Genomic DNA, 55,817 nt, shown 5'->3' on the forward strand with positions numbered 1-55,817 from the left:
CAGTAATTACCGGTTGTTGCTCTTACACATGACAGACAATTTACAGAGCTTGTTGCACATTTTTTTTAGTGATTGAAGGCAGCGTGGTAAATAAAAAGAAGTCATATTTTCAGTCAGAAGTGTTAAACTGTAAAAAAAAAAAAAGCCATTGGTTGATTGCTCAGGTCTATATTCCCAGTAAAGCTTACATTTTTGCCGTGATTTCCGCTAATACTCAAAGCATTCCTGATTATTGTATCTTGTGTATTATAAATTGATATGTTGTAGATATGGATGCTGTCCACTTCAAGTTACATTACATTCATGTACAAATCCTGTCACTTAAATATAAATTATCTTTTTTTTTTTTTCCCCCAGAGCACATGGGGTAATTTTGAGTTTCTTCAACCAAAAAATCCATGTAAGAAAACAGCCACACACAGGAGGATGATGGCGTTGGCGTTGACGATGTTCCTCCACAGCGGCACCTCTGTGGTGTCGGTGAGCTTCTTCTGCAGCGCCTCCTGCTCCTCCGCAGACAGCTTGGGGGCCTTTTTGTGCTCCAGGCCACAGAAGCACATCACCGCCTTCTTGCAAAAGCCGGGCTCCTCCTCTGCTTCTGTGAGACAACAGACAAAGATAAAAGAATAATAAGGCAAATCTGCACGTACCACACATCTATCAGTGGGGATCTTAAAAGTCTGCTGATTACCTGAGTCTGAAGAGTCGCCTTTGTCGTCTTTGTTGTCGGCCCAGTCTTCCTCTTCTAGGTCCTCCCTCTTCTCCGTGTTGTTCCTCAAGCTCCAGCAAAGACGATACAACTAGACAAACAGCACACGCATGGGTAAGAAGCACATATTTATTATGTTTGTCGGTGGGGGGAATCAATGATTTATCTGGCCTTATCTCATAGCAGTCGCATACATGCTTGTCTTCTATGGGTTTAGTCATGAGAGAGATGGTCAAGATGAGGATGCAGGACACGGTAAACAGGATGATGCTGAAGTAGAGGTAGTGGACTCCACATATGATGGTGGGACAGTTGCTCGGTTGGACACAGCTGCCTGTCCCATAGATAAACTCAGTTATCATCCTGGACAGACCGATCAACAGGCCAATGGTGAGGCCATAAAAGGCTCCCTGAGGAAAGATAGGAAGAAACAAGTGTGATAAAAGTGACATTTGTGCACCTTGATTCATTTTCACATGAGACAATTGAGTTCATTAAGTGTTAAAATGAATAAATAGGAGACCAAAAGGGCTTTGCATTTATGCATAACTGAATTAAAACCTGTTGGTATAATAATTTAATGTCACTTAAATACCTTGAAGTGAGATCGTTTTGTTTTGAAGTGCACGATCACATGACTGGGGTCAGTTTGACATTGAACTGAGGGATTGTGGGTCAGAATAGGGACCACAAGAGGCGCACACAGTAATTGTACTTGTATTAATTGTCATTTGTATTCATTTTTATGTTTGTTAAAATAAGCATCACTGGACTCATATGGACTTTTCTGTTTTGTATTTATAGTTTTGACAGCTGTACGAATCGAGGCCTTTTTGTTGAATGGGTGTAGCTACAGCCACATAGACTATTGCACATTCTCCATGGCAGCAGTGTTTAAATATGCATTACAAATAATTGTCTTTACAGTGCAGGACTTTATACCGTTTCCCATCATCTGCTATTTAAAAAGCGCAGATTTTGTTGCTTTTGATTGAGCAGGTTTGCAGTTTTCATCCTAAACTAAGCAAACTTAACTGGCCCTAACTTCAAGTAATATTGTCCCTACAGACATTAGAGTGGTACAGATTTTTCAGCAAAATCAGAATGCAAAAACGGTCTAATGACTCTTTTTTCCCCTATATAAAATCCAGATTCTGTGAAACCACCCTCTTTGGATTGGTATTGAGCAACAAACACAGTTGACGTAAGTAATACACACGATCTAGAATGCATAACAAATGTAAATGGGGCCGAAGGAGAAGCTGAAATTTGACCAAAAACGAAAGCTTCCACATTGACTGGTTTGGAACTAATCAGCTGATAACTGACGGATCAGCTGATAACTGACGGATGAGCTGACAACTGACGGATCAGCTGACGCTCAGCATTTGATGCTTTATTATATTAGAACATAATAAAGAATGTCCACGACGTTCAGTACAGCAGATTTCACACTTTCACACAACAAACGCACTCCTATTATGTTGCACACTGGAGTTTCAAATAGAGCTTTGCAGATCCAACGTCTTGGTCGTACACTTTTGCAAAAATATCAACAAAAAAAAACGATTGAAAGGTAAACTCACGGTCTCATTGACACGTTTGCAAAAGATGGCGAGCATGAAGACGGCTGCGATGGGTGGAGTGAGGTAGCTGGTGATGGACTGGATGTAGTCAAAGAGCTGACCGCTCTGGGCGTTCTGCACCACAGGGATCCACGCGATGCTCACACCAATCAGGGCCAGGATAAACACCCTATACACACACAAACACACGGGGGAAAGAGTAGCAGTTAGGAATTTTATTACTCGATTAATCGATTATTAATGAGCTCTAAACACAGCCTTAACCCTTAGTGGTGCATTGCTATGGGAATAATACACAAAGATTTACATGGACATCCTGGAGGTGTGTGTGTATAGGTCACATATTCAGGTTTTTAAAACATTGCATTGAGTTGATGTTGAGTCAAAGTTATGATTAATTTTCTATTGCATTTTTGGTAGTGATATAAAGTGGCAATAATTGTGCAGAAGTCACACAATAGATGTTGTTTTTATTTTATTTTTGTTCATAAAAACGAGCCAAGTAAACTTTGAAATGTGATTTGAAACATTGTCAGTACTTTTTGCTCAGGTGTGTCGGTGAAAATTTAGTTGTGTTTTTTAAATCAGATTGTTGTGCTGAAAAAAACAATTATATAAGGCAATTTTGATCTTATATTGAAAAAAAAGCAGTCTTAATGCATCTAAGTGTTCTCAGGGTTAAACGTGTTTTACCTGCCGGCGATCATGAGTTCCTTTTCGCTGGCAGTCTTGCGAATCTTGGTGTAGATGTCCATCGTAAAGAGAGTGCTGGCACTGTTGAAGATAGAGGTCAGCGAGCTCATCAGAGAGGCCAACATCACCGACAGCATGAGGCCTCGGAGACCTGGAGCACATGCAGGAGCAAAGTAAAAAAGTGGATGAAGCATAAAAAACCCACATTTTTAATTCTATGCTAATCAGACAAACATTTTCTGTCTTTTTACCGTTGGGCATGAGATCCACCACCAACTTTGGATAAGCAATGTTGGTGCATCCCACAGCAGTCCCGCAGTATTTCACACATTCCTCTGGCACCACACAGGCGATCTCATCTGCAAAAAATGCATGAGATCAGAGGGCTAGTCCGAATGTTTTTTTGTTTTTTTTAAATTGAACATTATCTCCCATTGTTCTTCTAACACACACTCACTCACCTGGGTAGAGGATCCTGCTGATCATCCCGGGGAAAACCATGAGGAACATAGGCAGCAGCTTTAGGTAGCCACATAAGATACAGCCTCCCTTCATGTGGGACAGATCCTTGGCTGAGAGGCAACGCTGGACAATTACCTACAGAAGAAGAGACAGTTGGGGGAAAAGACAAGTCATTATATAATACATGTTCAGGGTTGTAGTACACTCTTAGAAATAAGGGTTCCAAAAGTGTTCTTCTACAACCGCTGAGGTTCTACCTGGAACCATTTGTTTTTCAAGGGTTCTTGGTAACACTCATGAAGAGAAGAAGAAGAACCATTTTGATCCAGAGAACCCTTTAAAACCCTTTAAAATCCCTTTCCTGATTAAAGGGTTTTACAAGGGTTCTAGGTGGAAGCTTTATAGAAGGTTCTACCTGGAACCAAAAAGGGTTCCCCTATGAGGACAAGCTGAAGCACTTTTATTTATTAAGAGTGTAGTATAGAACATTTGAGTCAGCTTGGAAAGCTGACCACAACACAGAAGCCATGGAAAAACCAGGAACAAATCTCCCAAGGGGGCATTTTGGGTTATTTACAGATTTCGAAAGTGTGGTTGCAAAGCTTTTCAACAACGTCTAACACATGGAAATCTGGATATCTGAAGAAGATGTGGCCTTTTAAATGTAGGAACTCCTCAAACTGGTTTAATGATAATTTTAGCCTCAAAAATGTGGACCTTTCTGGGCAGCCAAGGGACAGTACCATCACAACAAGAAAGTTAATATACTCCATAGTCCATAGTGGAGCCTTTGCTTGACTGACCTGATCAGTGCACCAGTACCAGGTGGCCTGAATGGTGAGTCCAAACACCAGGCCAGGCCACGGCAGGTCTCCTGTTATTGCGTTTCTAAAAATATGGAAGGAGTCCGCTCGAGGCTCGTAGCACTCTGCGCTGATGTTACCCGTAAAGGAAGGGATGGCCTCCATGTACTGCTCCTGGAAGCTTTCATATCCTCCCACCCTATGGAAAGCTGTGTACATGTATATACAAGTTAGACCAACATAAAACATGAAATAATGAATAATAATAATAATAATTAAAAAAAAAATCAAAGAAAATACCACATTACCAAAGCCCATGAGGATGAATGATCCAACTATCATGACTATGGTCTGCAAGGTGTCGGTGTAGATCACCGCGGCCAATCCACCTGACATACAACATTTATTTACAGTCAAACACATATATTTGAATTGACTAGAACAATAATCAAGCAAATGTTGGTACAAAAAAAAGGAGGCAATGACCTTATCTTAGTTCTGTGTCTCACATTTAGCCTGTGAAGCTAAAGTTCAGCAACAGAAGGCCACTCTCTGCTCTTATCACAGTCCGTGGGTAATTAACCGCAATAACAAACCCCAGATAAACTGGCGTATGCAGTGCTCCACGTTTATCTGCACGTCTACTTTACCTTTACCCCCCACAAATGATGCCTTTTTCGCGAAAGCAGATAAGACTTATACGGCTTTATAGTTTACGGGTGAGACGTCGATCTGTGGTTTCAGCGGAAAAGGATGCGGCCGTCTACAGTTTCTGAAGGGAGCGAACCTGTGACCGTGTACAACGCCGTGATCGCTAGCAGCGCTATAACAGCGATGTAGATGTTCAGGCCCAGAGCCAGGTTGATAAAAATGGCACCAGAGAACATGTCTGCCTGAGTGGAAACGAAAAAAAAAACCCAATCAGCAGTGACTCATACAAGGATGGAACAGAGGGTGTTGCAGGGTGTTGTCACAGTGACTTACTGAGATCTTAGTGAACACATACAGGAAGAGGGACAGCACAGAGAGATAGATGCGAATGCGATGTCCTCCAAACCTCTTCTTGAGGTACTCGGGCATCGTGACCACCTAAACACACCACCCACAATGAGACCAGTTACTTTGTTTGTTTGAACCGTCTTTATGGCCTCGCGCTCGAGTGTGCACTCTGAAAGCGAGGAACATGTGTTCTGTTTACCCCAGCTTTAATGTAGATGGGCACAAAGAGCCATCCCAGAATGACGACCACAATAAGAGCCTGCAACACAATAAAAACCCATCAATACCATCATCGTTTGCTCAAAAGTTGTATTCCAAATTGGTCGTCTGCTCACACGGCAACGCACAGATTTATCCGTTCACCGATCTGACCGAGAGATAACCGTGTCTGCGTCACACGATAGACTGTATACTGTACATCTGTGTGAGCCGTGATGATGGTGACACTGTTACTCACATTCCACTCAAATCCACCGATGGCTATTCCTCCAGCGGCGGCAGTCCCAGCGATGCCCACAAAGTGGCCACTGCCGATGTTGCTGGCAAATAGTGAGGCCCCGATCTGTAGAGAGTTATTGTTCAAATCTGTCAGTCATCTCAAAGAAGTGTTATGACTATCATACATGTAAAAAAACAGACTACACTCTTAGAAATAAAGGTGCAAAGTAGAACCATATAAGGTTCTTCGGCTTGTCCTCATAGGAGAACCCTTTTTGGCTCCAGGTAGAACCTTCTTATAATGGTTCCACCTGGAACCCTTTTGGAGGGTTCGACCAAGAACCCTTTTAAAACCCTTTATTCAGGAAAGGGATTTTCAGAAGCAAATGGTAGAACCTCAGCCCTTTGTAGAAGAACCTTTTTGGAACCCTTATTTCTAAGAGTGTACATCCTCCTCTTCTCATCCTCCTCCTATCTTGTTGATGAAAGTTTACCGTGTGTAAATGTATCGTTTTATGCATTTGTCAAGCAGTTTCTGAGGATGGGCGTGTGTGCATATGACGATGCCTATTATTTATGAGCATGTACAGTATATGTATGTGCGCTTATGACCACGGTGACAGTGAACATGGCTAAATGTGACCTCAATAATGTAATATATATTGTATGTAATGATGTTTAAGAGGGGTAAATTGATATAAATGCATTCAATATGTCCATTTGTATCAGTTTACCCCTCTTAAACATCATATTTAGCACATTTAACAACCTAAAACCTGTCTCTTTAGACGGTTACAATATTTTTTCCAGGTGTGTACTTAGAGTATTTGTTGTAATTGTATACAAAAAAAAAAGAAATAAAATATTCCAAAATGCTGTATACGTTGTAAAACTTTAGCTGTGATGAAGAATTTTTGATATCATTGTTGATGAGTTGGTGTCACAGGGTCAAAGGTCAACCAATCAGTGCTCATCTCACTGGTTCTGCTGCTGTTTGTTTGACTGTAGCTTGCGATGTGAGAGCAGAAAAAGGTAATAATTATTATTATTATAATAATAGTCATAATAATGATAACATTGTTTACATAGCACCTTTTAAAAGCAGGGTATGCAAAAGTGCTTTCACAGACCAGATTAAAGAAAACCCAACCCAAAAAAGTAACATGAAGAATTAAAGGATGATTATAGTGGTAATAAAACTATGAATATGCAATTAGAAAGGTGTGGGATATAAAGGTCAGGATAAGAGTCAGGTAGCAATAAAGGCAAAGTCACAAGAATATCGGTGAAAATGGGTTTTAAAAGGTGATTTAAAAGACGTCACTGATTCTGCCATTCTCATCTCAACAGACCAGCCATTCCAAAGTCGAGGGGCCCTGACGGCAAAGGCTCATCCTCCTCTTGGAGATGAACTCAGAGCATGCCTGAGGATCTGAGACTGAAAATACTAAACTTCTGAAAGTAGAAGTTGATCACTCTTGCTCGGTCTTGTGTCCTTAGACGGGTAAGTAGAAATGATTTTTATTTTGGTGACGTTAATGAGTTCAATGTCCCACAATGACCCGACTATACTGTCTCACCTGCATTAACACTGATGGCCTTGTTTTATGTACAGTATTTCTGTTTCATGATCACTGCTTAATGTGCTAATGCTAAGGTTTCTTTTTGTTCTATATACACAAACACACACTAGGAATGGCACAATATAACTGTGCTACAAAGCACAAAGTTAACGAGGACAGTGTTCTTTAATAAACATTAGTGTAAATGTTCTTTTTCAATAACAATTCAATTGAAGCTGTATTACTGACAGAAGGCTCCACTTGAAGTTAAATAATATGTAAAAAAAATATGTAGACACCTGCCATAAAAACAAGAAAACATATATATTTTTACAAATCTTTTTAAAACTATTATTTATTTACCAGACAACAAACTGAATTCACCTTTTTATACCCAAATTTGAACTGACTACAATTCTTATTTTGGACTTTGGGTGTTGATGGTCTGATACATGTTGTTAAGCACTGTATATCACCAGTGAATCACAATTATGAAGGTCAGGACAAACGTCACAGGAAATGTTCCGATCCTGCCATAACTATTACACACACACACACACACACACACACACACACACACACACACACACACACACACACACACACACACACACACACACACACACACACACACACACACACACACACACACACACACACGTGTCACGTAACACCTGTAATTAATAAGTAGCCTATTACATGATTTACGCTTGTGATTACAGAAACCCTCACAAACACTATGCAGCCATTGTTGCTTACCGGCCACCACACCATACTCCTCCCTGCCAGGAAGAACCCACCGACAGTGGACCGGTTGGTGCGAACCATAGCCTGTATAAGAGGGGGTGTAGATAGAGGAAAAATGAATACATGCATTGGTGGTAAAAATAAAAACAGGCTATTTCATGTCCTCCATAACTGATTACATTTTATTTGACACTGTAACTGATTTAACTCTTAGTAAATTGCTATGGGAACAATACATAACGGCTCATATGTCACATATTCAGGCTTTAAAAAAATGCGTCTTCTTATGTGTTCTTGAGTCAACGTTTTGATTCATTTTAAATCACATTTTTGGTTGTGATATAACGTAGCAATAATTGCGCAGAAGTCGCAAAATTAGATTTTTTTTTCTTTTCTTTTTGTTCATAAAAACAAGCCAGGTGAACTTTGAACTGTTATGTATTTTCAAATGTCACAAATCAAATCAGATTTTAAACTTTTTGAGTACTTTTTGCACAGGTGTGTTTATATAGTTGATGAAAATGTAGTTCTTTTTTTATCAGATGTGCTGAAAAATAGGATACTCTATATTGGACATTCTTAAAGCTTCTGTATATACTGTTCATTTTAACAAAAAGCAGCCTAAATGCTCTGTGTTCTAAGGGTTATACAAGAGTAAAAATGACAGTGTGTCACTATTACTAAATGAATCACATTCAACTGTGATATAAGTGTAAAAATCCTTGGACATAAAGCAACCGTGAACAAGGTTGACAAAGATAATCCCGCAGTACCGGTGCCCTCTGTTGTGTCAAGCTGCTGCTGCTGTAAAGGAGCACTTTCTATTGCTCATAATGAGATACATCTTATATCTGCAAATAAACATTTCATCGATGCAGACATATAATGTCCTTTAATTTCATAGGCTGAAGTAAAACCAGTCGTAGTAAAAAAAAAAAAGTGGCAAGTAGTTAACGATTCACAGAGGAAGACGGATTTAAAGGAAGTTGTTGGGAAAAGAGTGGACGTACTCACCCATACTCCCACGGCCAGGACGACCAAAAAGTAAATCACAATAACAGAGATATCCGCAGCGTTGGCCAGAGCCACCGTGGCATTGTTGTTTCTTGCGTTGCTCTTTACCAAGGAGAATCCAAAGTAATCTTGGGACATTTTGGCCAAGAGGTTGACCAGAGAGCAGGTGTGTGTGTGTGTGTGTGTGTGTCTGGAGTCGCTCCTCTGTGACTGAAGCACCTGCACATGCAGACACTCTTATACTTGGGTGCTACCTGCTTATGAGTGGGTGTGGACAGGGTTTTGGGATTGTGTATTCTTTGCTTTTGGCCAAACATGTAAGTGGGTATGCAAATATATAAATAACCTCGCTGATTCATGATAAAAAATAAATAAATAAATGTGCTAAAATGTGTAACCTTTCAGCAAATAACGCTGTTAATCATTAATCCACAAGGAAATACCTCGAGTAAAGGAACAAGGAACCCACAGATGCACTCCATCAGCAAAACACATATCATGTTATAATAATACTATTCATAAAAATGTATTATTATAATAAATAAACCAGGGGGGGAAATGCTGACTCAGAATTCCTTAGAAACACAAATAGCAATTAAGATGTTGGAGAACTCAATTGCCTGCTGTTAATTGAGCTGTAAAACATACAATCATTAATCATAAAGTGAGGCCTTCACCTTTGACCCTTCATCAACCGCCGCCAACCAGGAAATGTCTACGATAAATTTTATTGTAGCTCGATGACAAATAAAAAGCACTTAACCCTGGCATCACACACACACGCACACACACACACACACACACACACACACACACACACACACACACACACACACACACACACGCACTGTAAACACCTTAATACACTGGAAGTGTTTGTGTGTTAATGGAAAGGCCAACGTGTGTGAGGACGGATATGTTGATAATTACACTTGAAAATGTACTTTATTAATAAGTTTTCAATATTTGTTGGGTTTCATGCAAAAGCACACTTACCCATGTTTACACTTGTACAATTCCACTTTAAAAGTATCAGCGTCTTCTGTAGTTTTGGTTTAGACGCCCCCCCCCCCCAAAAAAAAGCTGAATGGAATGGACTGCTGTAAATATCATCATCTCCTTCACATAAATGCATTCATGTTTGTAAATAAAGTACAATCAGCCGCCTCTAGGTGTCTCTGCAGGACAGAAAAGCAATGTAAGGAGACACTGAGCTCATACATACGGATGAGATGCACATTTTTTATTATGCTTGTTTTGTTCCTCTCTTTTCTTTTACACACATTTTGCGTCACGATTGGAAAAACAAAGATTATAACTGTAGTCAATCTTGCCACACAGGTATGTTATTTAATGATGTGTACAGTGTGTAATTCTCTTCTCGTCTTATTTATGTTTTCAGCTTCAGCCTGACTAAAGGACTCATCAGGCCAGAGACTGCACTGTGGGTGCAGTGCAGGACGTGTGTGTGCTGTAGGTGAGCCTGACGTCCACAATCCATATAGCCATTTCTTGATTATACTCTCACTGGTTTAACGCTAACAAAAGCAGATAATACAATGAGAGACAACACAAACGCTGTGTGTTTTTCTCACGGCTAAATGTATGATTACAGCCTGGGGCACACAGAGACTGTGATTAAACACAAGCAAAAACGAATAGCAATTAAAATCCACAGTAATTAAGAGCGCAATTAAGTAATTAAGTCTTGTTAATAAACAGTGTTGGATGAGGTGTATTCTTGCAATTACATTTTTCAAACCTGATTTAATTCACCTTTGCCCTGGCAGAGCACGCAGTTACCCCCACTATTCCGTCCACAACATACTGTACATACTTACACCACGTCTTATACGCCGTGCTCCTGTTAACATTCATGTCATTTCTCACCACCTATGGCCCCAGTATTTCTGCAGCGGTTTGACCCGGTAAATTGCTGCTTGCAGCTTTATCCATCATTATAATGCTGACATCCGAGTCCAAGGTTATACAGTAGTGCTCTGTTACAGCTGGAGAAAGAGCAGGGGGGGGGGAGGAAGTGGACAAGGGAGCAGAAAGGAGAGGTCTCTTTAATATGGTTCATATGGAAGAAACAGAAATTATAATTCACAATAGATCCTAACACTGTGTTGTACAAATGTAGGCCAGGAAGAATACATGAATAAAAATGTTGCTTTAACAAATTACTAATAGCACGAAAACACCAATCAGATTTTTCACAGTTCCAGTTGTTTTCGCTGCTGTTCCATTTTGAATAAGGTTATTACAGACGCACAAACAAAACCATTACATGACTCTCTGTGTTCGACGACAGCCCAGGATGTTGTCGAGAAGAATGCATGTAAGGCGGTGAGACGAGGCCGTTTTCAGAGCGGTACTGTTACAAATGGCTGCTTGAAAATCTCTAAATGGGGACAATCAATATTCACTTGAATGAGAATCAATCACTGGAATGAGGCCAATGCTCTGTGGGGATTAAAGCGTGGTCACACCCACTGATTTCAGTCCTGATTTCAAACCTAAAAGGATACTTTGTTCTTGCCCAACAGCTGCAGACTGGTCAACATCAAGTGTTTGACTTCACGTCAGGAACCAGAACATAAATCTGGCGAGTGCCCGTCTTTGTTTTAAAAACATCAGCGGGACTGCAAACAAATGATGCCGAGTGCAGCACAAGAAATTGATCTCTTGCTGGAGTTCATTCCTCATATATACAAGTCTCGTTGGGATGTCTGAGTTTGTGTAGTGAGTTGTCTTGTGGTTAAGACAGACACTATTGTGTCTTGTGAACTTCGTCCTAGTGTCTACACATGATTGGAGACACTCAGGCAGGGAGAGGCCTGAGGCCTGGTCTCAGACGCCAGATTCAAATACAGTATTTATCTTGTGACTTCAGCCAATTACTGCGATGCATTGTGCTTTGTCTATGTTTCACTTTCAGAAAAAAAAACATCTCAAGCTAAAGAGCAACCATTTAGAAAAAAAAAAAAAAATAGAGATTTAAAAGATTAGTTTCCAGAGGTGGAAAATGTACTAAAACATTGTACTCAAGTAAAAGTACCAATACTTTGATGAAATATTACTCAAGTAGAAGTAAATGTAGTCATCTGAAAATGTACTCAAGTAAAAGTAAAATGTAGTTCATTTGAAATGTACTTTAAGTAAAAGTTACTTGGTTACTTTGCGTGGGGTGTGAGGGTAGTAGAAATATGACAAAGGGTCAGAAATCCAAAACTATTTTGGAGCTCACGCGCATGGCGCGACACAGGATATTACATCACTTTTGGTGCTGGTGCTAATCACATCATCATTCGAAGCCACTACATGCCTCAAATCACAGTATCGTGGGTCTTTAAACCATAAACTTTGTATTTGAATTAATTGCATTATATTTGGTTACATTTATTCTGAGGGTAACCACTATGCTGACGTGGTCCTCAGTGAAAATGAGTTTGACACCCCTGCTTTATTTGAAGTCTTGAGAGACAAAGCTCTGCACTGGTTTCCTGTAGATTTTAAGCCTTTAATGGATTTTATTAATTAATTATAGGCTTTGGGCGTTTCCTGTTAATCGTTGAGTCATTTTATGCACATGTTAGATGCATGTGGTGTCTTTAAGGTGCTATTCCTCAAATTATTGACATTATTGAGTGCGTTTGCATGCACAGATTATTGACAGAAACATAAGTGTGTTAAACAGGTTTTTCAATAACCGATAATGGAAATAAACCGATAATGACATCAGTTTATTCCATTTACATGAGCACTTGAATAACTAAATAACTACAAAACCCCGATAGTAATCAGTTTTTTAGTGTGCATGTAAACGCACTCAGTGTTTTATCGTTAAGCTTGTTTGATATGCGATTTCTGATCTCACAGATGTTTCACATAAAAGAGCACTGTGATAAAGATCAAATATTCATGGTGTAGCTGTAACTTATGAGAGTATTATATCATACATAAGAGACTTGTGAAATATGAACATAAATAATGTAGTGTGTAGTCTTTTATTTTAAAGTTTACAGAAAAACACTATTTTCAATCAATGGAAAAACATTGCAGGAAGGAGAAGGATCTCTTTTTTTTTTAAACCAGTAAAACAATACAACAGAGAGGAGGTAAAAGATGTATTGTAGTTTATATACTGGATTAAAGTTCACAGATACAGATACTTGTTGATATAATGACTAAAATAATTATACTTTACTTATCAGTAAAATCGTGCGGAAGAGGGACGTGACCGAGTTCACTTGAAGGCCAGCATACATAGCTCATTTGCAGCAGTTGAAGAGTTGTAATTACGACACCATCTCTGGGCACGGATCCATATTCAGTGGCAGAGAGGCTTTGTAACCACATGCTATGACAAAGACTGAGGGGCTTTCACACAGGGAGCTGTGGGTTTCGTGCAGGGGGGTGAGGCACGGGTGACGGGAGCCCTTTCTGGCGATCAGCTGGAACTTGAACACAGGCCCCTGCAGGCAAATCTCCCCCAGTAAGTTAAAAACCAAAGTCAATTGAATCATCTTTCTTTCTGATGATGAGTTGAGCCTCAACAAGTGTCTTGACAATGTTATACGCCTAAATGCCTTGAGTTGTCCCCATGTTTATTTAACCAGGCAGGACAGACTCTTATTTACAACTGTGTGGCCTGGCAAATGGCAGGTTGGTTGACAAGTTAGTCGAGTAGTTGTTTAACCAGCAGTTAACGGTGTACCTAATAAAGTATAGCCTGGTGAGTGTGCACCGACACAACAGCAATCCCACACTCACATTCGAGCCCCTTTGCACAGCAGCCATTTTGACAGGTCACAGTAGGAAAAATCGCAAGTGTAAATAATCCAATTAATAAGGGCTGAGTTCCATTTAGCTGCCTCGTTTCCAGAGTGCACGCTGGTTCACTGCTGTCACACTTTATTCTGACTTACATGAGCTGAACAGAGCCATTGTTAATGTGATCAGTAACACCTGTGCGTTTCCCCTGAGAAAAACATGTGAAAATGGCAGCTGTGCAAATAAAGGCCTGCTTGGGATGTGCTGTTTCCTAAGCCCTATACCTTTCTCTCTATATATACTGTATATTCACACACACAATATATATATATATATATTTTTTTTTACCATAAAAGTAACTTGTGAGGTTGTGTTAGCCACAAGGTGGCACAGTCATACAGCTCAGCAGAAATGATGCATCAGTCTGACATGTAAACTAAAAGATTTGCACTAAAAACATTGGGAAATACTGAAATATTCAGCAGCAGCTCAAGAAAAAACAACAACATGACCAAGCACCGACTGAAGCTGAGCTAATTCTTCTCCAGTGAATTCTGTCTCTCGCAATGTCATTTGTGTTTTAATGCAAGCCTGCAACACATGCCACTCAATGCATAGCTTCAATTTTAATTTTATGAAAATGAAATACAGTATTATTTCTGTTCAACCTTTCAAATAAACAGAGTGCTATTTAGCCTTTTGGAGAACACAACAGATGGAGCGAGTGAGACAAGTGTAGGAGTTTGGATGTGGCAGCTGCAGTTAATCTGCTAATTAGTCCCAAACGTGTCCACCGAGAAGTTAGTCCAGTTTTAAGGGAGTCTTTTTTTCTGCTTCTTCTTCTTCTTCATGGCTCCTGTTTTATTGCCAATAATTTTAATTTTTTACCAAGTGGGAATGAGTGGAGGACATCTTCAGGGGTCAAGAAAAGGGATGCTAACGCTACTGCTAACGCTAACGCTAACGCTAAACAAAATGTCAATGTCATGTTTCTCTGTTGCCAGCAAAGCTAACCTGAAACACAGAGTGGAAACCAGGTGAGCTGCACACGCTTCTCAACACGTATGGACAAAACTACAGAGGTAAGTTGTTCTGTTATGGATATGAAAGTATTCTCAAACAACAACAACAACAACAACAACACCGTTTAGCTAAATGTAGCTTTCAGTGGTGGAGGGGCCATTACTGTTGTGCTGAATTCAAAGAGCACAAAGACTCCCAAATACTGTAGCTGTTCTGAGGAGAAAGTCCTGATTAAAGCAGCTTTTAGTCACAGAGCCAGCAGTGGAAACATAAAATGTACCAGAAGGCCATAAACTGCCTTTTGCCAGAACATTAGAGATACAGTTGGATATTGGCTGGTCAACTTAAAACTAAAACTAATTTTGGCCCGATATTCTGAACTACAGGACTTTGTTACTTATTAGTTTGAACACCATCTCATTTAACAAGTTCTTACTTTTTTGTGGGGAAAAATCTTATATATTGATAAAACTGGCAAAATAATAAGGGAATAACTTTGTTGGCCAGAAACACAGGTTATGTGATCTCCTTGTCTTATTGATTTTAAAATAGCAGGTTATTTCCTCGGTCACACAGTTGGTGTATACCGGTTTGCACTCTTGTGTTTGCAGCAAGAAAACACAGGTTTGCGTGTTCTCCCTGTGTGTGGGGTTTTTCTCTGGTTCTCCAGTTTCCTCCCACTATCCAAAAACATGCAGATTTGAGGATAAGGCTAATTGGACTCTCTAAATTAACTGTAGATGTGTGTGTGTGTGTGTGTGTGAGTGAATGGTTGTTTGTCTCTATGTGGCCCTGTCCAGGGTGGAGGTTATGTCATACAATTTACCTTATTTTAAGCTAGTTTTTCGTCTTAAGGTGTTGAAGATCTTGTTTTTAAACCTGGAAACAGCAATTTATATGCTAAACTAAGAATGTAATTTAGTCAAGGAAGGATGTTTATGACTAACCTGGAGCATGTTTGCAGAATAATCTAGTCACCATGTGTCCTACATCATTATGCAGCTTTCTCATGGAGGCTTTTGATGAACAAGCAGACTGAACACATCCATCCATCGATGCATCCATCTATCCATACATCTTCTACTGCTTTATCTTCCACTCGAGGGTCAGGGGGATGCTGTGCCCATCTCAGCTGACAAAAGGTTAGGTTGGGTTATGATAGAGATAAAGTATTAGAGGCATTTTTAGCCTTGTGTAATAAAGTGCGGCAGGAGGGCAGACTGCCCAGAATTTAGAAGCTATATAAGCTTATTAATTATAGGTGGATTGCTTCACTGAAATTGTATCTTTGTGATCTTTGTGAAGTAATGGAACAAATGACAATGAAAGAATTTGCAGGGGCCGGAAATGTATCATGTCTTTAAGACGGACCATGGTATTTTTGGGTCACTATGGAAATGGGGATAAATAGGGAAATGGTTGCAGCTGGGTTCTTGATGGTTTACTAGATAGGAGTATAGCCATCAATCAGGAGAATGAGCCAATTTGTCAGATGTAGTAATTACCTGGACACAGGATTGTATTATGCTCCTCCTGTTCTGTTGGTATGAGGACTATTCTCATGTCTTTTTTTGGTTCCTAATGTAAGATCCGTATTAGTTGCTCAGAAAGGAGTTCAAACAGTTCAAACAGCATTTCAGTTGTGTAACCAGGGCTTGTGTAATGTGCCCCTTCTTAAATCAGGCAATGGATTTTTGGAAATTTACAGGGTAAACGTCATTCGACTTCTTGTGACCTCAAGGAGTTAGTGCAGTATGCTGTCTTATGACTGCAAATGAAGGCTCTGTTGTGATATTCTGACCTTTTACTAATTTTCAGAAAATCCCATAACAAATATTGTTTCTCAATCTGAAACCAAACAAAAATAAAGCATGTATTAATAGTCCCTAAACAAATACTCTATTTATACCTGTTACAGTAAAATAACTACAGTGTATTGCTGGAAATGATAGAACCTCCAAAACTATATTTGTGAAACATTTTTGGCCGGTCTGCAACAGTAAACCTGGCAGTGGATGCAAGTATCTTTTCAACAAGAATTGGCCTGAACAGTTTTTTTATTGTCTTCGTCACGACAGGGTATTTGCAGGGTATTTAGTTGTTGATGAGCGATGCATCCCTTCCGGTTATGAGTTGTGAAGCAAACAAAACAATAGAACTAGATCAGAAATAACTGATGTTATAGGCTGTTGGAGTAAGGGGGCTAAATCAAATGTCCATCAAACAGGTCGGGTCGACATCCAGAGCCTCCCTCGGGCTTCCCTGAGCTGCAGTAGTACAATAAGGACAGGCCATTAATTTGATTTTATGCATACGCACATGGATATCAGTAATTTTCATGACTGACTAGAGAACCATAGCCAAACAGGGCGATGCCTATGGAAAAGTGGCACACCAGTTCAACTCCAGGGCAGCAGATGCACAGCAGAGTCTCACAGTCAGTTGATCAGGAATGTAATGGTCAACAGGTGACGTATTGTGTTGTTTGGGTACAGTAAAGGCTGAGCAGCCAATGATAGATGGAGTAACTGAGGTCAGTGCATGTTTACGCAAACTAACAATTACTGCACACCATCCTGTTAACACCCAAGCACCTCGTGTGATCTGAGATACAGTAATCAATACACAGCCACAAATAATAGCAGTCATGGGAATCATTATAATTTCTTCGCATTTAGGATATGTGAACAGACAGCACATTGTTCCTCTACATTTTTTTTAGAGCTGGATAAGTAATGCAGTTCAATTCAGCACAGGCCATTTCTGGAATATTTGTGGTATTTTTTTTTTTACAGCATTTGAAAGGTCAGACAAAAGCAGAAGTGAGACTGTGGACACACTATCTACACAGGACACGTTAATCTGTAGTTAAAGTGGCTTTTGATTGGTTTCTTTTTCTAATGCTACATTTTCAGAATCTCCTGGGGGAAATTAAACATACGTTAAATCATTCATTGAGCAAAAGTTAAAGTTGATCACCAATGTGAATCCTAATCCTATAATTGGTCAGCCATGTGCCATCACAGCTGAGTTAAAATTCTTTTTAGATTTGCTGTAACAGAGGAATGTTGGCACCCACGTTATCTGGTAATGATGCTAAAAAAGCAGTGTAGGATGGACTCGATCTGGGCTTTTGGCGTCATCACCAAAGATCAGGCAAGGTAGGCTGCTGTGTCGAGGCTTTAGCAGAGATTGATCCAAAGCAGACCTTTTGATCCAAATAGCACCACAGCAACTTTATTTTATTTGTTAGGCCAGACATAATTGTTTTTAATAATAATATCAAGAATGTCTGGTATTGGGTTGACTCTTCCAGGGAGCATCAGCTTCAGAAATGCTCATGGAAAAGGCAACTGTAGCTGCAGAGGTGTAGATTTCTGACTGTTCAAAAATGTCTGCAGGGTCTTCTGGAACAAGACGAGGGCTGACGTAAAGGACCTGGAGAGAAGGTCTCAAATTGGCTGTGGATAAAAAGTCACGGTAATAGCACAACATTTATTTCTGGGTTTGAAACATTCATTTACTGTATTTATAAACCAACTGTCCATAGTAAATCTGCATGGCTGTTAAAAGTATAGTTCAGGTAATTCTATTATGACAATTCACTGGCTTCTTTTTGTTAAATTGCATTTTAGCACTGGCTATTGTAGTTTTCAGAATGGTCCACTAATGGTCCCTGACACTGCAATATCTACAGTATCTCTTGATTATTTATAGGTCTAAAGAAAGCAGCAAACACTGGGAGTGTGTAAGAAAGTAGTAGTAGTAGTAGTTGTCAGGAGAAGGATTTGCGAGGAGAACAAACAGTGGCACTAACAGAATCAAAGGCAGATGGTTCACAGCCAGATGTCAGGGAGGGGTTGATGATATCAGTCAGGAAGTAGAGCAGATCAGCAGCGATGGACCGGGAGGGGGGGGGGTGATAGAGGAGTGAGATGTAGAAGTTAAGTCTGCTCATGGGAATATTTTAGGACTTCATTCAAGATGGAATGAGGGGACACATTAAGCTTGTTTTGAAGGGGGTCAGCGGAGGAGACAGTGACCAGAGAGTAGCCTGCAGGATGATCCTTGGCTGTCATCACTCTTTTAGTGGAGTGAACAGTAGTAATAAAAGGGAGTAGTGCTGAGAGCAGAGGAGAGGAGAGCAGAGGGGTGAGACATGCCTCTGTGGGTAGAAGCAGAGGTCTGGGTTTTAAAGTGATAAATGACTTATTTGCCAGAAGACATAGGTGAAGAAAAGAGATGAGATATGAAAAGAAAAAAAACAGCAAGAAGGTAGTGGCAAGGACCTTCTTCTTTCTTTTTAAATATCATACAAATAGGCAGACCTTTTGTCTGTGGTAGGTGATAATACACCCATTACCCTTTCTCTGTGAAGATGAAAGGCCAGTAGAACACAAATTGATTTTTGACCTACTAGGTGTGGATAATCATATTGTTGTATCAAACCTTTCAGTTTCATATACATACATACTATAAACAATTTATTGTAAGTGAATACTTACAACTCATCATCAATCAAGTGTAATGGAGCCATGGAATATGATTGTGATGATGAAGATGGATGTTTATTGTTTCTGAACTGCTATCATCGAGGCTGTTCGGGCCCACAGTTGTTTGTGAACTTGCATTTTTAGAAATGCCCTCAATTCCTTGATAAGATTATGGATGTCTCCATACTAAGGGCAAATCTTGGTTTGATTTTCTCTGCAAACCCCAGTGATTACCTTCAGTTTCTTGATACATTTCTTTTCTCTACAAAAATGTGAAAAATGTGTAATAATCTGTCGATTAATAAATAATAATTGGCCAATGCCAATTGAAAATATCAGCAAATATCAGCTACCTCTATTATCCACAAGAATATACTAATAGGATAATGTCATTTTTTTTTCATTCAGCCTTAACATCAGCTGCTTACACCTCGTGACAAACAGTCTTTTTAAAAAGTCCCTCACATCAATTTAAAAAAAAATGTTATTTACTCTCTCCTGACTCATTTGGATGAATAAATAGAAAACATTTATATGCCTCCTTTAATTTTAAGCAGCCACTTTCCATTTGTGAAACTCTGCATTTTTTCTTGTCTTTCATTGTTGGCTCCGACTGCTGCCACATGATAGTCACAAGGCATGATTTCAGCGGAACTCGTCCTTCATCTGTGTATTATTTATGTTCAACCCTCAAACAAAATCCCACTGTTCCCTAAATCGGCCTACAAAAGATCACCCCCGTGACCTGAAGATGGTAATGGAGCTTAAATTAATTTCAACATAATGAAACACCATCAGCAACACAGTACTGTAATTATTGTTTGTATAGTCCCCAGTCTGATGCACTAGAAGTGTTATGAATTCTGAAATAATGTTAAAATATGAATTACATCAAAGCATTTAAATAAAAGGAAGAGATAGCAGGGCAACTTGTTGGATAAACACACCATCCTCTTATATATTAATCACAGCCATAGTATTTCATGCTACTAAAAGACTTTATTTTGATCATGTGAGGAGCCAGCCTGTTCTCATTTCACTCTCTGTCACGTCGCTCAGTGTCGCCTTACAGACGCACAGGGTGTCCCTTCTGTGTCCATCCACACTTTTACGTCGCTGTGAGCATCAAATCCATACTAAGCATGTATTTCTGATTTATTATTGGTCATGGAAATGCTGACGTAATTAATAAAATTGCAGTATGTGAGTGCGAGCTCAGCCTAACCTTGATATTTATCCTAACCTTGGCCCGAACCCTAACCTCATAATCTGACTTTTATTTCACTGCTGCTCTGTGTGTCTGACAGTGTCTGTCAGGCGACGCCGAGGGGACACGACAGAGCAGCGGTGTACAATGCTCTTGGGATAATAACGAGTTGACATAAAGTGCCTCATATTACCATCTCGGCTTTAATGCAGTGGTTGAGGTTTGCCAAAATCTTCACCAGATCATTATGGCAGTGCAGTAAATATGCCTTTTTTCTATGGACAAAAAAGGGTTCAACCTAAATGGGGGACTTAAACCTGTTAGCAGACATGTTGGGTCAGCTGGGGTTTATAAACTAATTAGACTGGAATCTGTCTCGCACTGTATACTGTCACCCCATCACACAGTAATTTAATTGCATACTTTATGTCCAAATTATTCTCGCTCCAGTGGCCACATTGTATGGCGAGGACAATCCCTTTTTATGTCACCATTTTGTACGAGGGTGGAAAAAAAAAAGGGTTGTAGACAGTTCTTTCTACTCCAGGTTGGGAATGGAAGCAGCAAATTTATGAAAGGACTTCAAGAGCTCATATATCCATCAACTGTTTTTTAACTGTTTAGTTAGCTCTCTATATTTCTGATTTTCTTTTTAACATTATTGCTTGTTAAATAGAAAAAAAACAATGTTTTTTAAAAAAGACTTGCCTCGCAATGTTTATGAAAGTGAAAAGCATCCACCAGATTGTCAACCACCACAAGTTGTTGGTATCTTCTTGGGCCTGTATCGTATGACTCCCTTTCACTAGGCTTTAAGAAAATCAGTTTAGAGGTTTTTGTGTAATCCTGCTAGAGGTCAGGCAGACAGACGGACAGTGGCACTGAAAACACAACCTCAGTGTTGGCAAGGAAGGAATATTAGTGGCGTGAATGGCCAGGAGCTGCAGCATCGTGTACTGTATGATGTGTGACAGGGATCAGCAAGTAAATGAGGTTGAAGGCCAATTATTTTGTCAGGCCAAAACATTGTATCTTCATGCTACCTTAAGCTAGCAATAATGTGGATGTTGTCTTTAATGACCAGCTTCTTTATGAAGACAAATGCGTGTGAGATATGTACTCGTACTATTAATATTTGTTGTGCATCATTTCAGTTTTAAGAATTACTGCTTCTTCTTTGAGCCTAACATTTACAAGTAGTTATTGTACGGACATGTACTTGTTTCCATGTGTTTTTATTTTTCAAACCAAACCTTTAGTTTAGGTTAACTGTCAATTCTAGCAATACAATCTATTTGAATAAGTTCATATTTTTTCAGAATAAAAGCTCTAGCAAATAATATAATGTAATTTTAAATCTTATTTAAATCATCAAGCAAGTTAGTGATTCTGGCGGACCAGTTTTGGCCCACGGACCACCAGTTGCTGACCACTATATGTGTACACATAAATACATTTTTACCCAAAAAACACATTTACTACACCATGAAAATTTGCATAAGTTGTTTTATTCATAGTTGTTCTTTTTATATTTCTCTTTTACTGTTTTGTCTTTTGTTGAAGTGGACATCCCATAAAGTCAAGCCTGAAGCCCTTAGCTGAGTTGTTTGCACATCACCCTCTCTGCACTGAAAAGAAAGAGTAAGAGGAGGAGTGGAGTGGGTTTGTCCTCCTCTCTCTCTCCGTCTGTCGCTCTCTCCATCTCATTTACAGCGTTCCAACTCAGCCTTTATTTTCATTAGTTTGAACAAAGAGTGTACCGTACAGTATATTTACACATCATACTGACTGTTTGACAATTTTCACTTAGGTAATGCAAGGAAGATTGAACTTTCAAAGATTTGCATCTTCGTCTTAATATGTTTTTTTTTCTCTACAGTCTTGATCTCCGTTGATACAATTCCTCCTCCTACCATGCTATCTTTGTTGTGAGATATTCCTTATCAGCACTCTCATCATCTTCACCCCATCATCATAGCATCATAATAATCAAGTTATTTTTATATTGATATAATTCTTTCGATAGATTCCTCTCTTGACAACTGTACACTCATACACAGTGTTTGACTTTTATATATATTTTTTGGGAATATATTATTTAAACCTAGGAAAAAGAGGAACATAATCCCAAAGAAAATATATTAGTATCCCAAAGTAACAAAATCATGCATGTTTTAATGTATTTCTTCATAGAAACAAAACAAAAACAAAAAGAAAAATTAATATAATGTAATGATGGGATCTGGTTTATTTACAAACTGATCTTGGCACTGTATTTTTTGTCGTCTCTTTCTTGAAACTGGAATGATCATAAAGAATACTTTTGACTCTGACTGAGTATAACACTCCTGGTAATATAAGTCAGTGACCTGCTGTAAAAGGCAGGTCTGAGAGACATGTTCTTTTTTTTTTTTATGCACAAAAAAGATAAAAGAACGTGGGAAAACAGAACAACATTAACGAGTCAACCAGAGGGGAAACAGAAACGGTGTGTAAAAAAAAAAAATGTTATTTCACTTCAGCTTTAGACTGTGGCAGTTTCCTCTTTTAGGCAGAAACCCTGTGACATCATGTCTACTGACATTTTTTTTTTCTACCACCCCTCCCAGAAATTCAGCGTCTCTCTATATATATATATCTCATCAGGTGCGCCCACTGGTCACAATTGTTTGAGCGAAAATCCAAAAGAGAGCATTGATTCTGTCAAAATTCATACCATAAAGCAGCATTAAATGACTCAGGCAAATAAATTGAAGGAGACAAAAGAAACCAAAAACCACCAGCACAGACCTAACTCTCAGTCTCAGGTTTGGCAGGCAGGTAGGGGTGGATGTCTAGAACTTCCAGTGTTGCCTTGTCAAACAAGTGCTTGACGTTTGATCCAAAAGATCTTTGTGAGCAAACATAAGGTTTTGTGTTGGTGTGCATGTATGTGTGTGTGTGTGTGTATGTGTGTTTGGGTGTCTCTGCATACATATGTTCAGTGCAAACACATTGGGTAAAAAAACAAAAAACAAAACCCATCTCGACTGCAGCCCATCATCTCTGTTGTTTCAACTGAAACAGGCAAAATCTTCAGAATTGTCCGTCCCTGACCGTCTCAGTACCTTTGCAGTTCGTCGTGCGCCTCTTCAGAGATAAACCAACAGGCAGAGTGACAGGCCTTGTGTTTATCCAGCCTGATGACGGGCCAACTGATGACCCACTTGACCCACCCCCAAAACCCCACGCCCAGTGTCAGGTCCTAGCACAGCCCAATGTACTTGAGATTGTTCTGGATGATCACGTCCGTGACGGCGTCGAACACAAATTGGATGTTGCTGGTGTCGGTGGCACAGGTGAAGTGTGAATAGATCTCCTTGGTCTCCTTGTTGCGGTTGAGGTCCTCGAACTGCCGCTGCACATAGACGGCGGCCTCCTCGTAGGTGTTCTGACCTTTGTAGTCGGGGAAGCACACTGTCAGAGGAATGCGTTTGATCTTCTCAGCCAACAGGTCCTTCTTATTGAGGAAGAGAATAAGCGACGTGTTGGTGAACCAGTTGTTGTTGCAGATGGAGTCAAACAGACGCAAGCTCTCGGCCATACGGCTCTGAAATACAAAAGACATTAAAGAGGAAAAAATAAGATCTCACAACTTAGAGAAATGTCGAACATCACTTCAATCTCACACAATTGATTTCACATGATTTGGCAAAACCCAACAAGAAGAAATGAGGACGAAAAATGAAGACAAGATTAAAGTCAAGTCTAAAGTAATCAGCGCATGTCTCAGTTTGACCAAGCCGTTGGCGCAGCTTCTGTTATGTCAACAAAGACTTGAGACGCAGACAGATAAAGACCTGCATTTGAACTCGCACATTCTTTCTGAATACGTCTTTTACCACCGCTCAATCGTAGTGGAACACCAGAGAAACATCTTGCTTCATTATGAGGAATAGTTGATAATCATGTGACTGTTGACAGACGAGGTGTTTGGTCTGACCTTTGTGCAGTTTGTAATAACGGCATCTTATAGAAGTAGACTGATTCCTTTTTAGTGTCTCCCTGTTCGCTATTAGGCAATCATTTGAATGCTTACAAGATACTTCATTCTTTCTATGTACTAGGGGCATTAATGTCACATTTTCTGTCTGAACGTTAAGTGGAAATATATGATCTATGTCACCACTCCATCATTTGACTGTGCCCTGTGACCTTCAGACAAATTAGGAAGTCACAGCGAAGGGAGGAAATCTGCCAGAACTTTGCAACAAGAATAGAAATATGTATAAGGTAACCAAACCTTTGACACTACTGTATGCTATCATTTAAAAAGTGTTAGAGTTGTCAGCCTGTCATATTCAACACAATATTAGACAGTGTGAAGATGGTCACTTGGACTCAAAGATGAAAGTGTGACCTCACATAACATGTTTTTCGTTCATTACGACAGAATTTCACACAAAGATCTAAGAAGACATTTTAGATTTATTAGTACAAAGGTCAAATTCACTGTGACACCATTATGTTGTGCAATTTTTATTGCCATTGTTCGACTCGGGAACAGATCGCAGCCTTGTGCTCTGCACCTCGGATGAGCTGTTCAAGCTCTATACATGCAGTGCGTGCATGTATGTGCATGCTATCTCACTCGTTTTTTTTTTTTTTTGCTCATGTGATGTGAAATGAAACAAAAAGAAAGTTGAGCTGTTTGTGGCAGCTGCTGGCATATGGCGACTGGCCAGTAGCTTGTGACTTGGAGGTTGTCAAATAGAAAACTGCTGTTTAAAAGGTTACGGAAACAACATGATGCTCGGAGCAAATCACAAGATCTGCACAGCATGAAGAAAAAAAAAAAAGATACAGAGGCAAATAGTGAAGGAATGGACAATCCTAGTGGAATTTCAAAGTAAACCCTGATAGTTCAGTGGTGTAAACGTACTATTTTTGGATAATGATGAAAAGGATGACAAGCCACAGTTACGTGTTTCATTTGGCTACAGCCTCAAAAACGACTAACAAATGTAGGTTAAAATTATTGTTGTTCACAATTACCTAAACAATAGTAGTTAATAATATAGATCGATTGCAAGAATATGTTCTTTAAGTATGTTGGTTGGCTCCTGTTTATGAAAGAGATTTTCCAAGGCCGTCTGAAGTGTTGCAAACAGGATACTGCATGTTTTTTCTCTCTCTCTAAAATGACTTAAAGTCCCATTAAAAATGGGCAAGAAAATGAAACACCACAGAGAGAGAAGGCAATAAATTGGGGTTTAGTTCAAAACAGGTTGCATAAGAGCGTGTCTGCAAGAATCTGGTATCTGGTGGAATGGTGGAAATTATTTTTGTGTGCAATAAACATATCGCAACATTTTCTCGCAATACTGATATCAGTGATGATCAGTCTTTTAGCACAATCTTTCTGTTAATAACACATTTGTACTTTATGCATTTACTGCCCAGCTGTGACCAGCCATTTCACAAACATAATGATCTATCAATGTGGGAGACATGTGCAGCCTTCATTCACATCCTGGTCACATGGTAGTGTTGACGCACATCTCTCTCTCTCTTTACAGCATTGGTTCTCAAAGTGCGGCCCGGGGGCCAATGGCGGCCCGCAGAAACATTTATAGTGGCCCGCAATGAATTACAGTTGATAGTTTTAATCCAGGAACTACTAAGCTTGTTAAATGTGTATTGGACATTACTGGATACAGAGCCAATAAGTGTAAACAAATATACTGGGTATTTACCTGGTTTCTATATGGTGAATTTTAGTGTATTATTGGGTTATAAGCTGGTAATAAGCAGGTAGCTACAGCCCCCAATATTGTATTTGACGAACAACAATACTGATTATGGCATTGTCTATTCTGTTCTACTCACAGTATTTGATGAGTTTGAAACATGAGCTGTATTTTCTTTAAGTGTCCTTGGCGACTAAGAAGCCTAAGGAGTGTTATAATTTGGTTCACTTAGAGATGTATTTATTTGCGCTTCCATTGTCAGACATTGAGAACTAACCTACATTTGCACCACGTCACCCAAGTACCAAGCACAGTGTTTCACACTGCAGTCCATTCAGTGAACCGCAGAGAATTTTCCCTCCCGTGCGATGGTAAGGAAAAACAAAGCTCGTCTTCTTCTTGTGATAAACTGCCACGTGACAGGAAGAAGAAACACAAAACGCTGGCAGTCCTCCATTGTTACCCTTTGTTTACGCTGTCACATTCTTCTTCTTCTTCGTGGAATTTATTGACGAGCTACACTGTGTCACTTTGGAATGACATCATGCTATTTGCATAGCTGATGCTGCTATCACCTCATGGTGATAACTCACGGCAGATCGGGTTTTGCTGTAATAAATCGCACTGTGATGAGCTGAAGTGCTCCATACCTCTTAGTTGAAACTCCCTGGACATTTTATGCTGCATAAAATCATGTCAGGCTGTTTGACCTCACTCCTCTTTTTTTTTTTTTCAGGGGGTCAAAACCGGAACCTATAGCTGCTGAGAGAGTACAGCAGAATCACCAGCGCAGTCCACTGGGTCTGTTCATCTGGACATCACATCGGCTGCATATTCTGGTAAGAGTTTATTAACGGGGATTGGCAGACGACCTTCTTTTGCTTCAGACATGCATGTACATGCACACAGACACACTTGCATACACAAATGCACACACATTGCCCCCCCCTCCCTCCTGTCAAAGTCCTCCAGAGGCACATGTCTTAATTAAACTTAAGTATTAATGAGGAATTTTCAACCCACTGCCATTGCTTTGTTTCCCACAAACACAAATCACTTGAGTGTTCAGCCTCTCCTTTAGCAATTCATTAAGGCTCACTCTAAATCTCACTGCCTTATAACAAGGGCTGCATTGCACTTATTTTCCATAATTCATTTTTTTTGGGTTGTTTTTTCTGTTGCACCTGAGAATTACATTATTCAGGCTGCCCTCTCTCTGTCTCTCTCTCTCTCTCTGTGTCTGTTTAATTGTTGTAATGTCTCGGTTATTGTGGCAACACTGCTGGGTTTGGACTTGAAACAAACAAACACAAAAAAACATTAAGGCTCAACATGGTGAATAACGTCCTGGTGTCCATAGCCTTTAAAACCATGTATGCCGCATGGTAACTGATTTGTCATGTGCACGAATATCGGTATAAAGAGATAATTCACTACAAAAATTTTGTATCCACTTCAAGTCAAAATCATTAAATTGTAATTTGTTGTACAAGTACAGCTAAAGTGAGATTGCCATGGGTCCGCTTATGTAACTCATGTAGCTCTAGTAGTGTGTATGTAGCACTGACCCTGCACACTGAAGGTCATCATATATAGAGCTTTTTTTTGTGTGCATTTTCTCTGGACAGGCTCTGGATATTTTAACAATAAGCCTTTTTTACTTTGTTACTATTTAAGTAAGAGGAAAATACTGACAAGAAAGCACAGACATTGAGCTTTCCTGAAGAGAAAGAAAAGACAAAACACATTCATATCGTTAAAGTCAGTGCTTAAATGTTCCCTTTGTCTTTGCTATGGTGTCAGAGGAGAAACGTGTGACAAACTTACCCAAAAAAAAAAACATGAAATGAAAATTAATATTTGGCTAACACGAGCTCTAACAGTTGCTAACCTCATATCTAGGCGTTTCATTTTCACCTCACATCCACTCTGAATTAATTTGCAGTTGCTATAGCCTCAACTATCACCTATAAACCTGCACTACACGCTCATAACGACATACCCGCAAACAGACACAGACACACAATAGAGGCACGCACATACACACACATCACATTGATTCTTTTCAGCACTGTTGTTTGTTGTAGACTCCCCCATCCCTTCTCCTCTCTATCTCTCTCTCTTCCCCTCCCCTTCTCATCCTCCCTTTCCCTAGTCACAGCTCACTGTCAACAGTGCAGGATTAGGAGCATTTGACTAGCCTGTTGCTAAGCAACAGTAACCATGGCAACTGATTCATTATGAAGACAGGGATGGGACAGGGAAAATGCATCAGGGAATGGGTTGATGGGTAAATGTTGTACTGTAATTTTTTTATACTGTGTTTTCAGTCGTTGTGTGAGCCGGTGCATTGAGAGTGACCTGGCGTCAGTCTGGTTGGACTGGTTTTGTTCTCTGCCTGTGTGACATTGTGTGAGGGGTTTTGAAGGTTAAGGTCACTTCAGTCACAAGGACATTTAGTGGAAACAACAAAAATACATTTTGCTCTAATGAGGAAACAGTCTAGTATTATGTTGATACGTTGACAGGAGCAAACACGTCTCCACATCTGCTTCATTTTTCAAGTTTGGTCACATTTGTTGATTTTTCATTCAATACTTGTGTACCCTCTTTTCATATGTTTTATTCAATGGTTCTCAAATTTTGAGAACCCTATGTCATGTTGTGGTGCGGGGATGGCTCTTAACCACATATAAGTGTTTCTTGTTTTATTAACTTTAAGAGTTTGTTACTGATGCTGAAATAGAAATCTAAAATAAAGCCCATAGGTACTGACATCGTCCTGTGGGGACGTCCTGAGTTCAAACTGCTTTTTTGTGCTCTTCAAAAACCCAGCTATTTGAATCTTACAATAAGAATGGTTTCATTTATTCACCCTCTCACCCGCACTGATGAAAACTGATGTGACTTTTATCTGGAGCCATGTTTGTCATAAAATCTGTAGGTTTTCAGTGTTTAGAGAAAAAGCTATGGGATCAAATGTCTCCTCTTTCCTCATAGCTGTCCCTCACCTGATGTCAAGTTTAATTCCCGCAGGACCTGAATCACACATGAAACCAAATTGGGTTTCATTTCAGTTATGTATATTCCCCTTCTTGTAATAGTGTGCAGATACAAACAGTTCTCTGTTTCCTCACAGATGTACTGAGCATGTAGAGGTTATAGTCTACGTGTTAGGTAACAGCTGTTCAGCAGTGTTGTGTCAGCTGACAGTGGTTATCGATGTGGATAGTTTGGAAAAAAAAATACTGTGTTCTATAGATATACTGAAGGCACAGCAGCTACATAAAATACCTGCATTTACCACAGTAACATTTAGATGAGGTGTGAATGTCATTTGATGTTGTCATTTGATTCACTGTCTGTGCGTGATCCTGTTCAGCAGATTTGTGTCTGTGTGTGAGGCCAGATGTCCATTACAGCTTGCTATTTGTATGCTAAGGATTTCTTTCATGAATCTGCATTGGGGCTTTGTATAATGTTCAGCTTGTATTATGTGACAAATGGATGCAACAGCTCAAGCATTAGATGTGTTCAGAGTTCATGTGTAATGTGTTTTTAAGTGATTCGTCATTAGAGCCACTGCCGTGCAAAAAAAATGTTGATGATAAAGTTGAAAGTTGATGAAGATGCCACAGTATCTGAATCTGCTCTCATCCTTTTGACAAGAACAATTTTTGACGTTGTTTAGTAGTTTGTTCAAGTTACTCAACAAACTGACAATTACTTATTTCAGGATATGCCCAACCTATAGCTGGTTACATACTAGAATAAGCATTAGCTGTTTCTAAAATAATATAGATAATCATTTAAGATAGATTGTTTTTTCCTCAGTCATGCAAGGAGAGCATATGACTGCATGTGAGTACTGTATCCATCTTATACTGAGGGATACCACATGCACATTTCAGCAGTATCTAGACAGCCTATAGATGTGTTTCCATCATGGTAAAGTACAGTATGGTTTGGAATGGTAAAGCCCTGGGTCAGGTATGTGTTTTGACTGAGAACAGTACCATTACTCGGAGGGCGGGGTGTGGGCAACAACAAACAATGACCGCAAACGCAACACAACAGACAACAAAGGAGGACATCCAGCAGCTCAGTTTTTTCTGCTTTTTTAGGTTGTTTGTCTCAACAAAACATCAAGCTTTGTATGAGAGTAAACTGCAGGCATTGAAGAAACACCAAGAAGAAACAGCAATCAGCTGACTGTCATGACCATACCGTACCATTTTACTACACCAAGGGAAGGGTACCAAAAAGGGAACAGCTTATAATGTCATGTAAAATGACCAAACAGATTTGATAAGGCTGATGCAGTGACTGGAAGTACTGTTGTGAAAGTGTTTCACTTCATCAGATAAGGAAACATCACAGCCTGGGCACGAAAAACTGCAGCTGTCAATAATATTAGTATTTCTGACTTTAATTTTTTTCCACCAAACCACTGAAGAAACCTTGTTGTTGCCAGTTGGTTCCCATCATGAGCTAAACCACATCAAACTGTAAGGACAGTGGTTCAACTACAAACCCACCAAACCAAAATGAGTCATTTGCTAATGTAATCCACTTTGGTCAGACTGCAGCATGATGCCTGGTCCAAATTCAGGAGATCTTTCTCTCTGTTATTTCTGATCCCTTGCATTCTTCTTCCTCTCCTTTTGGAATAATAAGTTGTTTTTTTTCTGAGTACCTGTGATCTCCCTTTGCTACGCAGTGCCTTCACAATCTGCTAATTCTCGCAGGTACAGACTTGCACTTAATTCTGTGAACTCAATTAACACCATAGTGCATTTTTTCTCATCAGACTTTATTTTTAACCTTTAAAACTAATTGATTTCATGTTCCAGCCTGGCATAATGTACACCATGTTTAATCCGGGTACACCATGAATTATCAGGCCAGTTCAATTACAGAGATGACGAAGTTTGCTCACAAGCTATTTCTAGTCGGGACAGTATACAATCATGAAGGTGAACTTGGATCCTGGAACCTCCTCAGGTTAAAATATGTAATCATGCCTGTGAAGTAAAAGAGAAAATAGCTGACCTCTATAGTAGTCCTAGTCAGAAAAAATGTAAAATAGTATCTGTTGTTGACCCTTCCATTATCAAAGCAGTTAAATAAACACCTAGTACCTAACTATTCCATAACACTCAGATAAGGAGACGGATATGCTTGAATTGTTCAAATTCCACAGCTATGAAATGGAGATAAAAGCATGAACCTCTGACATATTTTAAGTGGCTGCGTGTGCATTTCAACCAAATAAAAGCACTACAGACAAGAACAAGCTTTACTAATTGTTTAGGAGATAACCTTGGAAAAATATTTTTGGAATCAGAATAAAAGGATGACTGCAGTGTTTCTGTAACCCTGTGTGACATTAATGCTCATGCTTATCTGTTTAGGTCTGCTTGTTCTTTGCTACTTATGGGTTCAGATTGGCACAACAACAAAATATCTGACTCACTCAAGGAAAAGCCCTACTCTGAATTCTTGCTGGAGGTGAGAGTCCAGGGAATTGGATTAAAGTTAGAGATGGAGAACATCAAAAGCAAAAACTAATAATAGTTCATGTTTGCACATTCCCATAGTTGATCTAACTCACTTTCACAGCCTATCTTTTCGAGACTGTGATGCACTGAAGTTGTGGCTAATTCTGCTACAAATTAAAGAAAACACTCCTCTATACAGATCATAGTCTTTTCTGCTCGTTTTGCACAAATGCTTAATCTATAATGTTCTGTCAGCAAGATGTATTTTCAGGTATAAAAAAAAAAGATAATGGAATTATCTTTAAAAACTGATTTTTATTGATTTTTTTCTTACCGTCTGGTTGTCCTCGTAGAGTTTGAGATCGTAGCCACTTAGCTCGACACAGAAAATAATTGCAGTCACACCCTCGAAACAGTGGATCCACTTCTTTCGCTCTGAACGCTGTCCGCCCACATCCACCATCTTGAAGGTGAGCTCCTTGAAGGTGAACTTGTTCTCCACAATGCCGGTGGTCATGTCGCGAGATCGTAGGATGTCCTCAACTGTAGGGATGTACTCGGGTGCAGAGATGCGGTCCAGATCATTCAGGTAGTAGGCAGTGTTGTCCTCTAAGTGGTACTCATTGGATCGCTGAAAGCACTCTTGCACACCTGAATCGGCCCACAGACGTTTCATGACCCCTTGCAACTCTGGTGTGATCTCCCCTTTGCTCTCAGCCGGTCCTGTGAGGGCAAAGAGCTGCACGGCATCGTAGGCTCGGTCAGGATTGTGAAAGTCAATCTTGAGGGTGGTGAGTGCTCGGATAATGCGGGTGAGGGAGTCAATGGCATTGTACAGAATCAGGGGCTTGTACTCCTTGCATGCCTCCAGGTTGAAGCCTCCACTGTGGATGATCTTCATCTGTTTGACGATGGTGCTCTTGCCCGAGTTGCTGGTTCCCAGCAAAAGGAGCTTGATCTCGCGCCGCTGCCGTTGGCTCTCGGAGCGCAAGTGGCGGTCGATCCGCCGCGACCGCCGCGCAGCTTCCTTCTCCTCCGAGCTCTGACGGCATCCCATGGTCCTCCGCCACGTGGTGAGCACAAAGGAACTCGTGCTGCTGATTGATGTGATAGCAATTTATATCGAAGTTTTGGAGCTAGTGGAAGAGCCAGAAGAGGTTTCCACTTATATAGGAGTAACAGGAACTCACTGGGGAAGAGGCAGACAGAACAACACAACAGACCAATTTAACACTAGACTAAGCGAGCCACCACACAGAGGAGTGACTCAGGAGTATTTCATTCTTTTTGTTCTGGGGTAGTCTGTGAGTACTGTGTGGGCAGAACCCAGACTTGTGGGATGCCCACACAGCGCCTGGCACTGAGGTTGGACTGTCTGCTCAATTCAAGGTATCTGGGGTTCATAGCAAGGATTCCCCCTGAGGACAGGCTGTGATGGTGGCCTTGGGACTGTTCAGTGTGTCAGTAGATGCGTGTGAATACCAAAAAACCCTCACTCTCCTCCCACATGGCTCTTACGGTGCGTTTGCCCTTGTTTGACTTCCACAACCATCAGCTTCAGTTTGATATTTGGTCAGCGTCACTCGGCCTTCCTGATGAAAATCTTTCCTCGTTCTTCTGCAGCGTGGTATTTCCCTGACAACTCGATGCTTCGAAGTCTGCCAACACATGAGACAGAGAGGAGACATAAATGACTGGTTTTACATAAATACTTCCAGTCCCATCATTTTCAACTACATCGTTTACGGATATTTGCATTTACTTCAAAAGAGATAGTCTAGCTTAGCATAGAAATTAGAAGCATGTGGAAATGGTAGGCTTTCTCCAAAATGAATGAACATTTCTGACTAATCAATCATGTTAATGCATTGTGTCATATTAAGGGTTAGCGAGAAGCCATGAAAATCTGACATCATTAACTGACTCTAGCAACCTGTTATATTACTGGAAACACTTTGAATAGAGGTGATCATGGTCAAGATAAACCAAAACAGACATAGTTGCTGGTTGACATAGTGCTGGTTGAAAGCTTGTCTTTCTCCCTCCAGTCTTAATTACTGCACATTGTTTTTAACTCCATAGCCAAGATGGGATATCAGTATTCTCATCTCACCCTTGTAAAGAAACTTTATTGTCATAAATCAACAAAAGCAAAATGAAAAACACCAAATATGGTACAAATGGAGAGTGAAAGCAGACCTGAACACTTCCCATTCAGCCACCGCCATGCTACCCTTTTTCTGTGCACACTACCTCTTCAGACTCCGGCTGTCACAGCCACACGCCCCATCTCACTCCATCTGCAGTCATGTGTTACCATAGACTCTGAGCCAAAGTAGACCTCAGCTGACCACACCTATCCATTTAACAACCCCCTCCTCCTCCTCCTCCCCTCTCTCTCTCATACACACACACAAACAGAGAGAAGGAGGCTATGCTGTATACACAATCAAGGTCAAACTCATTCGCAGAAAAAGACAGAGGAAAACAAACTTGAAAATGCTGATTCACACTAAAGCATATCAGACTCAAACCAGCAGGTGCCTCTCGTACTTCGTACCACTCTAAAAGCACATTCTTCTAACCCCGACATCTGTTTTCTTATCCGTCAGATTCTAACTGATCAGAGAAATATTTCTGAGAATATTTGGTTTCATCCTGCTCCTGCTTTGATGTATTCACTTGTCAGGAAATAGCATTTTACATTGGTAAAACAAATACTATACTATTTTACGCTGTGATATAATGTCAAGCAAAAACAACTTTGGCGCCGTTGAATGCTTGTGGGATTCTGTGATAAATAGATTAACTTTACTTTACAGGCTGTATGCTATTGGCTTAGTAACAAAAGTGAATTCATACTGTGGCCTAGTTTTGCTGCTGTAAGTATACTCTGCAGACCCCTTAAATGGATAGATAGACAGACAGACAGACACTCAGAGAGAGGGAGCGTTTCTCAGAGTGAGGTCCAGTCTTCAAAAGACTGAGGACAAACAGAGCAGAACAAAGCGATAACAAAGCATCACAACACAAACAGAGTGCGGAGCATTGTTTCCTGGCTTCAGGCACCAAATTACCCTCTAAAAAAACGACATAGCCTGCCAAACCGGTTAATGCACATCACTGATTTTGACAGCCTCAAACACATTAAAGCTGTGTGAAGTTTTTTTTTTTTTTTTAATTTGCGTTTTTTTCCAGAAATATGCCGCACTTGCATTTCTGCACTTTTTGAAGTTATACACCACTTAAGATAAGTGGAATGAAAGTCGTGTGCTGGCAGCGAGAAATCAGTATATATTAGTATCACACAGAATTCTCATTAAATTTTCATGCTATCATACGGAATAGGAGGAAAATAGGGTTCTTGATTACCTATGCTTAATAACTAGAGCACAACTCAGCAGGATGGAATGCTGGGAACTTTGAAACTGTCCATTAAAAAAATAAACAAAATTAATTAAGTAAAGGCCCGAAGCATAAAAAAATGGTTTCAAAGAAATTTGACAGTCTACTTCAAAGTCTCAGTGGCATTTAATACAAGAAACAACAAGAAACAGTCTATGAAACCCCAACAGAATATATCTGCAAGGCAGGATTTCACATAATGCCCCCAGTGTCATAATTTTTTCTCAATTAGGAATCAGGCTTACCTCCAGCGACCTATCTGCGCTCGTATGCGTCTCCAAAACAGTGCACGCCTGCACTTTCACTCTGTCACGCGGCAGGATGAAAAAGAGGTGTGTCACTTTGTGAGTAAGTGAGTGGAGGCAGAGCCGTGGGGGCCACGGGGGGAAAGGTCGGCATCTCAATGTATCATGAAGGTAACGCGATAGTCTGGTCTCTCGGCTGCTGCATATAGGGCAGATGCTGCTGACCACATTATGATTTAGTTACCCTGCTGCAAATAATTACAATCATGCTCTTTATTAGAGATAAGTACATGTAGTCACGGGATGTTTCTGTTCCACTGTGGTTGTTGAGTCTATTAAAATTAAGGTCAGTCATATTAGATAGAGCGATGATTTTAATCCAAAAGAGGCTGAATGTTACTGATGTCTAAAAATAATTAAAATACAAAGGGACATGTTCGGTGAGTATACAAGCGCTTTTTAAGAGTGTCGGGGGACTTTGAGCAGCAGTGGTGAAATTAATTTCACCACTGCTGCTCAAAGTCCCCCGATTTAAATCAAAAATAAATTAAACCCCATGTCACAAAGAATGGACAGGTGTTGCTTGGGCACACGAGTATGACACATGTCGGAGAGCGTCCTGTTTGTGCTCAGATGTGTCAGAGATGAGGAACGAAATGCTCAGGGGCGAATTATTTCCTTGAATGAAAAGCAAAAGTGTGCGACGTTAAAAGAAGGGGGTGAAAGGTGCAGGTGCTCTCTTTTTGTCATCTCGTAATGGTTTATGAATGAGGCGTGCAGGTGCGTTTGTCAGCGCTGTGGTCAGCGGGCTTGCATTTCAAGAGGTATCGGATGAGGCGCTCCAGTGAGAATAAACCTGCCACGGACAGACGTGCAGGAAGAGCAGCGCGCATCATTCACAAAGTCAGTCTTGCATCGCTGTTGATTTTAAGAGCTTTAAGAGAAAACAGGAATCATACATCACATTCTTGAACCCCTTTAAAGTCTAGTGTGGCAGATATAGAATATTATATCTATAAATATGTTTGTATAGTCTCTTTAAAGTAAAAAATGACTTTGTTTTATAGCCTAAAACCCAAGTGTGCTCTATGTCATTGTGGAGAGCCTGACATCCACTGTCGTAGACCGATACCTGGCATCACACGTAGCCATAAGCACAATGGAGTGAGCTCCTTTGTAGTTGAAGTAGTCACTCCCGGCATCAAGAGTGTCTGTCTGTCAATGTTATTCAGCTGCAACAACAACAGTCTTTCTCTCTCGGACGCCAACGACGTTACTGACCATTGGCGTCATGGGACTAGGCCAGTCTTGCGTAGCGACCCTTACTGATCCGGTGGGAAATTGCATCACGTATCCGGCACCACGACGGAGAACTCCGTGGTTACGTGGTTGGATAGCACATTACGCAGTTGTAGAAGTGTAATCACTGCTTTAGAATAAGTGATGTATATCTACTTTATGTAAGGGCCTTGCTGCTGCCGACTCCATAACACTTTGAAGTAGAAACTTATTATGTAAATGAAGAAGAACAGCATCCTCTCTGGTATGTGAAGGCCACCATCGTCACCCTCATGGACGTCGGAGAGGGAGCTGTGAGTGGAGGAGTCTTCCATTTGTGACACTCTACAGTCTCTCCATCAGACGGGGGTTAGGGTTACGGTTAAACACTGGACCTGATCTGATGCAAGCTAGTGGAATGGACTTTATTTGGGGGGTTTCCATTGCAAAATTTAAGGGGATACACAAAATTGTTGTAGTTGTGGACTAATTTAATCAGCTGTCCTCAAGTCACCACCACCTCTCAGTTCTCAATGCATGTACAGCCAATTTGAATATGACTTTAGTATTCAGAATGACATTGTACCATGGAAAATGCGACTCCTTTATGGCCGCATTGTAATTAATGTCCATGTTGCACATGGGTTAGCCAGCCTACATAACTCTGTGTGTCACCGTCATCCATCATAGAGGAAAGGTTGCAGAGATAGAGACATGCCAACATGGCTCCTGGACCCCCCCCCCCAATGGGTTGACAGAAATGTGTTTCAAATGGAATAAAAGAGGCAGAAGATTCCTTTGCAAGAGGCTTGCATCAGTCATGTCATACTCTGGACATATCGTTATTTAAATTCTATGCAGAAAGTGCGCTGTTATCTCTGCAATAATGATGGATGCTGGCATCACATACAGACACATTCCAGCAGATAGAGGCCCCTGCAGCAAACTGACATACACATACTCACAGAAATTAAAACGGCTCGCATGCCTTACGATCAGCTCCCCCAGTGTTAATGGGAAAGCTTTCTCCTCCAAAGGCAGCCTGCTTCAGTAGCTGGAGCATTATTTCCTGTTTTGAGCTTTCTCCAGCTGTTGGCTTCCTGACAAAAACAGGTTACTCAATTACTTAAGGCTGTCTGGTCAGTGTCCATATACAATGTCAGAGTCTTACTGGAATTTAGCAACGTGATTTTTGTACAACAATATCCGAAACCATCAAGAGTGAAACGGTGGCTAATCCCTAACTGAATCTGTACGAGGACCTGCTATTGTGCCGAGATTATGCGGTATCAGTATCGAGTGGCTGCTAAGTCCAGCCATTTGTTTTCTAAATCATGCAGAAGCTCTAACTATTTGGATGAAATACGAATGGTGCTCTAATGGAAGTTTTTCGAAATCAAAAGATGAACATATGCTGAAGTAAAGTAACAAAATTCCGGGTACAGCTGAGCTAACTTTAAGGACTTTAAGCAAGACTGCTGAGGATACACTATTAATTGACGTGATGCCACAGAGGCAGTGAACAAGCAACGCATTAGTGAGAAATGCGCTTCGCTCAGCCACTGTTGTCTCCATCAGCTTTTACCGGCCGCAGATAAGACTGCATGGTACACTACCAACAGTTCATGATTTAGTTACAAGGGGAAAGAGGAGTACACGGAAAGTTGAACTTTTCAAATGACGGTATAAATTGCAGGAAATCCAGTAATTGGACAAACCCTCCTCCGCATCAGGGCTGAACATTTTTTAATAAATATCAAATTGGGATATGATTCGCCATATCAGAGGAAATGGTCATTTTCATATCATTATTCTCATTTTAATTGGAATAACATCATTTAAATGCAGATCTGTGAGAAACAAAGACGTTCTCTTCAGTTTGGAGAGTAAGATATGTATAGATCAAGACAGTAATTCATCTAAAATGAGATTTTGACATATATTTTGGCTTTTTCCACACAGTGGTTTGAAATATTGTCCATGGTTGAAATTGTGATGAAATCAGAACTATGTCTGTGCCTGTGTGTGAAGCTTCAGGGAGCGACATTCACTTTGAGTTGTGTAAAAAACGATTTTGGTGCTGTGTTGATGTTAATGGACTACAGCACATTGGCACATCACACCTGCTGAAGGTTAACTGAAATTTACATGGACAGTTAACACTGTGGTAATGACACAGTGAAGAAACACAGAATATCATCTGCTACAGGAACAAAAAAAACAAACTCAAGTGCACGTAACTGTCCTAAAAATGCAGTTTCTGCAGCAGTGCATAGTGATATAAATGTTAGCTGTGCTTCGTTGGCCATTGACAAAACAGTCACAGTGTCGAGGTTGTAATCACTGACGCTTTTTAAATATTTAATCAGGAGCAGACATGTTATCGCAGCTCCTGCCTTTTCAGTAGATCTCTCTTAAGGTAAATATTCATAAACTTCAGATTTGACAAACTTCCATTAGGATCACTAGCACATATTTTTATTCACCCAACACATGTTAATGTCTCCAAATAAACAGGGGGGGAAATTACAATTAATAAATTATTATTATTACAGTAAATAAATTAAACATAGGCCAAGGAGACCAGCAGATTTAGTTGACAAAAGCAAGAGATTACAACCTTTACCGATTAATTCAATAGGACACGTCTTCCATTAGAATATAAATATTGGATTTTAGTTTTATTGTAAAGAAAAATTTTCAATTTCAATTTTGGTTTGAAGACATGAGGTTTCAATCTTTGCAGCACCGCGCCGAACACTGTGGACCGCAGCGTGTCTGTGGCTGATGGGCAACACATGACTCGAATCAAGTCTTTAAAGTTTAAACTCACTTTCAGCTCCACTGCATGGAGATGCCAAGCGAGTGTGTGTTTGAGCAAAGTGAGACAGCCATGAAACGACATATGGACGATGGAAAAATACCGTTAGTAAGTGGACTTTGGTGTTACCTTACAAATTTCACATGGTTTATGATGTAATTTCATAACAACATAAACCATATACTGTATAAGATAAGTGAATCCTTTATAAGTCGCACAATGGGGAGTTTTTATATTCATATAAATTCCAGTATGGGAAAAATTTTGTATCATACAAAGGACATTTTATTCAAAGATAGATCACATATGTGTCCAGCCATGGCAAAACTGGTCACAAGTCTACCGACGGAGGTTTTGAGTTATTTACAGATTCTGAAAGTGTGTAGTACAATCCAGTTGTGTTGCTACTATTATTATCTTAGAAAATCTAACCTAGATGAGAAACTATTAAAAAGCCGTACGAATCCTTCCAATTAAAGTTTTTATGTATTTTTATTGTTTGAGTAGATGTTCAATAAGAATAACCTGGTAATAGCATTCTGACCTGACAAATAAACAGGGTACACCTGTGCAGCGTCCAGTGAAAGAAGCTGACACTGACTTCAACTGACAGTCGTCTTTAATGTAAAGAAATCCAGCGCCACAAATCAGATAATGTGTATAGATTTCTGATTTGCCAATGCACACGGGGAGGCTTTAATTTAAAGATTGGTTATCTGCAACGGCGAGTGTTTTTGTGTTATATTCGTACGCTGCATGCGCTGCGACCATAATGCTGTCAAATCTGTGACAAAAAGCCCGACAGTCAATTTCGTGCTCCTCGCAGTAACACAGTGATCAGCTCAATATCACCCCAATGACAGTTACCAACACCGATCCTGTAAGTAACTTTGCATCATGTGACGCATCTGAAAAAAAAAAAAATGCACCGTGTGTCTTACTGCATGTAATAAGCGAAATGCATGCTGTGCCGTGCTGTGCGTATCCCAGTGGAACAAAGCAAATGCAGTATTCAACCTAGGAGGCCTGTTTTGATGAGTCAGAGCTTTGTGGTCTCTTCGTCCTGCGTCAGAATCATGAGATATAGGTCGCAGACAGAACGATCTTCAGCGTCGCTCAGTGATTGGAGATGTAGCACATGATCTTAAGAGAAATGCATAGGAATGCAGGAAAGGGAAATGCCTTGATTTTATTACAAAATGAACCAAGTCTTCATTTCAACACGATACAATGTCTCCTTGTGTGTGTGTGTGTGATCTGCTCCTGGACGGGAGCAGAAATTCAACATGCAGGTCTGAAACATTGCTTGTTAACCACATTTATGCAGTGAAGACACACTTAAACGGGCTGTCACAGTCTCAAGAATGAGCCTGTCAGCAACCGCGTGTCTGCGATTTCGAGAAGACTCCTGGGGGAAGGTGTCTGAGAGCCTGTAATGGCAGATAGCACCTTCTCTTTGAAATTACGTGTCATTGTGTCTAATGGATTACCCAGGATTCCTGTCACAATCCATATTGTCATTTATACTGAGACCATCAGAGGATTGTTGTGCCTAGAAATGACAGAATCCCATTAAACCGTTGGTGTGTCTGTGCTAATGACGAACACGTCAACCGTCGTCCAACAGTATTTTTGATATTAATCACTCTGCTATGTAAATGTTGTCACCGTAGTTCAGTTCAAGAGGAGCCGAACATTAAAATGGTCGACAGACAATGTCAACGGTTACAAAATCAAACATGTCCTAGAAACAACCTGAGACTAAAATGTAGCTGAAAAGAAGAGTGGTTTATGGATTCATATTCAGTGGGTGGCCAGAAAACACTGCTCCGAGTGAATGCTAATGCTCACTCTGTGTCTGTTGGATGTGTAAGTAGATTACTTATTATTCATAACAAATTTATACAACAGCGAATCATGCTTGGTGTGCAGCAAAGGTCAGGTCTTCTGCGCTTGATCAAGGAAAAACTAAATAATTAACAGTATTAAAACAAAAATCTCTGTTGTTGTTGTTTTTGGAACTCGATGAGTCACTAACTTTAAGCCCAATTATTTTCAAAACTGTTTGTCCAACATGTCGTGATTGCGCCGCCCGACTTGCTGCACAGACTTCAGAGGAAGATGGCTGTACACATGTGAGGACACAACTCATTCATTATGGAAAACAATGATGGGCAGTGTTCTCCTGGCTACTCCCCCCCCCCCTCCCCCCAAAAACAGTGGGCTTGTTGAGAGGGTGGAGATGGGGCGGGGAGCGAAGGCCTCTGTACGTGAGATGCTTTTCCACGATAATGCTCTGTTTAACGTCCCTGATATTGACGGCTGTGTTCTTCTTCTCTCCAATCCGGCGGGTCACACTGAGTCACAAGGCCAGCCAGCGATGACAATGGCATGTTTGTGCACAGGCTGACCTTAGGGTAGACTGTCTGATGTGAAGGGATAAGATGGCACAGGGTGGACATTAGCGTCTTGTGTGTGTGTGTGTGTGTGTGTGTGTGTGTGTGTGTGTGTGTGTGTATGCACATATGAGTGTGTGGGCCTTTCCGGTAATTTGTCTGTTCCGCGTTAATGAATACAGACAGAGCTCTCTGCTTTTCCAGAAACAGTTTCTCGCTTTATGGCGTGTAGTTAGAAGATCAGAACAAGTGTAATTAGTGCTATAATCCTTCTCATTTACATTCAGAAGCACTCCTTGCAGCAAAGGGAATATGTGGATACTTTCAGGGTTCTCTACAACTCCCAGACATTATGTGCAGGTGGTGATGTAGTAACTGAAAATCAAAAAGAAAACGCTCTTATATCGCAGCAGATAAAATGAACAGCGCTACATTTCACTTATGTGATGAGAAATGAGGAAAAACTACAATATTTGCCACGTTGCAAAAACAAAATCTTGAAATCATTTTGTATTTAATCTTGCTTGCTTTTACCAATAACCTAACAGAAAACAATGGAAACTCTGAATTCCAGGTAACACTTTGGATTAGGGAACACATATTCACCATTAACTAGTGAATAAATGCATATAAGTCGCATACTAGCCCTTTATTAGTAAATATTAAGCAAGTATTAACACCATATGTAGGAAAAATAATTAATTAATGTTAAGGTAGAACATGGTGTTAATATGTGCTTAATGATTATGAATAAAGGGCTAGTTTGTTACTTATATATGTTAGTAAGCACCTAGTTAATGGTGATTATGTGTTCCCTAAGTGTTACCGATTTTGTATACATGCTGAATGTGTGTGGGAAGGGGACGGATATGAGGAAAAAAACAGGAAAGAGGAAATTTGGCTTTTGAAATTTGACTGAAATTTTGACACTGGAAGAGACCGCTCTACAAAGAGCACAATGTTATATTCTTTTTAAAAAAAAGAGTAGAACAGAGAGGTGTAAGGGTTAAGTAAAGGAAGGAGGCCATTAGGCTGTAGAGGTCACTGATACACCACACACCAGCAGCGGCCTCACTCCTCTGTGTGTGCTGGTGTTATCATGGAAAAGCAGCTGCATACCTGCATCAAAACACTGCTCTGCTCTGAACCTTATTTTGCCTGTATGGCAGAAAAGCAATACACACTGCGTGGAGTCGTGTACGTGTGTCGCACACACACACACACACACACACACACACACACACACAGATGTACACTCTCTTGTTTCTACAGACCAACATCCCTCAGTGTATAGTCGGTCAAAGCACTCCCTCATTCGCCTCCTCCTCCTCCTCACACAGCTACTCCACCACCTCCCTGTTGTCATATGACCACTGTTATGTGTGTGCAGTGGAACACAAAGTTGCTCTGTTACTCCCCGTCTGCTCTGCTCTCAGATTTGAGTGCTAGAAGTAAGGCCCACTCTCTCTCTCTCTCTCTCTCTCTCTCTCTCTCTCTCTCTCTCTCTCTCTCTCTCTCTCTCTCTCTCTCTCTCTCTCTCTCTCTCTCTCTCTCTCTCTCTCACCCAGCCTCAGGAAAAAACAGACAGGCCCCTGTATGTGACGACCAGTAATGATTAGAAAGGAGGGCAAAAAAAGAAGAAAGAATTGAGCTGATGTTGTTTTGTGTAACACCATTAGATTAGTTAATATTTCCTCATTCACACAGCCCCCCCCCCCCCCCCATCCTCCCTGTGCAAGATTTTGTTTAATGTTCAAGGACTAGCGTTCTTCCCCTGATGATTCAAGTTCCACTCATGATTCAAGTAACAAGTTAGTCTTCTTCACCGCGTCAGAGCTCATTGCCAAAAAGCGTCTCCTGTAGCCGCTTGTGTCGAGGTGACACTTTGTCCTCGTACCTGCTGAGGATTACAGACCCAAAACAAACACAAACGCTGAGCCAGCCAAATCAGAGCAGCACCTCACAGAGTGACAAAGCAACTGACACAGACTTCATATTCATGTGAATGATTCTCACGTGAAAACTTGTGTGACAACTCTGATGCTCCTTTCCCAGGAAATACATGACATCCATGATGTATCATTGTATTACGGGTCCCTTTGGTACTTATTGTAATGGAGCATGAGTCTAATTGCCCAAGCTGGCAGTGGGCTCACCTAGAAGGTTAAGGATTGGTGAACAATGCAATGGACATGTGCTTCTTTAGTCCTTTCTTTCCATGAGAGCTCCCTCATCAGACACTGTCACTTTAAAACCAGGTCTGCCCCTGCTGTCCCCTGCCATTATGTTACCCAGTGGAGGGGATGTAGCAAGTAACAAAAGAGGTGGAAGGAGGTCAGCCCAGCATAGGTTTTGTGACATTATTGCTCTCATTTATTTATTTATTTTATGTATCAAGATTACTTTGTGTGCGGGAGCATACGACAAACTCCCACTGCAACTAAAAGAGAACAATACAAGAGCTGTTGGTGCTGCTGTATGTACTGCCTTTAGGCTCGGGTTTATAAAACCACTAAATTATAAATAAAAAACAATGTCAATGTCACTTGTACTGTGTGTCCAAACAAATTGCATAAGGGTATAGTGACGTTTTTTTTGTGTGTTTGAAACTTTGAGAATAGCATGTGTTTAACCTTTATATTTCATTACAGACTCCATTACAATTTTTAAAGCCAAGGGCATCAGTGACCTCGAGCGTGTTTGGAGAAAAACCTGGACATTTTATTGCCTAAATTAAAAAAGATGAATCATATGTTACCGCAGCTCCCAGGGGCTGATTAGCACTACTATCACAGTGAACATGACCTTGGTTTGTCTTTTAACAGTTACCAACCAGTCACTATTTGTATAGTAAAAAACAAAAATGAAACTAACCCTATTACTGCATGTCTGATTCTGCTGGAAACATTAGAGGCCACAGTTGGTTATTCTTCCAGTAACATGGCAGCAGCGTGAGATGAATATTCTCTTAAGATGACACATGAAGAAATTAGTATTTGCAAATATTGTTTGTCAGTATCACTTTGATTGAATACTAGTACATTTGTCCTCTTTCTTGAAAAGGATTCATCAAAACAGAGCAGAATGTGCTGAAGAAATATGGTTTGCTGCAAAGACTACTTCCTCTGAATTTTAAGGCAATACCTGAGTAAGCAGAACAATTGGGTTTGACTTGACCTGTCAGCATGTAGCTATGGCATTTATTCCCCGATGGGCTTTTTCTTTTCCTCACAAATACCAATGAGGAAAAAAAATTGCAAAGGGTTTGACAAAAGCATAAATCTAATACCTCTTAATAGATCTATTTCCACTAGAAACCCAAAAGGAATAGGCAGCGAGAAATGTTTCCACATCTTTGCCCTGATTCACAGATGTGTAAGGCCTTGGTGTGAGCAGCTGCTGGTGGAGCAGTAACACACACATCCAGCATTCTTTCTGTGGTCAGAAAAGTGCTATCTCTACCCCCATGAAAAATAATGGCCTTTTTCCACCCCTCTTTCACCCAATCTACCGAATCTTCCTCCTCTCGCTCTCGCTCTCTTGCTCCCTTTGCTCTCTGCTGCATCGACCTCCGCCCCATCTGCCCCATCTGCCTCCCTACTGTTAAACCCCCCAGCCCCTCAACCCCTCCCTGCTTCTCTCTCTCGCTCTCTCTCAGAGCATGTAGCACAAACACACATACAGTACACACAAGTACACATGCTCTCCTGATGCTACACACAACCGATCCCAACCCCCCACTGGAAATAAATAAATAAATAAATAAATGTGATTATGCTTCCTTAAAAAAAAATGAACGACTGTCGAGGCAGAAAGTGTCACAAATCATCCCGTTCAGCCTCCTGAGTAGCTCTGCACTCCCACTCTTGCCATTAGGATATTAATTCATAAGCACACACAAACAGCTGGACACAGATGTACTGTCAGTGTAAATTTCCTCTCGTAAGAACTGCAGACGACAAGCTTCCACCAGAAAATCCTACACAACGTTCCTGTGCTGCTGTCGGGCCACAGTTTTTGCCTGCTTTCTCCCAGTGCCTGCAGAGCCAGGATCCGTGGGATTTGTACACCTCCCGCTGCTTATTCACATTCACTGTCTTAGTATATTAAAAAAAACAAAAAAAAAAACAGTTGTAAGTGCAGAACACCTGACTGTGTGAAGGTGCTTTTTCTCTTACTTACTACTTAATAGATCACTCACACACACATCTTTGATGAATCCTCTGCTTGTCCTACATACAGTAATTACATGAACTAAGCATTGCATTCAGAATTGAGAATCAAGGATGCTCTGGGGAGATGATGAGTCAAATTGCCAGCATTAGATAGCACTGTCTGTTGGCACAGAGCTAGCAGGGTGGAGGAGGGGACAGGACAGGCTGCGTGCCTGCCTGCCTGCCTGCCTTGGTGCCATCTCTGAACATCACCTTCCTTCATTTTATCAGGAAAAACACACTCACCCTCTACAGAATTGCTATAATGAAACAAACATCTCAGCTCCTCCAGTGTGTCCACAGCAGGCCAACCTTGTGGTGATGAAGGAAAAAAAAAGAAGAAGAAGCTGTGTGAGAGAAGTCAGGCTTACCGTGTTCACAAGCCAGCATCCATTTACAAAGGATACTGCAGACAAGCCCTTTGCAGGCAGAGAAAGGCTGTATGCAATCCACCTTTAGTCCTGCTTTTTCATCTTCATATTTTCCTCACATTCACAGGGTCTCTCGCACACACACACGCACACACACATACACCTCTTTCAGCACCCCTCTTTCCCTGTCTTATTAACGTCTGTGTTCTATATCCTCTCTTGTTTGCTCCAAGGCAGTTGAGACACTGCAGCGATGGGGGTGGAGGGCGTGTATATATGTGTGCGTGTGTTTGAGTGTGCCAGAGACAGAGAGGAGGCAGTGAGAGAGAGGGAGAGAGGGAGATGGAGGGAGGAGTCAGCAAGGGATAGAGAGCGAAGGGGGAAATGGTCAGGATTAAATCATGAGAGTAGCAGAGAGAGAGAGTGAGAGAGAGAGAAAACAGGCTTTTTCTAGGGGTGGCTACAACATCCAAGTGAATCTTTATTTCATGCTATGTTGATAAAATATACATTGGCCATTAAGGGATCCAAGCCCTGCTGGTTAGAATGGGAGGGGGGGGTGATATATAGTGAACAGACCTGTTTCTTGAAGTATTGTATGCTTGCTGAGAGGCCAGCAGCAGCAGGATTGGTTGTGATTTCATTGATGACTGAAAAAACATACAAGATAGGGAGAGAGTGAAGAGGAGGAGGCGACCAGTGAGGAGAGGAGAGGAAGGGAGGGGAGTGGAGACATGACGACAAAGGAATGGGAGGGGGATTGGACGATGGTGTAATGTGCTGTTTCCGTGCCAACTGTTTCTGTGACAGTGGGACCACTTCCTTTATTGCTATTGGCCATAACCAGGAATTGATAGAGGCTGGGGCAAATGAGCCAGCGTGCCACAGAGTGTGAATGGGTGGTTTTCTCCTCGTGTGTCTTTCTTCCACTTCTTGTTCACTTCTTGTTCAGTCTCCGAAAAAAAAGAAAAGAAAAAAGAAAGACAAACAAGGACATGTTTTTGGCCTGAGCGCAGCAGCAGAGAAACATGCATGGATGCACAGACACATAATGATCGCAGCTCTGTAAGCATGATGATGTCAGGTCTTGCTCAGTCGTTATGGATGCCACCAGAGTGCAGAGAGACCCCTCCCTTCCTCCTAACACAGTCGAACATAAACACGCACACACTTTCCAACAGGAAAAATCCCCAGATCAGGTTGCTCAGGGTGTGTAGTGTAATGAAATTGCCTGGACACCAAGCCTGGCGTCAGAAAGTGTGAGATAATTAATCGGCTGTCGGCCAGCACAAGTGCACATCTGGTGGGGGGTGAACAACTTTTAATCTGTCAGTGAGTTGGTGTATTGTCCCCATTCTGCTCACTGAATCTCTTTATCCTTATTTACCCCATTCAACTTATATATTGTCAGGCACATTAAACAGCCTCTCATTTTTTTTTAACACAGTCATTTCCCTCTTTAGCAGCCATTTCATGCTGTATTAGCACTCAGTGTTTAGTGTCTGTGCACAGTGTGTTGGACTGAACTTGTTCAAAAATGAGAAGAGAAACTATACAAACAATTGTGCAGTAACATACTGTCAGTCAGGTGCAGAAACCGATACCTTCCACTGAAAAGCCACACTGGGATGTCCCTCTCTGCACCAGTCATGTTTAACACATCTGACAGTCAACAACGGAATAACACTGCCAAAGCCGTAAATACAAAAGAGAAAATATCTGTTCTGACGAAACCCCACATTCAGTGGTCTTTCCTTTAAATGAGGTCTTTGCTTTGGCTCAGTTGCTGTTGTTGTTATCACCCTTCAAATGTCAAATGTGTAACCATCTACCTGACAATGACACAGTACAGATTAATCTCCAGGTATGATGGAAACAATAACATTACACATGTTTTGACTATGTTATATAACTTCCCCACTCGCCCACTTGGGCGGACTTGTGTCTCCTCCAAGGTCAGCTCCTCTACCAGAGGCCTGGGAGCCTGAGGGTTCTTCACAGTATTTTAGCTGTTCCTATAGGCGCTTTCCTGGACAGAGATCTCAGATGTTGGTCCTGGAATCTGTTGGAGCCACATGCCCAGTTTGGGGGTTACAGCTCCTAGTGTTCTTATCACCACTGGGACCACAGTTCTTCTCTCAGCCCTTGGTATTTCTCAAGCTTCTTGTGTTCCTTCTTCTCGATATTGCTGTCACTTGGGATTACCACATCTATTACTGCTGCCCTCTTCTGCTGCTTATCAACAAGCACTATGTTTGGATTGATTAACCAACACCAGTTTGTCTGTCTAGATCCGGAAGTCCCACCGGATCTTAGCCCTGACATTCTCTACCACCTGTGCAGGTGTCTTCCATCTTGATCCTGGGACCTCCTATACATACACTGTGCAGATGTTCCTGTACACTATTTCCATGTACGCCTTCCCAGCCAGCATCTTACACCCTGCTGTGATGTGCTGCACTGTTTCTGAGGCATTTTTACATAACCGACACCTTGGGTCCTGACTGGTGTGATAGGCCCCAGCCTCTATTGGTCCAGATTTCTCCAGCCATTCGCGTGTTTTTCCGATATCAGCCACCTCTTCAATTTGACGATGGAACACGCCATGTAGGGGCTCGTCCTTTATATGTTTGCCCCTGACGTTCCTCATGATAATGTTGCTGATATCCAACCACAATCTGCTGATCATGGTTTTTCCAGGAGCATTAAGCCTTTACATCATGCATTGCCTCATTCGCTAGGAATCTGTTTCCAAAGTAACATCTTAAGACCTTAAAAACATTATCCATGCCTTAATCTTGTTACATTTAGACTGCTATAATTCTATTTCTTTTCCCTTTCCTGTTTGCAAAATTAAAGCAGCAAGCCCCCTCCCTCTCGCCTCCTGTTTGTAGCTCCACACTGGTAGCCTGTAAGTTATTAAATTGATTTCAACATTTCACTATTAGAGCTGAGCCTTGTCTCCAAGCTACATATCAGACTTAACACTTCACAAGCTGCAGCACAGCCCTGTCTTCTGGGAGAAGTTGGTTGGTGACAGGAGGTGGCAGAGCTCCCACAGGAATATCTATAAAATCACCACGTTGTTAAATGCACCACCTATTCAGTTGTGTACTTGTTTACTTATTTTGTAAATCACTTCACAGGCATGCCCTCAGTTTGTCTCGCCCATTGTTTCCCAATCAGCTCACTGCCATTTCTTATGATTCCATCTCCTTCAACATCTCTGCATCCCATCCACTCTCTATAACCCTCACTATCCTTTTTTTGGTCTCACCCAGATTGTCTCTGTGCCTCTCCCAGCTTCCTGTCTCCCTAATCCTTAATCCTGTGGAAATCGGTCAGGCAGAATGAGCCAGCTTTGATCAGACTGTCATATCAGGCGTGCTAACATTGTCAGCACACCCGGATCCCACAGAACCCCGGAGCCCAGGGGGAGAGCTTCAAACAGGCATTCACTCACTGACTCTGCTTGAGAGGAAAGGGAAAAGGGAGGCAATGCAGTTCCTGTCTCAACTGCCAGCCACAGATTCTAACACAGTTCTCTTTTTGCAGCCATTAGCATCGGGATTTAACACCATTTATCTGTGACAACACATTTCCTTTTGTCGAACAAATATCAGTAGCCAGTGTCAAGCCACTTGTCGCAGAGAACAGTGCTGAGATGCGAGAGTCGGTTCTGGTTTTGTCAGTGCATGGTGTCTGTGACACATGCGTGGAGACTGTGTCACTGGTGCTTTGGTATTGTCGTCCACAGTTAGCGATAATAAAAGTGGGAGTGGGATGAACATTGTGAGACACCTGGTGATGTTGCAGCACAAATGCAGCATGCAGGAAAACAGCTGCACAAATACAAACACACAATAAGTGTAGAAGTAACACACAGATATTTAATTGTTTTTGTCTTTGCATATTGTTAGATTAGGATTATACAATCTGTTACATCAGTAATTCACATAATGTAAGACCTTGCAGAGCAAACAGCAATTGTAGATAAAGGTTTTTACCTTCTCACAACCACATGACCTAGAGGCTGGGGCTTTCTGCAGATCTACAACAATAATGACAGTGTACTCACTCTCCCCCGTTTAATCAGTTCAAAAGTGTAATCATGTGCTTTAAATCAGCTAGAGAAATGAAGCATCTAGCAGGGCCAGTCTGCCGGATGTACATCATCTGATGTGTGACCACCTGTTGTAATGAGCTCCATTCTGTCACCATTATCCAGTTTTATGAAGTGTTCACTGAGGTTTTCAGTTTACCAACAGGGCCTCCATTAGAGAAAGTGATGTGGTATCCATGCTGCCAAATGAATATGGCAAGAAGAGTAAATGCCAGAATAACATTTTGCATTTGGAAGAAATTGCAGATAAAATAATTATATTTATTTATAAATCCAGCCGAACTGCCTAGGGTGTACCCTGCCTATCGCCCTATGTCAGCTGAAATAGGCACAGCACCCCCGCGACCCTACAGTGGAGGATAAAGTGGTAGATATTGGATGGATGCCTCTTATATTTATATCAGGAGCCGGGTCAGCAATAGGGAGGCTGCCATTTTCTTTTCACAACAGTCCACAATGGACAAACTAAACATCTTTTGTTTGGTCAATGTACAGCGAAGTTACAGGGCACTTCCCGTTTCGTGGTCGAAATTCACCAAAATTCCGATAGCTGCTGTGGTCACGTCCTTTTGAATTTGATGACAGGATGATTGAGAAAGTCAAATGAAAACTATAGGAAGGAAGAGAAGGAGAAACAAAAGCAGCTTTGGGAAAATGTAGAGAAGGAAACATTGGAAGAAGTACAAGGAAATGAAATATCAGTGAAAAGAAAAGACCAAGGCGGAGGACGAAGATTTAACTTAAATTGATAGTTAAGATTTTTAAGGTGTGGTTGTATGAAGTATGGACACAGTTTTGATTGAGTCGTGAGCGCCCCCATGTGCCGAGAAGCAAAGCAGGCATGGATGGGTCTCCTTGTAAAACCGCTCACTCTCCCACACCAAATCCCATTGAGAAAATCAGTGATTTTAACATCACAGCACACTGCTGCCTCCATCACTAAATTCAAATGTGTTATTCTGTGGCTTCAGTCTTTGTAATCCCCACAATGACACACACTGACCACACGAGGGAGCAGTAGACCAGCATTTCCTGTGTCCCTGTGAGCTAAAATCATTGATTTACTCTTTGGTGTGGGAGCTTTCAGCTACTGGATGGTACCATCCATCACAGCACAGGCCCAGCCTGAATGATTATATTTTGAATGTTTTTTGAGGATTATTTTTAGAAGGTTTTAGATTCTGTAATATTTTTTTTAAATTTACATGATTAAATGTTAGCTTATCTCTTTCCAAACCGAGAGTGAATAAGAAAATAATGGCTCACAAATAAGTCTTAAAAGCACCATAAATCAGAAACATACACACAAACCCATGGAGTCGCCCCCTGGTGGTAATTCAGGAGAACACAGGTTTCAGGCACTGCTAAAATGGCTTCTTTTCAGTTGCAGAATATGATCATTTGTGCTACTTTCTGATCTCAACTGATATGGAGGACGATAAATGTCATAATATTAAATAAATAAAATAATTAATTCATTAATAAGCATTTAATACATTTATTTATCTTTTTTTTAATGGTCGAGTTTTATTTATTTATCTATTCTTTTATTTCTGTTCTGTATGCTAATGAGGTAGCAGGGTCTGGGGCATGTGATGATTCAGTTCGACTATTTCTTCCTTGTTAACCTCAGTGACCTCAGTTTTGTTGTTAGCTTGTATTAGTTTATGTCCTTTAGGGACAGACTGCTGAGGACATTGCACAGTAGTTCGGACTAGAGCTGCAACTAACATACATGCAACTTTCATAATTGACTAATCTGTCAGATTGGTCCATAAAATGTCAGAAAAACGTTAAAAAACGTTGCTCACTGTTTGTCAAACCTGGAAATGATGATGCTCTTGAATGTCTTACTTTGTCCAAAAACCAAAATGATTCTGTTTTTAACAATTTCTTTGTTTTATGGAGCAAAGAAACAAGAAAATGTTCACACTTAAGAAGCTGAAACACTCAGAAATCTGTTAATCTCCAACATTTATCAAAGGAAATGTCTAAAATGTCAATATTTAACAGAGCAGTCTTTTTTATCGACAGCACTGCTGAAAGTTGTCAATCGTGAGCCGAAACTGATTATAATGATTCAGTTACAACCAAAACAACTGCTTTACAAGTCACTAGTTTGTGTGTTTGTGTCGCAGCAGTTTCATGCAGCCGTGATGACTCTGCCCATGATGAGGAGGTACTATAGTAATGGAAGACCAACCACAACGTGTAGAGTCGAGCCGAGGCGTGTAATTGATGTGTAATGTCAGCCATGTGCACATCTGTAGGTGTATCCTGACGTGACGTGAAAATTCAGCCACAGTGATCAAACACTGGGGAGCCAGAGGAGCCATGACACATGAACGTGTGTTGTAGGTCGCTGTAGTGGAAATTTCTTTGCTGCTGGTGAAGAATGAAATAGAGAACTTCTGCCGGCCTTTTATTTTCGTTGCAAGGAAAAGGTCAATGTTCACAGCAGTGATCTTTGCTGGAGAAAGACCCAGAGCAAAGTGAACACTCCACATTTATGCTCCCCCTTCAAATTCCTCCAATAGACAAAGTCTCTACCTTCAGACTGTGATTTCACACCTCTTTGTCTACTGTAGGTATCGGGCAGCTGGCTCCCTGCTGGTGTTGCAGGGAGATGCAGGCTAGGCACAATACACAATACACAATATACAATACACTATACACAAAGGACCTGGTATTTTGTACTGGGCAGGTATTGGGTGATGGGCAGTTCTAGCTCTGGGCCAGAGAAATTAAATTTACCATTACAGTTGCATTTTTGTCTGGCTGTGATCCACCCTTCAGTATGTTTTCAATATCCAAGTACAGATAGATCGCAATGATCCTTTCCACCTCCTCAATGATCTGTATGAAATCCATTAATTTTATGTCTCCTTGTGAGTGTCCAATGGTACTGGACCAAATATTTTCAGGAGTTCTTAGTATCGTAACTCTCTTTTGATTTGAGCTGATGATTCTCAATCGCTCACACTGCACCAACCTGATCTTCACCTGTACATGGAAGCGGCATTCACTCTATGACAGCAGGGGAATCTTTCGTGCTCTTCTCTTCAAAAAGTCACTATGACATGTACTTCAGGCACTCGCTCTGCCTGCAGCTGTTAAGCCCAACCCTCTGTCTTGTGATTGGCCAGCTAGTGAGAGCCGTCACTCTCTCCTGTCATCCGCCAGCTTTTGGCGGCATCTCGGAAAAAGCGCGCAAACATGTTGGGATTTACAAAGCTTCATCTCTGTCCCTCGTCGTAGATCCTTATGTTTTCATTCAGAGTCAAAAGAAACAGAGACAACTGAAACACCTGCACTACCAAGGCATAGAAAGTCTTTTAACATTCTTGTAAAATGAAACCCAATGAACAAAAGTGAAAAGGTTCAACTTTATTGTCATTACACATGTACAAGTACGAGGTAATGGAATGCAGTTTAGGATCAGATCAGAAGAACATATTTTATGTGTGTATTTCTTTTCCCCATCTCATCACCTAATCGATTTCCATGGGCTCAGACGTATCTGCGACATCATGTGTATGAGGGAGATTGTTGATTATATCAAGCACGATCACTTTCACTTCGGAGCCATGACATCTGTATGTGTATCCTGACGTGTGCAAACCAATAACTCGACCACAGTAGTCAAACGCTGGGGAGACAGAGGAGCCATGACACGTGAACGTGTCGATGGTTCGCAATGATATTTTCCACCTCGATGATCTGCATGAAATCCATTCTTTTTACCTCTCCTTGTGTCAGGTACAGTACAGGATTCACCCTTCTCAGGTACTGGACCAAATCTTTTCAGGAGTTCTTGTAGTATCGCAACTCTCTTTTGAATGAGCGGATTATTCTCAATCGCTCTGCCTGCAGCTGTTAAGCCCAACCCTCTGTCTTGTGATTGGCCAGCTAGCGAGAGCCGTCCCCCTCTCCTGACATTCGCCAGCTCCACCCTTCAGTATGTGTTCAGTGCTGTTTATGAGCACTTGCACTGACCGATCCAAGTGCCGATGGTTCGCAATGATCTTTTCCACCTCGATGATTTGTATGAAATCCATTCTTTTTAGGTCTCCTTGTGTCCAATAGTACAGGCTTCACCCTTCTCAGGTACTGGACCAAATCTTTTCAGGAGTTCTTGTAGTATCACAACTTTCTTTTGACTCTGAGCGGATTATTCAAATTCGCTCACACTGCACCAACACGTTAAACCTGATCTTCAACTGAATGCGATCAACGTGGTTTGATCAGTTGGTTCTTAATGACTCAGGATAGTGTGTGACAGTGTCACAACATAGCTTGTTTTTTCCACTGTGGTGAGCGAGGCACGTTTTTCATATCACCATGATGACCCTGAATTGCGGGTTTCAGAATGGTTTGTCGCAGACACAGTCGTGTTCTTCTCTTCAACGAATGTGTGGGGTCAGCATTTAGCAGCATCAATGTTTTCCTGAATGACAATTTCACAGAGTAGATTGTGTTTTCCAATGCGTTGAGTGAGGCATGAATTTCATATCATCTTGATGATCCTGGATTCTGGGTTTCAGAATGGTTTGTAACATGCTTTTATATTGTAGGTTCACGCACTTGCTCCGCCTGTAGCTGTTAAGCCCAACCCTCTGTCTTGTGATTGGCCAGCTAGTGAGAGCCTTCCTACTCTGCTGTGATTCCGCGGCTACTGGAGTCATGACGGAAAACAGCACGAGCAGTTAGGATTTAGAAAGCTTCATCGCTGTCCCTCGTCGTAGCACTCTACGTTTCCATTCAGAGTCACAAGAAACAGAGACAACTGAAACACCTGCACTACCAAAGCTGCAGCAGGACGTTTTACAAAAGTATTGTTTGTTTTTCTGTGTATTTTCTCTATTTATTGCGGAAAGGAGTGCTTTGTAATGTGTATTGCTCATTTATAGAAAGTCTTTTAACATTCTTGTTAAAACTACTGTAAAATGAAACCCAATGAACAAAAGTGAAAAGGTTCAACTTTATTGTCATTACACATGTACAAGTACGAGGTAATGGAATGTAGTTTAGGATCCGATCAGAAGCACATATTTTATGTGCACATTTCTTTTCCCCATCTCATCACCTAATCGAGGTCCATGGGCTCAGACGTATCTGCGACATCATGTGTATGAGGGAGATTGTTGATTATATCAAGCAGAGTCACTTTCACTTCAGAGCCATGACATCTGTACGTGTATCCTGACGTGTGCAAACCGAAA

At 40.9% G+C, this 55,817-nt stretch overlaps 2 protein-coding genes across 4 annotated transcripts; both read right to left on the reverse strand.

The window, feature by feature from the left end:
- Positions 1-383: 383 nt before the first annotated feature.
- On the reverse strand, positions 384-9,151 carry slc5a1 (solute carrier family 5 member 1; the record flags this gene model as incomplete). Of its 3 annotated transcripts, none has more annotated exons than XM_083902164.1 (15): positions 384-592; positions 692-800; positions 904-1,119; positions 2,296-2,464; positions 2,989-3,139; positions 3,240-3,347; positions 3,450-3,585; positions 4,254-4,462; positions 4,562-4,642; positions 5,041-5,146; positions 5,238-5,342; positions 5,452-5,511; positions 5,710-5,814; positions 8,012-8,083; positions 9,014-9,151. In XM_083902164.1, 15 exons carry the CDS (start codon positions 9,149-9,151, stop codon positions 384-386), a joined length of 1,974 nt encoding a protein of 657 aa, XP_083758290.1. The 3 variants fall into 3 exon arrangements, with proteins under 3 accessions (XP_083758290.1, XP_083758289.1, XP_083758288.1); XM_083902163.1 differs by having other exon boundaries at positions 384-595; XM_083902162.1 differs by having other exon boundaries at positions 384-598.
- A 14,605-nt stretch (positions 9,152-23,756) lies between these two features.
- gnaz (guanine nucleotide binding protein (G protein), alpha z polypeptide) lies at positions 23,757-32,799 on the reverse strand (the record flags this gene model as incomplete). The annotated part of the gene is made up of 2 exons (XM_083903058.1): positions 23,757-24,101; positions 32,077-32,799. 2 exons carry the CDS (start codon positions 32,797-32,799, stop codon positions 23,757-23,759), a joined length of 1,068 nt encoding a protein of 355 aa, XP_083759184.1.
- Positions 32,800-55,817: the final 23,018 nt, after the last annotated feature.

Source organism: Microchirus variegatus, assembly GCF_963457635.1.
Source record: "Microchirus variegatus genome assembly, chromosome: 16".
Lineage (NCBI taxonomy): Eukaryota > Metazoa > Chordata > Actinopteri > Pleuronectiformes > Soleidae > Microchirus > Microchirus variegatus.